The 72,089-nt window shown below is 46.2% G+C and overlaps 2 long non-coding RNA genes across 2 annotated transcripts; both read left to right on the top strand.

Moving 5' to 3' along the window:
* The first annotated feature begins 25,789 nt into the window (after positions 1–25,789).
* LOC139039207 (uncharacterized) lies at positions 25,790–30,804 on the top strand. Its single transcript, XR_011492509.1, has 3 exons — positions 25,790–26,872; positions 28,904–29,897; positions 30,407–30,804. It is a non-coding gene; the product is annotated as an uncharacterized lncRNA (long non-coding RNA).
* Positions 30,805–33,527: 2,723 nt separating this feature from the next.
* On the top strand, positions 33,528–41,503 carry LOC139038981 (uncharacterized). The gene is made up of 2 exons (XR_011492078.1): positions 33,528–34,127; positions 41,312–41,503. It is a non-coding gene; the product is annotated as an uncharacterized lncRNA (long non-coding RNA).
* Positions 41,504–72,089: the final 30,586 nt, after the last annotated feature.

Genomic DNA, 72,089 nt, shown 5'->3' with positions numbered 1-72,089 from the left:
GAAATGAAAAGTAGACAATGACTTTATGGTGGTTGTTTAGTTGCTAAGTCGTGTCCGACTCTTTTGTGACCCCATGAACTATAGCCCTCCAGACTCCTCCGTCCATGGGATTCTCCAGGCAAGAAGACTGGGGTGAGTCGTTTTGCCTTCCTTCAGGGGATCTTCCCAACCCAGGGATCGAACATGTGTCTCCTCCGTCTCCTGCCTTGGCAGGTGGATTCTTTACCACTGAGTCACCTAGGAAGCTGCTAGATGATGACTTTAAAAGCAAGCATTTGATCCCTCCAGTTCCATTCTTCTTTCTCAAGATTGCTTTGGCTATTCGAGGTTTTTTGTATTTCCATACAAATTGTGAAATTATTTGTTCTAGTTCTGTGAAAAATACCATTGGTAGCTTGATAGGGATTGCATTGAATCTATAGATTGCTTTGGGTAGTATAGCCATTTTAACAATATTGATTCTTCCAATCCATGAACACGGTATGTTTCTCCATCTGTTTGTGTCCTCTTTGATTTCTTTCATCAGTGTTTTATAGTTTTCTATGTATAGGTCTTTGGTTTCTTTAGGTAGATACACTCCTAAGTATTTTATTCTTTTTGTTGCAATGGTGAATGGTATTGTTTCCTTAATTTCTCTTTCTGTTTTCTCATTGTTAGTGTATAGGAATGCAAGGGATTTCTGTGTGTTAATTTTATATCCTGCAACTTTACTACATTTGTTGATTAGCTCTAGTAATTTTCTGGTAGAGTCTTTAGGGTTTTCTATGTAAAGGATCATGTCATCTGCAAACAGAGAGTGTTTCACTTTTTCTTTTCCTATCTGGATTCCTTTTACTTCTTTTTCTGCTCTGATTGCTGTGGCCAAAACTTCCAAAACTATGTTGAATGGTAGTGGTGAGAGTGGGCAACCTTGTCTTGTTCCTGATTTTAGGGGAAATGCTTTCAATTTTTCACCATTGAGGGTAATGCTTGCTGTGGGTTTGTCATATATAGCTTTTATTATGTTGAAGTATGTTCCTTCTATTCCTGCTTTCTGGAGAGTTTTAATCATAAATGGATGTTGAATTTTGTCAAAGGCTTTATAATAGCCAGGACATGGAAGCAACCTAGATGCCCATCAGCAGATGAATGGATAAGGAAGCTGTGGTACATATACACCATGGAATATTACTCAGCCATTAAAAAGAATTCATTTGAATCAGTTCTAATCAGGTGGATGAAACTGGAGCCCATTATACAGAGTGAAGTAAGCCAGAAAGATAAAGACCAATACAGTACACTAATGCATATATATGGAATTTAGAAAGATGATAATGATAACCCTATATGCAAAACAGAAAAAGAGACACAGATGTACAGAACAGAACAGACTTTTGGACTCTGTGGGAGAGGGCGAGGGTGGGATGTTTCGAGAGAACAGCATCGAAACATGTATACTATCAAGGGTGAAACAGATCACCAGCCCAGGTTGGATGCATGAGACAAGTGCTCAGGGCTGGTGCACTGGGAAGACCCAGAGGGATTGGGTGGAGAGGGAGGTGGGAGGGGGGATTGGGATGGGGAATACATGTAAATCCACGGCTGATTCATGTCAATGTATGACAAGAACCACTACAATATTGTAAAGTAATAAGCCTCCAACTAATAAAAATAAGTGGAAAAAAATAAATTAATAAAAAATAAAAGCAAGCATTTTAGAAGCATGGCCTGGGGCACACCGCCTCTGAAATGAGCATCACCCAGGAGTGATGGCTCTGCCTGGGGCTTCCAGCAGCTCAGCTGGAATTTTAGGAGCTCCAAGCCACGGTGGGCACCCGGGTTCCTGGTGCACCTGGGTGTGGACATCTCCTTGCAGTGGGTGGCAGTTCCCGCCGAGGGCCTGAGGGGTGGGGAGTGGAGGGGTCAGGGGTTAAGATGCTTCCTGCTGCAGCCAGGAGGCCTGGCTCGTGGGCTCTGACTAATGCTGGCCCTCTCGCTCAGAGCCTGGGCTCTGGCTGGCTCTCCAGCAAGCCCTTGGATGCAGGAATTGTAATTTCCTAGGACACAATGTGAGGTGAACTGGTTCATTGTATCAACAAGAATGACACAGTAATTTAAGCCTGGGAATGCAATGTATCCAAACGCCTCATTTCCTAAATGAGATGGAATTATAACAATCCCTTAAAGGACAGAGTTTTAGAAATGCTGAGAAATGTTGATTCCATCTTTTTTTTTTTTCCCTATTGTGAGGGGGACATGATGGTGGTGGCCATGGGAAGGAGGAGGAGGGACCTTTCCAGAGCTGGGACTTAAGTCGACCGCATCAGGAATCAGGGCCCAGAATCGTGAGCTCCCCGATGGTGGATCCAAAGGGTTCCTCTGTGTTCTGCAGACACATCCAAGCCTGCCTGTTCTCGGTCCTTTCTCTCTCTCTCTCTCTCTCGCTCTTTCTTCCTCCTTCTTTCTCTCTTCCTTCCTTCCCTCCCTCCCTCCCTTCCCTTCCTTTCTCTTATTTCTACCTCTCTAGTCGGCACTGTTTGTGAAATCTAGAACAGTTCCCAGGCTCACTTTGAGGTCCATTAACCATCTTGAACTATTTTCCAAATGTTTTCGGTTCGAAAAAACCCAAACCACACTGGGCCAGCCACTTTTTCTCTTTCTTCTTCACTGTTAAACCTGTGTGTATTTTAAGGGAAATGTGAGCCATATGTTTCTGATTCCTTTACACTTAACTCATCAAGCAGGATTTGTTAAAGCTATTTCATGTCCTGGATGCCTTTTGAGCCATTTCCTTGTGACTTTCAAAGCCTTTTATTCTCTAGAAATAGGAAGTTGCATTTTATAAAATGTAAAGGAGGTTGAACCCCCAAAGGTCTGATTTGGGCAGAATTCTGAATAACCGGAATTAGTCACAAGCATGGCTCTATTCCCCTCTTTCAGAAGAATTCCAACTCGAGGAATATCTTCTATATTTTTCATTAAATTTCATAAAATTGGGTAAACCTTCATTAGAACAGACTTGGGAGAAAAAAGGCAAAAAGTACTTTATAGCAAGAACACATATTATTAATGAGAATGGACACATATTTCTGATTAAATAAGAACTACCTCAGCTAAATTAACCTTAAAATGAAATGCAATAAAACAATCAAATGAATCTCTGACAGCCATTAAATTTGATCCTATAAGTAAATTGTGGCTTTTATTTCATGGCCCCAAAGTGAATCTCAGCTAAATATATGTATTTTTCCCAGTGCCTCCCATCAGGACAATCAAGAGGCTTCTCTAGAAACAAAGCTGTTTTCATTTCTTAGAGAAATATCCTGTTCTCTTGGACCTTCTTTTCCAGAAGATTTAAACTGAAATAAATACATCATCTAAAGATACATCCTCACCTCTGTTTCTGGGAAGAAGTTCCAGGTCGAGTGTGATGGCATAAACAGCTTCAGATCCGAGTTTCTGCAGGGGCTCCTCCTCCTGGAATAATCTCGCCCAGGGTCACTGTGAGTCTGACTCACCATCGCCCCCTCGCAGAGGTCGCCCCCCCGACCCCCCCCACCCCTCAGTAACTCTCTGCTTCATTTCTCTCTCCTCTACTTTTTGTTGGAATTAGCACTGACTGCAAACTGTTTATGCCTTTTATGCACTTAATGTTTCCTTTCACCACTGGAAATCTAAACGCATCGGTTTATCTCAACACCTAGGATGTCTGGCAAAGAGCAAGCACTCAACTGGTGCTTAACTGAAGTGAACTGCAGTCACTGGGTCAACCATTTGACAAACAATACCTATTGACATGCATTTTATCTCAGAAGAGGTCAGTTTATAGCTATAAAATTACATCTACTGGTTTTCATGAATGTATTCTTAAGCAAACTTAGTCTAACCCTCCTCCCCCAACACACATACCCCTCATATTAATTTTAGGATTAAATTTCTACCAAAAAAATGGTCGCTGAGATTATCATAGGGATTGAGCTTACCTGTAGATTGATTTGGGGAGTACTGGCCTCTTAAAAACATGAAGTCTGTCTTTCCATTCATTTAGTTGTGATTTAATTTCAATAGTGTTTTGTAATTTCTACATGAGACTGAAGGGGGGGGACCCAGAATAGTCAAAGAATCTTGAAAAAGAGGTACAAAATTTCAGGAATCTAACTTTCCAATTTGAAGACTTATTACAAACTACACTCGAGACAATATGATACCAACATTGGATAGAGAGCAGTGACATAGAACTGAGGGATCAGAAATAATAGCTTGCATTCATGATCAATTGATTTTTGAGAAGAGACCCAAGACAATTTAATGGGGATGGAATAATATTTTTAAATAGTGCTGGAACAATAGAATATGAAGTTTGATTCGACCTCATGCCATCTACAAAAATTAACTCAAAGTGAATTAAAGGATTAATTATAAGGACTAAAACTATAAAATTCTTACCAAAAACCCAAGCATAAATCATTTTGACCTTGGATCAGACAGCCATTCGTTAGACATGATACCAAAAGGACAGGCAAAAAAAAATAACAAATAAATTGGACTTCATTAAAGTAAGATTTTTATATTTTAGAAGATACCATCATAAAAGTAAAAAGGCAGCCTATAGAATAGGAGAAAATATTTGCAAATCATATATCTGATAAGGGGTATATATCCAGACTACATAAGAACTCTATCAGTTCAACGATAAAAGAACAAAAAACTGAATTTTAAAAATGGACAAAGGATTTGGATAGACATTTCTACAGAAAACTGTATGAATAGCTAGTAAGTAGATGGAAAAATGCTCAATATTATTAGTCATAAGGGAAATGCAAATCAAAACCAAACTGAGATACCACTTCAAACCCACTAGGACTATAACAGCAATAATTTTAAAAAGCCAGAATAACAACTGTTGATAAGGATGTGGAGAAATCAGAGTGCTTGTACACTGCTGGGTGGGGTGGAGGTGATACAGCTGGTGTGGAAAGCACTTTGGTGTTTCATCAGAAACTTGAAACATGGAGTTACCCAATGACCTGCCAATGTCCTTCCTAGGTATATACCCAAGAGAATTGAAAACATATGTCTGCACAAAAACCTGTACAGGAATGGTTGTACCAGCATTACTCATAATAACCAAACATGGAAACGACCCAAATGTCCATCAGTAGACATTGGGAATAAACATATAAACAAAACGTAACAGCCCACGCTTCTGCATGGATGGCCCTTGAAAATGATATGTAAAGCGAAAGAGCAGACACAAAAGGCTCCACAGTGTGATTCCACTCGTGTGAAATGTCCAGAGTTAAGCCAGCATTGAGACAGAAAGTAGACTAGTATTTGGGAAAGTGCTCAGGATGGTGGGGAGTGATTTGCCACTCACAGGTACAGCGTTTCTTTTGGGGGTGATGAAAATATTCTGGAATTAGAGATTGGTGGTGGTTGCACAATGTAGTGAATATACTAAAAGCCACAAAGCTCTGTACTTTAAAAGGTGAATTTTATGGAATGTGGATGGTGCCTAAAAATATTAACTGGCTTCACAGTTACTCAGTTCTTTTGTCCGTGACTCAATTCCCGTGGGAGAAACGGGAAAGGAAAAATGATGTGTTCGATCTGAGAGCTAATCCCGCTCATTGTCCATTGTCTTCTTCCTGGGCTTTCTCAGTGCTTAAGCATGAAAGCTGGAGAATTGTCCAGAAGCAGTGCTTCCTCCCAGTGGAGGGGTGTTAGAGCAACCTGCCGCCACAGCCTCTGGGTGAGCTGCTTGCCAGGCTCACCCTAGCTGTGCCATGAAAGGGCAGCAGGCTGATGTCTCGGGAAGAAAACATACAGAGAGCTCTTTGTTTTGTGTTTGTTACCTTACCAGCAATGTGTCTTTCTGGAACTGGAAATCTATAGGTTGGTGTGTGACACTCTGTTAGTTTGGGATCACAATGGATGAGACCTACTGGGAAGAGGTTTTCCTATCAACTCACTGGCAGACTAGGCTGCTCTCAGCCAGCAAAGGTGAAGGTTTAGAATTCTGAAACAAAATGAAGAGATTAAGTATGATGTCATCAGAGCCAGACCAGACAGCGGCCATTCTGATCTTTGCTTTCAAAGCACAAATATGCAAAAATCACCCATAAAGAAGGCTGAGCACCAAATAGTTGATGCTTTCCAACTGTGGTGCTGGAGAAGACTCTTGAGAGTCCCTTGGACGGCAAGGAGATCCAACCAGTCCGTCCTAAAGGAGATCAACTCTGAAGATTCAACGGAAGGACTGATGCTGAAGCTCCAATACTTTGGCCCCCTGATGTGAACAGCTGACTCATTGAAAAAAACCCTGATGCTGGGAAAGATTGAAGGCAGGAGAAGAAGGGGGCAGACAGAGGAAGAGATGGTTGGATGGCATCACCAGCTCAATGGACGTGAGTTTGAGTAAACTCCCGAAGACAGTGAAGGACAGGGGACCCTGGCAAAGATTTTCTTTATGAATTGTGTTTTCTCATGGTTATAAAGCATGAGGCCACACCTTCCAATGTTGGAAGACTGGTGGGATGATTATGAGATGATTCCAGCAACAGCAGAAAAATGACTGTCCTTAATTTCTGTCTATGGGTGGCATGATAATGATGATGATACATAATAATTAAAGGGAAAATTAAATAGTGATGAATTCCATTTTCATGTCATAGTGAAACTTGTTTATATTTATGTGTTAATTCATCTGGTTTGTATCTGCTTATATATAGACCCCATGGACTGTAGCCCACCAGACTCCTCTGTTCATGGGATTCTCCAGGCAAGAATACTGGAGTGAGTTGCTATTTCCTCTTCCCAACCCAAGGGATTGTCCTGACCCAGGGGATCATCCCAACCCAGGGATCAAATCCACATCTCTTACATCTCCTGCATTGTCAAGTGAGTCTTATCCTGGGACTAGAAGCATTAATTCTGGCCATCCTGGACTTACTGGGGTGTGTGGTTACCCTATTTATAGAACATTGCAATAGAATTAGCCTGGTAGATAACTTAGGAGGAAAGATAATGGTTTGAACCATGATAAAACGTTTCTTAGAGAGAAAGAGTTAGATAAATATAAGGGTCATTTTGAACAAAGAACATGAAAAGGTGGTGACTGAATGTCAAAGGGGAGAGAGAGAAAAGTTCAAGTCTAGCAGGCATCTAGTTTGAAAAACCGATTGGATGTTGGTGACACTGAGAGGAGGAATGTTGGAGGGGCCTTAGCGGGAAGGTGACAGTTTTAGATGAGGACATGAGTGGAAGGTAGCTGTTAGGCACCCAGAAAGATCTGGCAACAAGACCCGTGCTGGCCACTTCCCATTTTCCAGATTGTCTGAGACTCTCAGCTGGCCTGAAGCAATGGTGTGGACCGCAGAACATTAGCCATGGCCCATGCCTTTCTAACTTATTAGTGATTCTAGAAACATCAAGTACTTACTATATTCTCACACCATCGCAATTTAGCCCGATGGTGTGGGAGAGCTTAGAAATGTAGTCTAATCGTGAGTTTTGTACCGATTCATCTGGAGAAATGCCTTCAGAACTTTCTATCCCAGGCAAGCTGTTGGAAGATGCCTGGTGTGATGGGTGGTTGAAAAAAAAAAAGAATTATAAGCTGGGTTTTTAGGGTCTGGCAGCCTTGGTAAATTAAGGTGTAGTGTGCTTGATAATTTCCCAGTTGACTCAGATGGTAAAGAATCAGCCTGCAATGCAGGAGATTTGGGTTTATTCCTGAGTTGGAAACACCCAAAATGATTGGATCTGACTCCACTGGAAAGTATACTTTCCCGTGATGAAACCCAAGTCTGTGATAAAACCTGTAATGCTTTCTGATAGAGAAATGAGTGAAGGTTCAATGTAGGATGCAGAATTGAGCGATATGGACTAAAAATTAGATGCCTCTGTGCACATGTGTGTGTGTATGTTGGGTGGGAGTGGAAATTCCTTTTACTTAGGTACAGATTGGCCCCCCCAAGAAGCCACATCACTATATATTTTTCTCACTTATTCTAAGTAAACTTCATTCCTGAATCATTTAACTGAAGATCATCTCGCATTTTTAAATGAAAGGCGGACTCAACTCATATACACACTTGAAGCAAAGTAACAGAAGGCAGATCTGATTCTGAAAAGCTGGGGAATTTTTCCAGCTTTTTTTTGAGGTTATATACTTAGAGGACTATGTGAAATACACCAAGAACAGTAAGCGTGCTTTCCTTTGGGAGATATCCAGTTTTGTTTTGTTTTTCATTCCTCATTTCTTATCGGAGTGTAACTGCTTTATAATATTGTGTTAGTTTCTGCTGTCCAGCAGTGTGAGTCAGCCACACGCATACATATGTCCCTACCTCCTGCCACCCCAGCTCACCCCATCCCATGCGCTAGGTCATCACGGAGCTCTGGGCTGCACTCCCTGCGCGATACAGCAGCTTTCTGCTGGCTGGCTGTTTTACACGTGGCAGTGTGTGTCATGGATGTGTTCAGGCACTCGGTCGTGTCCGACCCTTTGCGACCCCGGGGACTGCACATGCCAGTCTCCTCTGTCCATGGGATTTCCCAGGCAACAATACTGGAGTTGGGTAGCCATTTCCTTCTCCAGGAGATCTGCCTGATCCAGGATTTGAACCTGCGTCTCTTGCGGCTCCAGCAGTGGCAGGGGGATTCTTTATCACTAGCGTCACATGGGAAGCAAGCTCCCAGACACAGATTGCTAAAGCTGAGGTTCACTCCCCTGCACCAGGATGTAATGCAACATAATACAACGTAATACAATGTTGCGTAATACAACAGGCCCTTACCTGTGGGTGAGGCTGATATGGGGATGATGAGTTGGGGAGAAATTCCCTAGCTTTTCAGAATCAGATCTGCCTTCTGTTACTTTGCTTCAAGTGTGGAGCTGTTTGGGAGAATTAGTGTTGCTTCCTTTCACATTAATAGCAGAAAAACTAGCTTTTCACTGTATTTAATTGCAATGTCAGTCTGCTTTAGAGTAGTAGGAATCTTTTCCACCCTCTTTTCATGAAAAAAAAAATCATGTGTGATTACTTACTTGTAAGCTTCTCAAACAAAATTTTCCTAATTCATTTCACTATGACTCAAATTTCATTGATCTAAAAGACTATGGGATAATTGACCCAGTGCTGTACTAAAATGTCCATGTCTCCAATAGTTTATGTGGAAGTTGAATATCTGTTGTATAATAATCTCTAACATGAAGATACTTTCCAAGTTCCTTCCAGCTTTGGAAAAGTCTAACAAAATTCTAATTCTTGGGATAAAACCTTCACTAGGATTTCAACAAATAAGATTACCAGAAGCCTGTGAAGAAGCAAACTCCTCTTTCTCCCTTTATTTTCAAATTAATTATGTGACTGCTAGTGTTGCTTGCTAGAAATAGTCTATTTTTGTTCTTTTAGTCTTGCAAAGTGGAAAGTTTTAAAATAATGAAGCTGTTGCTTCAAAAAGAGGACCTCTAAGTGATCCAGTCTTGGACACTGTCAGGGGTTGACTGAAAATTGGAAGGTCCTGTGTTTGGTCACTTGTCCTTGGTCATAGCCAGTGAAGCTGATGGAAAAAAAAAAAAAATCTGGCTTCATAGTCATGGTATTTCATTCACAAAAAGAAATTGTGCCCTGAGATTTAATTGAGTGGTTCCAGGGCCATGCCAGCAGAAAATCAGCTGGTTGGGCTCCTATATAAACATGATGACATGTTGAGGGCAGTGTTTACTTTTTTCTAATTAAAGCAAATTAGGAATTCCATTATATTTCTGCAGCAAATTCCGGCAGCAGCATGCCCTGGGAATTGCTCATGGTCCTTCTTGAGCAAGGCTCTCCCCTTCGTTCAGTTTTCATTTGCTCCCTCAAGTTTTAAATTCGTTCCAGGCGCTAAGTGTTTACGCCGGCTCTGAGACCTCACTCTTTGAGGATCATTTCAAAACAAGGCTGGAGGATGCGGCGGAATTCAGACCAACCACTCTTGATGACACGACATGTTTTCCGTCCTGACGCTGGTTCTCGGTAGGCGGCCTCTCTGTTTTCTTCTCCTCTTCCAGTTTTATCAGTTTTCATAAAACCAAGGCAGGCAAACCTCCAGTGGACTCCCCAGCGTGGCAGTCAGGGATCATCTGTAGGGACTCATGCTATTAGGAGAAACAGCTAAGATGCCAATGGAAATATAGCAACTGTACAGTGAAGATAGGTATTTTTCTTACACATAAAAAGGTTCGGGTTTAATTTGACATGGGGTTATAAAACTTATGATGATTTTGTTTTTCATTTAATGTTACCCTTATCATCTCTTTTAAACCAGAAACCAGGTATGTCTGAGTTTTGATGTTTTAAAAAAGTAATGGCCATCATGCATTTATATCATAGCTTTAAATTTTCAAATCCCAGTGCCACTTCATTATAATCCCGTTTAATGAGCAGCACAAGTTGAAAGAAAGATTTAATATATGGAGCTCACTAAAACATTGTTCATTTCTGAAACCATGGCCACATTTTATCATCTTGACCTTTTTCTGACTTATGATTTCAAGGCTAAGCTTTAGCTGCCAGCAACCTTCTTGCAAGGAAAGTTACACTTAGGAGACCTCTCCCCCCTGTGTTACTGACAAGAGGTTCAAATAAAGACACACGGTTCAGATCAGGTCACCATGGGGTTTAGAACAGCATTCATATTTTCAACATTCCTCTGAATTGATCCTGAACTCTAGATCTTAATGAGCTTGCTTCTGGGTTCACTGGTAAGTTCACGAGAGGGAATGAAGGACACCTCTACTGAATGAATGTGGAGAAACCCATAAGGCATTCTGAGGCTCTGTAAGTATAAAGAAAAGAAATCAGGGGATTTGTGATTGTAGCAAGACCTTCATTGTTCTGGTTGTTGTTGTTTAGTATCTAAGTTGTGTCTGACTCTTTGCAACCCCATGGACTGCCAGGCTCCCTGTCCATAGGACTCTCTGGGCAAGAACACTGGAGTGAGCAGCCTTTCCCTTTTCCAGCATTGTTTTGGCAATCATGGTATATCAAGGATGTGGAAGTCAAGTGTTTCTCTGATATTTGTAATTGCCAGTATCTCCCAGAAACTTTAAACCACAAATCATATACTAAAAATGAAAATTGAATGTCAACTCTGGGTTAGTATGTGTAGGAGTGTTTCTAAGACCCTCTCTCTCTTCTATTGGACCAGCTTGTGCATTGGAGAGGGAAGAAGGAATAATTAAAGGAGAAGTAATTTTGCTCAGTTAGATGTGTAAATGTCACTCCAGTCATTCTCGGCGGGTAACAGCAGAGAGAGAGACTGAATGGGATTTTGAAGACTTCAGTTTCTTCATTGTTCTTGGTTTTGTCCTGCATGTCAGAGACATTCAAGAATTGGCTGTAAATAAAATTCAGGTCTCAAGGAGAGAGATCCCACCCCTCACCCAAGTCCCCAGTCCACCTGTTCATGTGGTCATGGAATTTCTCCTTTGCCTGAAACGAGCTATATATAGTCAAATATCCCATAAAATGGGGGAGGGGAGGGTGGAATAACAAGAGCAAGCATTGAAAGGCTCTGACTTCAAGCTCTCGGCCCAGATGAGTTTATGCAGTTGGGGTCAGTTACGCCTCCCCCTGACACCCACCATTAGTAATATTTTCCACGCAGTAAGTACAACAATGGAAATTTCAACACATCTGCCGCAGCCTCCAATACCTGTGCGGCCTGTAATGGTTTGTGAAATGTTGATATGAAACAGCACCGTGGCACTCGGCGATGGACTGTTTGCAAGCAAAGAAGGCGTGCTCGTTCCAAAACAATGAGCCCCTGCTTATTCCTCTTCCCCACAGATGCTCCCCTCTGATTCATATTGCTAGATTATTTCATCCTGGTCCAAAGGGAGTTGGGGGTCATTTTCCTCCCCTCTTTCTTCTCCTATCTTTACAGCCATCAGCAGCAAGCCTCCAGGAAAACCATTGTATGTGTCTTGCGGGCACTGCCTTTTCCCGTTGAAAAGTTGCTGTTGGCTGGGTGACTTTCTTTGAAGGTTCAGAAAAGAGCCTTGGAAGGCTGATGATTCTAAGAAGCATTTGCTGCCTTAAAAGTCTTCTTCTCTCCTAGCGTTTTCTGTATGTACTTCAGAGGTTTACAAAGAGGACATGGAATATACCTGAAGGTCCCGGAAGCACATCCTTGATGTTAACACTGAATGAAGATGTGATAAAAATCCCAAAGTACCCGTTGGCCCCTTTGAATAGAATCAATAAATAAACTGCTAATAGGCGAAAGGAGCTGCGGCTCAGAGAGAGCAGGGTCCACGCCTTCCTGGTTCACTTTTGGCATCTCCTCACTCAGCTAGCCTGGAAGGACGCTCAGTACATCTCTGATGCCTGAGAGTTACTGAAGTTTTCTTACTCTGAAAACGGCTGTGTTTGCAGGTGTTCACATTAACTGAGTGTTCATCACATTCATCAATGGGAAGGATGCAGGGTGAGAAGTCCTAGTGCTAATTCTATATTAGTGATTATTGCAAGAAGAAACCAGTCAACCCCGAATATTCATTGAAGGGACTGATGCTGAAGCTGAAGCTCCGATACTTTGTCCACCTGATGTGAAGAACTGACTCACTGGAAAAGACCCTGAAGCTGGGAAAGATTGAGGGCAAGAGGAGAAGGGGACGACAGAGGATGAGATGGTTGTATGGCATCACCGACTCAGTTGGATGTGAGTTAAAGCAAACTCTGGGAAATAGTGAAGGACAGGGAAGCCTGGCATGCTGCAGTTCATGGGATTGCAAAGAGTCGGATATGACTTAGTGACTGAACAGCAACAATAATAAACCTCTTCTTAGAAGATACCCTGTACCAGGCTCTGTTCTAATCCTTTTACATGTTAACTTGTTTCGCGTTCATAATACCATTGTAAATACAGACATACAGACAGACACACCTTACCAAAAGCAGCTTCTCTGTATATGCCTGTGCATGCTTGTGTCTCTGTGTGTGTGTCTGTGTGTGTGTGTGTGTGTATAGAAGTCATGTGTTGTGAATAGGAATCTGGAGATTAAACTAAAGGTAACAATTAACTATTCAATTCCATTGTGAGTGTCCTTTCCTACTGACTGACTTTCAAGTCTTTTTCTTTTCAAAGACTTATGTTACCCTTGATGCCAGCAAATAGGTCTTCCCAGAGCTTACCTTTAACATCAGGTTCCCTCAGTGTACCACATACAAGCTTAATGAAAATGCGAATGGTGTCTCCTGGAGTTGGGAGGGACGGGTGGAGGGGGGGGTGACAGAGAGAGGGGACCCTGGGCTGGGAATCAAGGGTCTTGACCTACTTTGCATGTCTGTACCCGTTTCTGCAGGTCTTGTGACCATTCTCATCCTTGGGAAAATTAGGCAACAAGGAGCTCTGCCCGACAGTCCCTTCTAGTTTTCGCCACCCCGAGTCTACATCCTAATGCCATAAGTCCGAGCATGAGGTCTTTGGTTCCCTGCAGGCTCCGCTGCATCCGTCTGCGCATGAGGCAGGTTAACATCAGCGAGGTGGAGGTCTGCCCACACGCGAGCAGGTACAGCATCCACTGAGATAAGCCGATCGAGCAGGCACCGAGGAACAGGCAAGCTGAGCATGGTTGGGCTTCTGCATGTAGACAATCCAGCCACTTCTCAGGCTTGTCTCATCATCAATTTCATAATTGTATGGTTCTCATACTTCCCAGGAGTTTGCCATCAGGCTCAGGATACTGGGAAATGTACGTTCTATTAGTTAGACTCACAGGTATTTTTTAACTTACTTTATTGGTGTGTACTTGATTTGGAAATAGGGTTGGTTTCTGCTGCATGGCATCATGATTTAGTTATACATACGCATGCGTTCTTTTTCATATTCCTTTCCTTTATGGTTGACTAAGGATATTGCTATGCTTCCCTGTGGCATACAGTTGGGCCTTGCTCATCCATTCTGTGGGTAATTGTTGGCATCTGCCCACCCCAGTCCCTCCCCGCCCCATGCCCTCCCCTTTGGCAGCTGCAAGCCTGTTTTCTCTGTGAGTCCTTTCCTGTTTCATAGGTAAGTTCACTTGTATCATATTTTAGATCCCACACAGAAGTGATATCAAAATGGCATTTGTCTTTTTCTGTCTGGCTTACTTCACTTAGCGTGATAATTTCGAGGCCCATTCATTCACACGGCTGCAAATGGCACTATATCGCTCTTCGCGGCTGAGTAATATTCCATGTGTGCGTGTGTACATGAGCCACGTCCTCTTCACCCGTTCCTCTGTCGATGGGCATCTGGGTTCTTTCTGTGTCTTGGGTGTTGTGAGCACTGGTGGCCTGTTTCTTTTTGAACTCCTGGACTTGCAGATATTTCCTTAGCACCAATTAAATGAATATCCAAAGTGTGAAAAGTTAAATGCTTAAGAGATAAGTAATTAATATAAATACAGGGTCCCTCAAGCTTGGTAACTAGCTGTTTCTTTGAGGTAGGGCTACATGAATGTTAGTGTAAAGTCAAAGTGAAAGTGAAAGTCGTTCAGTCTTTGGGAGCGCTTGGACTGTATAGTCCATGGAATTCTCCAGGCCAGAATACTGGAGTGGGTAGCCTTTCCCTTCTCCAGGGGATCTTCCCAACCCAGGAACTGAATCCAGGTCTCCCGCATGGCAGGCGGATTCTTTACCAGCTGAACCACAAGGAAAGTCTGCGAATGCTGGAGTGTGTAGCCTGCCCCTTATTCAGCAGATCTTCCCAACCCAGGAATCGAACTGGGGTCTCCTGCAGTTAGAATGATAATAAGTGCTAATAATATACGAATACTTGAAATACAAAATGATGCAGGAGGGAAGAGACAGCTGGCTAGAGGCAGGACAAAGGTGGGTTAGAAGCAGGTGCTGTACAAACCGATAGATAACACCATCTTCGGAGATGGGAGATTTTATCCTGAACTGCAATGACCCAGGAGGGGCAGCATCTGATGTGGACCTAGACAGTTTGTGGGTGTGTGTTTTAAATTTTTATTGAAAGTGGAGTTGATTTACAATGTTACGTTTGCTTCTGCTGCACAGAAAAGTGAATCAGTTATACAAATATCCACTCCTTTTAGGTTCTTTTCCCATATAGGTCATTACAAATATTGAGTTCCCTGTGCCATTCACAAGGGCCTTATTGTTTTTTTTAGTCACTGAGTCGTGTCCAACTCTTTGCAACCCCATGGACTCTCCCAGAGTTTGCTCAAACTCATGTCCTTTGAGTAGGTGATGCTATCTAACCATCTCATCCTCTGCTACCCTCTTCTCCTTCAATCTTTCCCAGCATCAGGGTCTTTTCCAATGATTAGCTCTTTGCATCAGGTGGCCAAAGTATTAGAGTGTCAGCTTCAGCATCAGTCCTGCCAGGGAATATTCAGGGTTGATTTCCTTTAGGATTGATTGCTTTGATCTCCTTGCAGTCCAAGAGTCTTCTCCTGCACCACAGGTTTTGTTAGTTGACCTCAGAAAAGACGGGCCACCATTTCTGCCCTATTCATTTGTTAGATTTGGGTCAGTGGGTCCAGCCCAGACTCCAGGGCAAGGAATTACTCAAGGACCCGAATCCTGGGAGGGACACTCACTGGGCACCTTCCTAGAGACTGTCAACTGCAGCAGACAGGATGAGATGGCAGAGGAAGAAACCCTCTGCTGTTATCTCAACAGCAGTTCAGGGACTAGCACCACTGGACCACTGGAGGGCTGGATAGAAACCCAGGATCTCAGGTCCCATCCCACGCAGACCTGCTGAATCAGAATCTTCATGTCACAGGGTCCAGTTTCTTGGTGTGCATCTCGGAGTTGGAGGACTTCTGGCCTCCAGGATCCCTACCCATCACCTTAACCAACTTTAAGCTGATAGCCCATGAGCATCCCTGTCTCGGAGCAGACTGTGATAAGGCAATGAGATCTGCGTTCTGTGTTCTCCAGAGAGAGGCCTGGGCAGCCTAATCCGGGGTCTTAAAATGCACACACAGTCACTGTTTAATGGCTTAAAGATGAGGGCTGAACTCTTGTTGGCTATCAGACATAACAATGACCACATGGACCGTCTCCTATTCCTGCGTGGCATTTATAGGAAAAACCAGATCCTTTGAACTCATGAAAAAACCCCAAACCCATCATCCAAGCATCTTTCATTCCTGGAGATTATCAGAGTTTTCATTACAGGTTAAATTCTTTGTAGCTTTTTCACGTGGAAACTATCCAGTTACCTCCTGTTCGCTCTCCCCCTGCTGAGTGCAAATGGAGCCTACATTCTGCTTCCTACAGCTGCTTCGGATTTTGTTACATTTTCCAGGTTTGGGGGGAAAAAATGTGCTGACAGGACGTGGCTTCATCTACAACTCTCAACTGATTTTAAGAGTATAAACAGAAATACATTTCCTGATTGTATGTACTAGTGAAATCAAAATATTATCCCTACATTCAAAGATCCACTCGCCACTTTATTTTTAGAAACTGGGCACGAAAGAGAAAAAATAAGTTGGGGAAAGGTCATTATAAGATAAAGACAGCAAACACGGCTAGATCAAAAAAAAAAAAAGAGCATGCTGTTTGGTTTGCGCTATTTTCAATGATATTTGCTTTTTAGATGGAAAGAAAAAACTTTCCATTCGCATCTGGGCAGAAAGTCAGGATCAAATAGATATAATTTGAAAAGCTAACTAAATGATGGACTTATGTTACATTTTCCCCTCAAATGATCCTTTTTGTTTTATTTTACATAATGGAGCAAAATCCTCTTAGATAAATATATCTGAAAGCAAAATGTTCAAAAGTCACATTTTATTGCAACAAGATGAAGCAAATAAAAACTTAAATCTGAGCCACCAAGAAGGAAACAGTTCTGCTTGGTCTGCGCAATTATTCTCGGTAAGAAGGGCACATCTTCCACTTGGGTTTTCAGGTAGGAGGCAGTGAGTCGCAAACACACAAGCAATTCTGTTGTGTTGCAGAAATTCTTAAGATGTATCTTGTCAGGCTGAAGACTTGGGGGTCCAGTAAGAAGGGCCTGGGGACAGTACATGTTGGGACTTTAGATGGCAAGGGGCTGTAAGAACCAGGTTGGAATCATGTGCACGCTCGGCTGCTTCAGTCGTGTCTGACTCTTTGTGACCCCACGGACTGTAGCCCGCCAGGCTCCCCCGTCCATGGGATTCTCCAGGCAGGACTGGAGTGGGTGGCCGTGCCCTCCTCCAGGGATCTTCTCCGCTCAGGGATCAAACCTGTGCCTCTTGTGTCTCCTGCATTGCAGCTGGATTCTTTCCTGCTGAGCCACTGGAGGAATCCTAAGAACCAGGTTAGGACCTACTCAGTGAGAAAGGGCAGGTAAGCAGGGCTAAGGAATCGCTGGATAGATTGATCCTGGCTGTGACAGCTGGGCAGCCCGAGGACCATGCTTCAAAGGACAAAGAAACTGAGTTATATAGTCCAGCAAGTCACAGCAGAAAGTCCACTCTGAGGGTCGGAGCTCGGCACTGGGCGGTCTAGGTGGGTGGCAGGTATTGCCGTTGGCTGTTATGTGCAGACTTCTGTCTCATGCTAGGGGGCTGACAGGTCCAAGCCCTGTAGGAGGGCCCCTGCTCTAAGAGGATTAGGACTGCACCCTCAGTCTCAAAGGGCAGGTCGTATGTTTGATTCCACTAGTACAGACCCACAAACTGTGGGGCCGGAGAAGACGCTTGGACAGCAGAGAGAACAAACCAGTCCATCCTAAAGGAAATCAACCCTGAATATTCATTGGAAGCACTGATGCTGAAGCTGAAGCTCCAATACTTTGACCACCTGATGCGAAGAGCTGACTCATTGGAAAAGACCCTGATGCTGGGAAAGATTGAAGGTGGGGAGAAGGGGGCAATAGAGGATGAGATGGTTGGATGGTGTCACTGACTCAATGGACATGAATTTGAGCAAGATCCAGGAGATAGGGGAGGACAGGGGGGCCTGGCGTGCTGCAGTCCGTGGAGTCACAAAGAGTTGGGCAGAACAGCAACAAAAAGTCAGGAGCTCAGCACCATGGCTTGAACCAGGAGGCGGGGTGGGGAATTTTACGAGTTGGGAAAACCTTCAAAGGAAACTCAGGGTAGGGACTGGAGACCTGGCAAACACAGGAGCCTCGCTGGCCATCTATTCTGGGGCTGAGAACGTTGTGTTGATTTACTTTGCTCTCCACTCCTGGAGACAAGTGGGTGTCTCTTGCTGAGTTGACTAGGCGCCATGTGAGTCCATCTGGATCCGTCCAGCTTTGGATGGTGGCGACATGGAGGAAGATGAAGATGATGCTGACGTCATGGCCCTTCCCTCTGGCCACCTTCCTTCCTCTTGAAACTGCCTTCCAGTCGTGTCTGCTTGGCCGGGTCAGGGCGATGAGCTGGAGCCCCGGTATTTACAGGTTTCTGTTGTTTCATTTTATGTGGTTTCTCGTGAGCAAGAGAGAAAATGCTGATCCTTGTAGCCCTGTAATCGAGAGGACGCCCTTATTAGATCCCATTCTGGTAAAAAGGGACGGTGTCTGATTTCCTCTGGAAGCGAGGCGGTCGTGGAGAAAGGGCATACCACCATGAAAGGCAATCTCGCCTGGAACCGATGTGTTCGAGTAGTGAACTTTGGGTCACACCGAGTTTTTCCCAGCAGTGATATTCGAATACATAATTACTCTGCTCTTCATGTGGTGTTGGGAGTGCAAAGAGCAAGTGTGTGCTTTGCATTTGTTTTCCAGATTTCCCATTTATTGTTTCCCAAGCTGAATGACGGGGCAAGTTTTATTCCACCACGTTGAAAGAGAGCTGCTCTTGGCTTCAGGAAGCTTTTTAATGCCTTTCCTTTTATTCCTGAGTTGTTTTTTTTAATCCTTTGGTGGATGACGAGGGGCCTCTTGGTGGACCATCTTGTTCCAGTAGCACAACTGCCATCAGCGGTCATATCCCAGTCTAGACATTTAACAAACAGCCTCTGTGGCTTAGGTACTCATCTGCTAAAATGGACCTTGGCCCTGTTTCTTGAACAGAGAGCTAGGGGTCCACCATAGGATCATGGTAAGATCAAGGGAGCCTGAAGAACAGAAAGCCACAGGTGGTGTTCAGGGTTGCAACTCATTTGCCAAATGGTGTGGAATCATTTAGATGTTTTAGTTTTCCGTACACCCGAACCAGTGCACACTGGCCAACCATCAGGACTGATGCTGAGTAGTCAGGATGCTGGAGTAGGAGGGCGTGAAGGTCCCCTCCTCCCACACACATCGGAGATGCATCACCACGTGCCTCGATTCTCACAGGACATCTGCTGAACGCTGGCAGGAGACCTCAGACTTCTGAACAGGGGGTGACGCCTGTCTGAGGGAGCAGTGCTGCAATAGCATTGCGTTTTTAAACTACAGACAAGCTCTGATGACTAGCACCTCCCTGGGAGAAGGGAAGCAGGTAGAGGGATGGTCACACAAGCCCTGGTCAAGTCTAAAGTCGGGGTGTACGTTGTGCATGAGGGAGGGTTCAGTGGCTGAGACCCCAAGCTCCCACGCGGGGGTCCCAGAGTCTGATCCCTGGGCAGGGGACTAGAGCCCACGTGCTACAACTAAGACCTGGAGCAGTCAAATAAGTAAATAAATCAAAAAGCGTTCTGCAGGGTAGGGAGCCACTAGGCTCTGAGTTGTGTGTGAAGAACATCACTCAGGCTGACGTGCTGAGGTGGTGTTTCGGGAGACACAGGTAGAAACGTGGAGGAGTGTTCAGTTTCCGTTTTATTATACGTATTTCTGAGATCAGGTGAGAGGTGGTTAGGTGAGCTGACGGGGCTCCTGGGATGCCTGCATGGCTGTTTTCCACTGACACTGTGCAAGCTGGTCCCCCTTTCCATGGGTCTGGACGCCTCGGTCAGTGTTAGGTGAGTGTAAGTTGAGTGAATGCGATGCTTTCTCACAGAGCACCATAACTTCCTCAAATCCCTCAGAGCTGTCCCTTAAGCTGGGAAAATTCTAACATTGGATGGTGGATCAAAAAATTGAAAAGGCAGGTAAACGCCAGGGTGCCTAAAAGAATAAGCCTGGATCTCATATGATTTAGGCTCCAAAGTAACATTTTCATCTATTTTTAAGATAACTGTGAACCACTGATGAGATGATCTCAGAGCAAAGTGTGGATGGAGCCCCTCAGAGGAAACAGAGAAACAAACGAGATAGTTTTCCTCCCCAAAGTGCAGATCAGACAGTCGGAGGACAGGTCCCGACTTCACACGGGTCGCTGTCATGTTCTGACACCTGCTGCTCCAGGAGGCCCGTCCTTTCAGCATGAGGGGTTCGGCAGTTATCAGTGTGATGAATCATGCTGTTTTTCAGCCCTGTCCTATTTACTTTCGGCTGCGCTGGACCCTCTGGCTGCGGCGGCAGGGACTGCTGTCCATGTGCGGAGCCCGCCTTCTCTCGCTGCGGAGCGTGGGCCCCAGGGCGCGTGGGCTCCGGAGCTGCGGCTCCCGGACCCTGGAGCACAGGCTCAGCTGCCCCAAGGCCTGCGGGGTCTTCTCGGATCAGGGACCGAACCCGTGTCCCATCACGGACAAGAGGATTCCCAACCACGGAGCCATCGGGGAGCCCCTTTCTTTCTACAGGTGTTTACCCTTCTCCAGAAGCGCGTCTTCTGCCTCTAAATTCCTAATGTGTGTGCTTCCTCGCTCAGTCGTGTCCGACTCTTTGTGACCCCATGGACCATAGCCTGCCAGGCTCCTCTGTCCATGGCATTCTCCAGGCCAGAATACTGGAGTGGGGTGCCATTCCCTTCTCCAGGGGATCTTCCCAACCCAGGGATCGAACCCAGGTCTCCTGCATTGCAAGTGGATTCTTTACCATGTGAGTCACCAGGGAAGCGCTCTAAATGCCTAACACCGAACACCTCAGGCGATTCATCACCTGTTACGGACACTCCACAATCACGCAGCACAGTTGTTCCGTCACTAAGTCATGTCTGGCTCTCTGCATGGACTGCAGCACGCCAGGCTCCTCTGTCCGCCACTGTCTCCTGAAGCTTGCTCAGACCCATGTCCATTGAGTCGCTGATGCCATCCAACCATCTCATCCTCTGTCGTCCCTTCTCCTCCTGCCCTCAATCTTTCCCAGCATCAGGGTCTTTTCCAATGAGTCAGCTCTTCGCATCAGGTGGCCAAAGTACTGGAGTTTCAGCTTCAACATCAGTCCTTCCAATGAACACTCGGAAGCTTAAGACAATGCAAGTTTATTATCTCACAGTCTCCAGGGAGTCGGGAGTCGGGGGTGGCTTAGCAGAGTCCTCTGCCGAGGTCCAATCGGGCCGCAGGCTTCCATGGGAAGGAGTCATTTCCAAGGTCATCAGGTCACTGGTGGCGCTCCTCTCCTCGCACTCGTGTGACCTGGGACCCAGGCGCCTGAGCTGCTGGTTCCATGGGCTCCGCCAGCCTGGCTGCTGGTTCTGCTCGGCCCGCAGAGAGAGTCTCAGCTCAGAGAGAGGCCAGCCCGTGTGCCAAGGCTTTTCACTCCACTCAGTCCAGCCCACCCACCCTCATTCGCTGTTCCACCAGCTCAGAATCAGCTGCTTTGGGGCTTTAATTACAGCTGGAAAACCACATCCCCTTTGTCATACTCTGTTGGGTAGGAATGGGTCACAGGTTCTGCCCACAGGCAGGGATTGTGATGGCTCCCGGCAGGGTCAGCTGTCCACATCTGCACGTTGGCATAAGAGGACATAAGAATCCAGCCTTTTGGTTTCTTTGGGGAAAAAAAAAATACCTGTAACACTGGAGCCAGCCTCCCATCTGAGAAGAGCCAGCACAAGTGGACGGTTCCCGGCCCCTCGCGGTCAGGGCACGCCCACCTGAGCGTCTGTTATCCTGTTGTCTACCTCCGTCTGTTTTCTTTACTCACCTGTACTACCTGCTGGGCTTCCTGGGTAGGTTACGGTGAAGAATCCTCCAACGCAGGACACATAAGAGACTCCAGTTCGATCCCTGGATCAGGAAGATCTCCTAGAGGAGGAAATGGCAGCCCACTCCAGTATTCTTGTCTGCAGAATCCCATGGACAGAGGAACCTAGTGGGCTACAGTCCATGGGGTCGCCAAGAGTCGGATGTGACTGAAGTGAAGTGCTGCCTGCCGTGTCCCTGCGGCCACGATGCTCGCCTGTCCCCGCAGTGAACCTGTGCTGAATTATCTCACATGACCCTTTTGTTTACATTCTTGCTTCTGCCCATGTTTTAAGGAAGTCATAATACTAATCTAGATGAAAGAGTGAGTGGAGATGGCTAAACTTTTACAGAAAAGGGATAAAAAGTGTCTGAGATGTCTCTTTGGGAGGGCGAAAATGAGAAGAAAAAGGATAAGAACGGTGTTTTAAAGGAGACGGAGCAGACCGTCTCCATCACTTGCTGGGCCCAGTGCAAAATGAAAATGTGGGACCCCTTGTTCAAAAAGTATTGAGAGGGGTTTCCCTGGTCCCTCAGTGTATAAGAATCCACCTGCCGATTCACGGGACCGGGGTTCGATCCCTGGTCTGGGAAGATCCCGCCTGCCTCAGAGGGACTCAGCCCCTGTGCCACAGAGCTGAGCTCGAGCTCCGCAGCGAGAGGAGGCCCCGCAGCGAGGAGCCCACTCACCGAGGCCGGAGGAAAGGCCTCCCAGCAGCAGAGGCCCCGCACCCCCAAACGAAAGCAAACTCTGATGACGCCTCAGGCAGCCCAGTCCAGTCGCTCAGTCATGTCCGGCTCTCTGTGACCACACGGACGGCAGCATGCCAGGCCTCCCTGCCCATCACCAGCTTCTGGAGTTTGTTCAGACTCATGTCCATTGATTCAGTGATGCCATCCAACCATCTCATCCTCTGAGGCCCCCTTCTTCTCCTGCTCCCAATCTTTCCCAATATCAGGGTCTTCACATCAGGTGGCCAAAGTACTGGAGTTTCAGCCTCAGCATCAGTCCTTCCAATGAATATGCAGGACTGATCTCCTTTTGGATGGACTGGTTGGAACTCCTCGCAGTCTTTAGGGACTCTCAAGAGTCTTCTCCAACACCACAGTTCAAAAGCATCAATTCTTTGGCGCTCAGCTTTCTTCACAGTCCAACTCTCACATCCATACATGACCACTGGAAAAACCATAGCTTTGACTAGATGGACCTTTGTTGGCAAAGTAATGCTCTGCTTTTTAATATGCTGTCTAGGTTGGTTATAACTTTCCTTCCAATAATGTCTAGCTAAAAAAAAAAAATGAAAAGCATAGAGAAACTCAGTGAGCATCTCAGTAGTTGCCATTCCTCCATTTCATCTCTTAATTTGGCTTCTGTGTTATCCTTCCCCAAAGCCTGCGAGTTGTTTTGAAATTTCCTATCAGATCCTTTGAGCTGAAAGTGGATGAAGCACGGGGACAGAGGCCTCTCTGGGGGCAATGAGGGCCGGAGCCTCCTCCGTGTCTACCCCAGCCCGGCGCTCCGGAGGCCGCTCCCCACGGCCCAGCGGCGCGGGCGGAGGGTTCAGTGCTCCCCCCTCCCCTGCCTGCTCCCAAAATAACCCAGTGGGAACAGCCCAGCCGCTCGTCCCTCAAGGCCTGCAACTCAAAGCCCCGATTGGGTCAGAGGACCGGAGGCGCGACTGCAGAGCTGCCTTGGGGGCCTGGGTGCCCCGGGCGTGGAAACCGCCCTGCGCCCCCCGGGGCTGGGCGGAGCCACGAGGCTCACTGCACTCTGGGCAGCTCAGCCCGCCTCTCCGTGCCCTTGAACTTGCCGGGGAGCCGCGCCGGCCTCCTGGGATTCCAGAAGCCCGCGGATGAACACGGTCCAACCTCTGTGTGTAAGAGGTCCGACCACGGAGAGTCGCTTGGCTCCCCAGGAAAGCCGCTCCCACCAGCCGCGCCCTACGTTCCCTCTGCGTTTCTGACACGGGCCAATAAAGCAGCGACTCGTACCTGCCCGTGCCCTCGGGTGAGCTGAGACTCACGCACGGCTGAGACCTGCACATGTCACCTTTGTTGTCGCTGATTGGGTTGCTCTGACTCTTTGCAACCCCATGGACTGCAGCACGCCAGGCTCCTCTGTCCTCCAGTATGAGTTCGCTCAGATTCTTGTCCATCGAGTCGGTGATGCCAGCCAACCATCTCATCCTCTGCCACTCCCTTCTTCTGCCTTCAGTCTTTCCCAGCATCAGGGTCTTCGCATCAGGTGGCCAAAGTATTGCAGCTTCAGCCTCAGCATCACTCCTTCCAGTGAATATTAAGGACTGATTTCCTTTGGGATGGACTGGATCTCCTTGCAGTCCAAGGGACTCTTAAGCCTCCTCTAACACCACAGTTCAAAAGCATCAATTCTGTGGTGCTCAGCCTTCCTGATGGCCCAGCTTTCACATCATACATGACTGCTGGAAAAAGCATAGCTTTGACTACATGGGCCTTCACCAGCAAAGTGATGTCTCTGCTTGCTAACACACGGCCTGGGTCTGTCATGGCTTTCGACAGAAGGGGAAAGGAAGCTAAAGATGCCGAGCCCGTCGGATCATCAGCGACAAGGCTGGGTGTGAACTCACGTCTGTCTGACTCCACGGACCCCTTTCCAGCGCCCTACATGGCCCCGAGGCTAACTTCCCATTGACTTGGGGGTCTGAATCACTGGTAGAAAAATCAGGCGTCTTCAGGAGTCAAGCAGGTATGGACAGAAGACCACTGCTTCCAGAGAGAGTGCGCGCTGTGTGTGGCCGAGCTGGAAAGGACCAGCCCTCCCGAAAGACGTTCAGACAGGACTTGTTTTCCTAAGGCGTCGAGGGCCAGACCAAACATGGCAGCGAGCCGTATGAGGCCAGCGGGTCCCTGGTTTGTGACCTCTGGACGGAGCCGCTGTCAGACTGGGCAGGAAGAATCACGGTGTGCTCAGGCAGAACCAGAGAAGCTGTCTGTCTCACCCTCCGCTCCGGCTCCCGTGCTCAGGACCATCCCAGACGTATGTGTAGAGAATCACGGGCCTGCGGGCTGGGCAGGCCTGCTTTTCCATCCCGACTCTGCACCCGTCTCACCTGTTATTTATGTGGACACTGTGCAGTGGGGAGAATGGCTCCATTTTACAGATGGGGAAGCTGAGGCTGGCCTGGCTGAGTGAGCCGCCCAAGCTCCCCACTGGAGAAAGAAATGGAGCTGAGACAGGAGAAGGACAAGGGATTCCTGCTATGAGAGGCGGAGGATACTTGCCCTATGGAGTAGTTCTTTAGCAAAAATGGAACTGTGTTAATTTTGAATGATAGGTTTCCAGTGAGATTTTTGGTGAGGCGCTGACAGCCCCATTCAGTGAGTAAACCTGAGTTGTTTCTGTTCTGCTGAGAAACAGGGCTGATACTGAGAGTCGGGGATAGGGTTTACTTTGACTTTTTTTCAATTGGAGTATAATTGCTTGGAGCTTCCCGCGGTAGCACAGTGGTAAAGAATCCACCCGCCAACACAGGGGATGTAGGAGACCCAGGTTCAATCCCTGAGTCAGGATGATCTCCTGGAGGAGGGCATGGCAACCCACTCCAGTATTCTTGCCTGGAGAATCCCCATGGACAGAGGGGTCTGGCGGGTTACAGTCCATGGGGCCACAGAGTCGGCCGGCCTGAGCCACTGAGCACGCCCGCACAGAATTACTGACAGCGCCGTGTTAGTCTCTTCTCTGCAACAGGGACCAGCTATGCGTGCACAGACTCCCCCGCCCTCGTGAGCCTCTCTCCTGCCCCCGCGTCCCACCCCTTAGGGCATCACAGAACTCCGAGCTGAGCTTCCTGGGCTGTGGAGCAAGCTGCCCACCAGCCACTGTTCACACGTGGGGTCTATAGGCCAGTGCCGACCCCCCAGTGCACCCCACTCTCTCCTCTCCGTGTGCACCTGGCTGTTCTTACATCTGGGTCTCCAGCCCTGCCCGGCACATAGGTTCATCTGCACCATTTTTCGAGCGTGCACACGTGTGCGTTTTAATATATATTTGTTTTTCTCTTTCTGACTTAACTTCGCTCTTGTGATAGGACGCTAGGTTTGGAGGGTATGGTGTTCTACGTGGGCTCTGACCTGCCGCCCCGGCACCACCCTGGTGAGCTGGGTGATGGGGTGGATTTCCAATGACGAGTCAGTCCCCCTGCTTCAGAATCGACACCGTCCATTAGGACCCCGCTGGTGGCTGGAAAGAGATGTGTGGGAAAAGAGCCTCGGAGGGCTCCTGTCACAGTTAACGCTGTCCCAGGGTCCACTGGGGAGCAGCCGCGGAGGCCGGCGGACACTCGCTTCTTCTTATGACTGATCTTCTCTGCGGTGAGCAGGTACCAAGTCTGTACCCCTCGCTTTATCAGACACATATGCTGCTGACATAGGAGACGGAAAATCTCTCATGCGCGTTTGTTTATTTGCTGCATCAACTGACAGAGTGTGGTTGCTTTTGTAGTCTCTGAGGAGCTTAAAAAAAAGCATATCGGAAATCTGACTTTATGAAGTTAGGTTTTCCACCACTGAGACTTAGCTTCTTGTTAGGTTTGTTTACAAGGAGTTGCTGTTTCCACTTGCTAGAGCAGCTCTTAAATATTTTTCTAACGTTTTTTTCTTTTCCCCCAACCACTAAGTGGATCTAAACAGTGTTTCTGAAGCTGGTTTCTCAGCTCCCGGGCCACTCTGAACTTCTGCAGGGATGAGACGGAAGGTTACCGCCTCCCCTCAGACACCCGTCATGCGAGAGCATCGTGTTTGGAAGAGTTTTTTTAGCGGCTCATTGTGCAATATTTATGTTTCATTCACATCAGGGCAGGACGCTGCTGGCACAGAGTTCCTTGGGCTGCTGGCTGCTCTCTCCCTGACTCCGTCCCCAGCCTACCCAACCACCCAAGCCCGCCTCCCGGGTCTGATCCAGCAGCCAGGATGGGGTAAGTGCCCACGGCCGCCCCCTCCTCGGGGAAGCGGAGTCACAGACAAGTGGAGGGATGCACGCGTCCAGGGGTCTGCTGGAAAGGAGAGGTGAGCAGACAGGTTCTCACAGCCGCAGACCCTTGGAGGCTTGGGTGGATCCCTCTAAGGAAGAAACACGAAGCTTGCCGCTGTTGAGTCACTCAGTCTTGTCTGACTCTCAGCGACCCCATGGACTGCAACACGCCCGGCTTCCTTGTCCTCACTGTCTCCCAGAGTTCGCTCAGATTCATGTCCATCGAGTCGGTGATGCCATCCAACCATCTCATCCTCTGTCAGCCCCTTCTCCTGACTTCAGTCTTTACCAGCATCAGGGTCTTTTCCAGGGAGTCGGCTCTTCGCACCAGGTGTCCAAAGTATTGGAGCTTCAGTGTCAGTATCAGTCCTCCCAATTAAGTATGCTGTGATTCTCTATAAAAATATGCATCTCATACTTTTTTCCGATCACCATGACCAGGTATTCTCAGAGACCTCACATCATGTCCCCTCCAAACCAGCCACGAACGCCACGGACGAGAGAATCAGGAAAAATGGCGTTTGCAGACCAGAGCTCCTGTCTCCCTTAGGCTAAATGCCTTCCACTAGACTCTTACTTATTTCAGTGAACACTAAGGACTGATCTCTAGGGAGCAAGAAAAATTTATTCTCACTTTCTCCCTGCTCCGCTCTGTCCCACACATACTTGCGCGCTTCCACGCGCGTGCACACACACACACACACTCACTCACACGCATAAATACTCTTCACTTTTGTCAGCTTTCAGCCACACTCTTTCCCAAATTCACAGCCAGCTCCTGCTGGCAAAAGTACAGTAAGACATATTCCCATATCATTACCAACAAAAAACAAATGTCCCCAAAATTCCACTGCCGTTTTGTCTTGAGTTTTAAATTCTGCTTAGCTCTGTGTATTTAAGGGAGAGAGAGAGAAATAGGGTGAGAGAGAGAGAGAGAGATGATGATGAATAAATGAATCAATGACTTTGTGAATATTTCTTGTAGGGTTCTCTGAAATCAAGGTTAGTATTCAAGCAGTAGAGACCGAATAAAATAAAAAAATAAGTTGTGTGTGTCTACCATGAGACTAACCTAGATTTTAGTGGCTTCTTTTTCTTCTTGATTTCTTTAAAAAAGTGGTCACAAAGTAATGGAAAAAAAAATAACAACCCAAGTACAGGGCAGATGCTATCAGATTGTCTCCATGGTTGGAAGGTCACTTTGCCAGTCAGACACCTGCCCCCCTCCAGGTAGGCATACAGTTTTCTGGCTCAGCTGAATGCTCACAACTTAAGCGTTGAAGATAGAGAGGTCCATTGTTTTCTGAGACCCTGCTCACCCACCTTCCTCCCCAGCACGCTCTGCATCGCCAGCATATTCCTTGTTCAGCCGTGGTCCCAGGAGGGACATAAATTTAGAAGGGAAGCCTGTAGGTAATTAACAGTCCAGCATGTCTCTCATTCCTTTGATAAAATGTGCTGGGTGTGGTGTCTCTACATGCAGTTGATAAAAGCACTGGTGGAGTTCCATTTCATTTGACTTTCCATTAGGGTTTTTTTTTTTTTTTTTTTTCCAATGAGAATGTCTTAATGGCCAGCTTCTGTTTTTAATCATTGGAGACATTTCTGTGGATTTATTTATTTAATTTCTTTTTTTTTTCCTTTTCCAGTAAGAAACATATTCTGATCCTTTACAGGTTAGCAGTGAGGTATGGAAGGGTGGGTGCTGCTCTGAAGATGAGCTTCCCTGCTGGCTTAAATGAGCCAGGGTTGGTGCCTCTGTGCGTGTGGGGAGCGTGTGCATGGGAGGGCGTGTGTGAGGTCTGAGCTGAGTCCCAGCTCGGGGACAGAAATCCTGCTGCCGTCCTTGTTTCTTTAGTTACTTCACAGCTGTAATAACCTGTGCCCGGAGTAAGAACACCTCCCTTCGTTCATTTGGTTGGCTCTAATTTCACACTAGTCAAAATGCAGAAAACATTTTTTTTTTTTTTTGCAGGGGGCACTTTGAGCATGGAATTGCAACTTGCAGAACCAAGGAAGTTTGTGCGCTCACTGTTTTTCTATAGAATTGAGCTGGCGAATGTGCAAATGGAAAGACCACGGGAGCGATTTCCAGCTCACAGCTTTGAAAAGCTGAGTCATCTGGATAAATCACTCAGCTTTTTAGCCCACAGAAGCCTCAGCAAATAAATATGTGCGACGGGCCTTGAGTGTGAACTGTGATGAGTCTCCAGGGAGAAGGCTGTCCCCTGTCTCAGCCCAGGCCTGCCCTCACTGGTTCTTGGCACAGAGCTCCCGCGTCCACCGACCTGTTTGTGAACTGGAGATGCTATCCCTGTTCCGAGTTCTCGTCCCCTTCCTTCTCTCTGTCCAACGAGGATCCAAAACTTGGACCTGTGTCTCCTGCTCTGGCCAGTTTAGATTTCTCAACTTAAGCCTTTTGACGATCATCCATGAGCTGTCTGCGTAAATTCATAAATTCTGAGCTCACTGCATCTTTCGCTTTGGGCACCATCTAGGGCTGGTTCCCGGGCTGTGTGTGTAGGCCTCATCTGTGGTGCGTGCCGCGCGGGCTGCAGTAGCTGGGTGTGCACCGTGCAATGTACCTCTGGGTCTGCCCTTTCCCAGGCCCTGCCCACGCTGGGAGAGCCCGGCTCCTCCACCAGGAGACAGAATGGAAGTGGCTGACACTGAAAGGCAAGTCTCACTTTCACGAATTCCGAAGCTGGAACCAGGACTCTGATCTGTTTCTCTTGCACTGCAGACTCCGTTGCTGGGAAGAGAGACCCGTTTATGAGCGGCGTCACCGCCCCTGGTCGCTGTGATCGTGGTCCAGGTCGTGGAAGACCTCTGCCAGCAGCTGCTGACACTGGGCACCGGGTGCTGGGGGGCAGACCCCTTTAGACAGCTGTTGTCACCACCGCCGCTTCTGGTTTGCAAACAGGACCCTGCCTTTTACTGCTGCTCCAGTGATGAGCCGAGTCCCGGGGGTGAGTCTTTGTTTTGTCAGCCAATCAGATTGCCTGAATCATCTTTGCTCCCTCTTTATTTTCTAAGCCTGCCTTGCAGCCACGGGGAGTTGCCATCCCATAAGGAAAATATGCTGGGAGTACTTAGCGTGTGCCTTATCGGCACCAAGAGAAGCAGAGTTGTGACGGGATCTCGCTGGTAGGAAGGTGCCTGGGAGAGCACCCAGGTGCCAAGGTGCAGAAGTCGATGCCAGAGCTCAACTGCCTGGTCTGAATTCTCGCTCTCTTGCTCCTGGTTAATTCATTTCTTCATGCCTCAGTTTTCCCATCTATGAAATGGATGGTAAGATACTATAGATGGCATCTATTTTATAGGGCTGTTAAGAGAATTAAAGGAATCGCTATTAAGTCCTTATAACAGTGCCTGGCACACAGTCAAGTTCTGAAGCCATTTGTTAAACATATGAACACAGGCGTTTTTCAAGGTGAATTTTATTTAATAAGCACTAAACATAACACTTCTCTTCCAGGAAACTGACCACACCAGGAATGACCAACGAGCTTCAGCCCTGACAGGGTTACGAGGCAATGGCTCCTCTCCTGCTGTGATTTGGAGAGGATAAATCGATACCTTTTGGGCCCAAAATTCCTTTTCCAGAAATACAAAGACTATGCTATGATGGACTAGGAGACCAGCAGCAGCAAGCATGCATACCCATATTGTTTGACATGAAAATTGTTCAGGGCTAATGAGAAAATCAGGTAGCAGAATATCTTCTATACAACTGTGATGTTTATAAAAAAAATTCTATTTAATGTATTCATGTGCACCAGAAATATCAGGGGAAAGAGATATGAGAGTTTCTAGATGATTTAAGCATTGGAGAAATAGATGATTTATTAATAAAACATTTTCATTTTCTCAAAATTTCTAAAAGAAGTTGATATATTATGATTCCATTTTTGTAAAACAAATATAGTGACCTACAGCAATAAACAGGGCTTCCCAGGTGGTACTAGTGGTAAAGAACCCGCCTGCCAATGCAGGAGATGCAAGAGAGGTGGGTTTGATCCCTGGGCGAGGAAGATCCCCTGGAGGAGGGCAGGCACACCCACCCCAGCATTCTTGCCTGGAGAATCCCATGGACCAAGGATCCTGGTGGGCTACAGTCCATGGCGTCACAAAGAGTCAGACACAACTGAAGTGACTTAGCACACACACAGAGCAGTAAACAGCACACCTAACTATTTATGCATTTAAAGCTATCTGGAAAGATACGTGCCAAGATGGCACTAGTTGTTATCTCTATGTTAATAGAGCTGCAGGTTGCTTTATGTTGTTTTGTTTTGACATTTATACTTTCAGATTTTACTGCAATCATCATGTAACACTTTGGTTTTCACACACACACAAAGAGCTAAGCAGTGTATCCTTTTGGCACTCATGGTTCTGCTGATTGCGTTCCTCTATGGATGGCCAAGATGAAAAATCCTACATGTGCAGAGATTTGTGCTAATAAAGATTCCAAGGGAATCTTCCTGCCCTCCCTGCCCCCGCAACCGCACACATTAGTCTGGAGATATTTCTATTTTCCGCCAAATATCTTTCCCAATTCATTCTGTATTGCTGATATTTTGTTAGATTAATAGTTCCCCAGTGACGTGAATTTGTTGACTTTATGGCAGACCTCCAGAAAGGGCTTTTTACAGATAAAACTGGATTTAATGAATTATGTTTCTGGAGATCCTGATACTTCTGTTTCAAGGTTCCCGTAGGTACTCAGGCCTCCACGAAAGGCGTCTTCAGATCGCTCGAAGAGCCTCGCACTGGTGTTCCTTTCCTGCCTTGAGAGCAGTGTCGGGGGAGTCTAGGGGCGGGCACTTTTGCTCCCGTCCTGCGGGTTGTGAATTCCTTGGTCCACCTGCGAATGTAAACCGTCCTCTTCTGATTGGAGTTCATCTGTCAGTCCAGGAAAACGCTCTTCCTTCTCAGAGGACCTGGATTGATTGGTTGGAAATAGAATTTAGTTCCTGTGTTTGTACTGGATCAGAGATGAGAAAGCCGTCTCAGACGGCGCTGGCCAGCCGGCTGCGCTTCAGTGGCGGAGTTCAGCAGGACAGCGAGAGGCAGGAACGTCAGAGCTGCTTGGGCGGCCTCTCTCTTTCCTGGAGTGTTTTAAGGAGGGAGACTGGTCCGCCCAGCTTCCAGAGCTGGCAGCAATACCACGGGGTGCTGTCTGCTCGCTTCTCTGCGGATTCTCCTGTCAGTGGGAAGGGAAGAGCCAGAGGGTGGGAGGAAGCCTAAGCGGAAAGGATGGTCCCTGGGTGTCGAACCTTCTAGCAAACACAGCCCCACCTCTCACGCGTGTATCGCCTCACTCCGCCCTCTTACTTTTCAGGAAGAAATGATGGCGTGAGAGAGGGTTGAATGTACTTAGAGACACATAGACAGCCGACAGAAGTGGGTTCCGATGCCAAAGCTGCCTTCTCTGAACTGGGGGTGTTTGCACAGTGGCTTGTGTGGAATGAGCCTGTGGCTTCCGGGGTCCAGGTCAATCATTCACTGTCTCCAGCTCCTCAGCATCCTTCCTGTAGATCGATGACATGATGATAGTGAGGAAGGGAAGTGATGAAGGTGATGATGCTTCTTACCACAGTGTTTCCATGGTAACTGCAAGGGCTCCTGGGAGTGAAACCCTGTCTGCATACAATTGCTGGGGTGCCACCCCTCTCTCCTGCCTACTGGCTGGAGTTGCCCCAGGGAGAGGGCGGTGTGTCCGCCTCAGCTTGGTATTTCCGTGCAAACTGACAGGAGAAGATGCTGTTCCCATTTGGTCCCAGTGGGTGTCACGATCAGCTCTTCCCCCCAGTGCAGAGCGTAGGTACAGCTGCAAGCTTACGTCTTTACCCACAGGCTTCATTCTGACTCTGGCGACTGTGAAACACATCCTGAGCACAGTGGCATTGGGAGCCCTTGCCAGATTCTGAAAGTATTTGCCTAAAACAGCTGCCGGCCGAGTGGCCCTTGGATCTATTGACTCAGAAAGTGTTGCTGACTAGGTGTTCCCATCATAACCAGACCAGGATCCAGAGGAAAGTACCACCCAGCAAATGCAATCATTCTTTTCCTGGAGTGCCTTTGTTTCCGCAACGCAGGAGACCTGGGTTTGATCCCTGAGTTGGGAAGATGCCCTGGAGAAGGGAAAGGCTACCCACTCCAGTGTTCTGGCCTGGAGAATCCCATGGACTATACAGTCCTTGGGGTCACAAAGAGTCAGACACGACTGAGTGACTTTCACTTTCGCTCTCCTCATTTTTCAGTGATACCTGGAGCCTGAGCTTTAGAACAGTGGGGCACCTTTCACAGGCACTCTTTGAGGCTTTGATTGTTATTTTCAGTTTCTATATATCAGTCTTAGCCTATGATTTGCTCTCTGTCTAAAGCTCTAAGACCCTTCTGAGCCTTCTGAATTCTACTCTTGAGACTTGGTTCTGGGTGGGGAGAGGGGTAAGGCCAGGTGGGCACGGCTGCCCTCACTTGTCTCTGTGGCCACTTTTAAACGCGCCTTTCCCGCGCGTAGGTGCCTGGAGCGGGCGGCAGGTGTGTAAGGAAGGACGGGGCGGGGGGAGGAAATGCTCACGTGTCACGCGGTACCTCTGCGCCCCGCACGGCGTCGGCTGCTAGCCTTTGTTTCACATCCTTTACTTTTTCACTCTCACACGGAAGCTGGATATTTTATCTTTTACTGGAAATAGGTTCAGAGGCAAAATGATTTCCACAACCTTCAACTGTCTCAAAGGCAGCGCCCCGAGATTAGAATCTTTGTATCTAGGTGCAAAGCTCAGGTTAAAACAGAAAAACAAACAAAACTCCTCGAACAATGTACAGCTCCTTCAAGGGCTCCAGGCACACCCAACCCCAAGGATATTCACAAAACGGCTTAAAAAACAGCATGTAAAGCAAGCGCATTTGTAATAGTCTCAGCAGTTGAAGATTATTGAGGGAATGAACAGTTTATGTTGTGGTGTGTGTGTCGACATACTCAGTTGTGGCCATCTCTTTTCGACCCCGTGGACTGCAGCCCGCCAGGCTCCTCTGTCCGTGGGGTTCTCCAGGCAAGAATCCTGGAGTGGGTCGCCAGTTCCTCCTCTAGGGGATCTTCCCCACCCAGGGATTGAACCTGTGTCTCCTGCATTGGCAGGCGGATTCTTCACCACTAAGCCACCTGGGAAGCCATTATATCTTGAAAGGTGGGTTCTTAAATTTTTATTTTTGTGAGTTCTTTGAACCGTGGAAGATAACGCGAAATAATGTTTGAGGGCTGCCGAGTTTTGTGGGCTGTCTTTGATCACTTCATAAGAGATATTTGAAAAGGAATCATTTATATGCAAATTGTAGCCGGTGGGTTCTGGAGAATTGCTATATTTTCTTAAGTAGATTAAACTCCAGGAAGTCATGTTAATAGAATTCACTTTCTTCAAAAGTTCCTTCTTAGATAACAGAGAAGTGAATGTAAAAGCCCATCCTGTCTCAGTCAAATTATCATAGATTCCAAACAAGCCAGGTCTGAGTTAATAAGATGTCATTGCAGTGTGGGATGAGTGTATTTAAACAAAGTGAAGATGGAATGAAGGAGCAATCAAAATCAGATGCTATTAAGGTGGGAAATACCCTAAGTTTAAAAATCCTTTGATTTTTCATGGGTAAAATGGAAATTCTATCTTGCGACATTTGATACTTTGTCCTAATCGAAACAGGCTGTTAGCCTCTAAAAAGAGTCAGGGAACATCAAGGTGATTTGAGTTTCTACATTAAATTTCAGCTTCAACTTGAGCTCTGGCCTCGGACAGACTGAGGGGCCAGGCCTGGCTTTGCAAATTATATATCTGGCTGGGTCAGTTACTTTAGTAAGCTCTTTGAGACTCTGTACAACCCTCTTTCAAATAGAGGGCATATTGAAGAAATAGAGCAAATATATGTAGAGTTGGTTCACTTTCCAGGATAAAGTAGTAAACAAGAAGCTAGTTACTGTTTTATATTGTTATTTTATCAGCATGCATGTGTAGTCATGTCCGACTCTTTGTGATTCCACGGACTGTAGCCTCCCCTGGCTCCTCTGTCCATGGAATTTTTCAGGCAGGAATATTGAAGAGGGTTACCATTTCCTTCTCCGGGGGATCTTCCTGACCCAGGGATCCAACCTGAGTGTCCTGTATTGCAGGCAGATCCTTTACCACCAAGCCACCTGGGAAGCCATTATTTTAGTGTTATCCAAGCAGTTTTTTTTGTCTGTTTGTTTCATTGTGGTAAGAACACAACATGTGATCTACCCACGTGCCAAAACATGAGCATTATTAGCTCTAGTGGTGCTGTTCCGGTGACCTCTGGAATTCATCCATCTCTCACAAGGCAAGTGTCACATCTGTTGATGAGCAACCTTCCTCCCCAACCCTGTGTTATCCAAGTAATTTGAACATGCAATGTGATGAAGAGTCAGCTGCATGCCATGCTTTAAAATAATTCCCTGGGTACTCTGGATGGATGATGACCACATTCTGTGTAATTTTCTTCTTAAAACACCCAGGTAAGGGAAGGTGAGGGGGCTTCCTTGGTGGCTCACTGGGAAGAATCTACCTGGCAATGCAGGAGATGCAGGTTTGATTCCTGGGTCAAGAAGATCCCCAGAAGAAGGAAATGGTAACCCCCTCCAGGATCCTTGCCTGGGGAAGCCCATGGACAGAGGAGCCCGGAGGACTACCGTCCACGCGGTTGCAAAGAGTCAGACACGACTTAGTGACGAAATAACAACAAAGGAGAAGCGTGAGAAGACGGGGAGAGACGGGTCTGACTGGGCCGTGGGGGGTGGGCGCGTGAGTTATGCGGGAAGGCCGACCCCAGCGCTCTTATGCTCAGTGAAGTACTGCGAGACAGAGAAGCCCTGGCAAGCTTTCAAGCCAGGAAGCAGGACTGAAACCTAGATGAGGCCCTGGCCCACGCAGTCCCCGAAACGGACTCTCTTCTTGCAGCCGTTAAACGTCGTCCGCGGGTTCTTGTTCCATGCTGGAGTGGGACAGTGAGTGGAACTTTCTGGCCTTGTAAAGCCCTCAGGGTCACTGAGTGCAGTTTCCACTTCCCCACGAGCAATTCAGATATTTCTTCCAACGGTCATATAACATCGTAACGCTGCGTCATGGGGATAGCCTTTTCTTTCATCTCTTTCTGTCTTGTTTGGAAAGAAATAATTTTGAACGAAAACAAAACAGAAAAGCCACCAGCAGCCCAAGGTGAGCTTGCAGGTTCTGCCAATACCCAAGCACCGTTGTAGACAGGCACCACCTGTTTCCCACCAACATCTTCAGAAATGTTGCGCAACATTTTCTTGCTTGCATGCTGTGATTGCTTGCAGAGGAAGCTGAGTGGAGGAAGGAACCAGGGAGAGAAATGCACCACGCATCTGAAGGACTGCCATTCGGAAGGGTGTGGGCCACCTGTAGTTTAGAATATTTATTTCTGGTTGAATTTCAGGCCTCTGGCTCTTCTCTCTATCACGACGTATTCCATTTCTGAAAGTAGAAAGCAAAGGAGAAGATATCTCAGCCATAAAATGTCCAGTTGCTTTCCAAACTGGTTCCAGTTCCCAACCACATCAAGAACGTTGTCGGTAAAGACAACCAGCTTTTGTGCTAACCAAATACATATACAATTATTTACTTTAAAAACATTTTCCTGGGGAATGTATCATCAAAGGAATGTTCAGGGTTATTGTGAGGTTATTTGCCTCTGATCTTTAAAAAAGAGAAACTAGTTTTGTAGTTACAGTATATTTGTCTTTTTTTTTTCTTAAAAATTTTTTGTAAATCAAATAAAGCCACAATTCAATTTATTTAGAAAAAAAATACCAAGAGCTGGATCTATTTTATCCATTTTCTGGGAATAAGATGTTGGTGACTTCCCAACAACTTAAGGAGAGCAACTTAAGGAGAAATAATCAAAACCTTACTTCTTCCCCAAAAAGCTAGATGGGAGGAGGGTAAAGCCTTGATGAGATATAGTTCACTGAGATGTTATCAGTAACAGATCTCTTGAAGGCTTGCTAGTTTATATAGTCACTTTCAGTTCCAGAGGCATGGAAGATAAAGTCAGAGTTCTGCTTGCATCTTTCAGAACTTGAATTCCATAAGGAGATATTAATACATTATCTTTTGTACCTCAGAAAATTCAAAGGATTTTGAAGATGTCATGGATAACAGATTGCTAATTAATCAGTATTTTTGGATGAGCTGATTATAAATTTCAGGTGTGTGCATGCTGAGTCACCTCGGTCATGTCCAACTCTTTCTGACCCAAGGACTGAAGCCCTCCATGGAGTATTTCTAATGTTAAGAATAGTTATAAGTGAATGGGCTGGGGGTCTACTTCGGATCAAATGCGTGTTTCTGGTCTTCCGTTTTTATCTCCTCCATTGAATCGTTAGCTGTACTTTCTCTGCTTTAAAATGTTATGGTTTACTTTTCGTTTCCTTTTCCCTCACTTACTTTTTCTCTTTCTTCTCTCCCTCCCTCCCTTCCTTTCTTCCTTCATTTTTTTTTTTTTTTCCTTTCATGTTTGGCATCAGTCACTAAAAACAAGACTGGGAGCTGACTGTGGCTCAGATCATGAACTCCTTATTAAAAAATTCAGACTGAAATTGACGAAAGAAGGGAAAACCACTAAACCATTCAGGTACAACCTAAATCAAATCTCTTATAGTTATACATTGGAAGTGACAAATAGTCAAGGGATTAGATCTGATAGAGTGCCTGAAGAACTATGGACAGAGGTCCATAACATTGTATAGGAGGAGGTGATCAAAACCATCCTCAAGAAGAAATGCAAAAAGGCAAAATGGTTTTCTTAGGAGGCCTTACAAATAGTTGAGAAAAGAGAAACAAAAGGCCAAGGAAAAAAGGAAAGATATACCCATCTGAATGCAAAGTTCCAAAGAACAGCAAGGAGAGATAAGAAAGCCTTCCTCAGTGGTTAATGGAAAGAAACAGGAAAACAATAGAATGGGAAAGACTAGAGATCTCTTCAAGAAAATGAGAGATTCCAAGGGAATTTTTCATGCAAAGATGGGCACAATAAAGCACAAAAACTTAACAAAAGTGGACTTAACAAAAGCAGAAGATATTAAGACGACGTGGCAAGAAAACACAGAACTGTACAAAAAAACATCTTCATGACCCAGATAACCATGATGGTGTGATCCCATACCTAGAGGCAGACATCCTGGAGTGCGAAGTCAGTTCAGTTCAGTCGCTCAGTCGTGTCCGACTCTCCAATCTCAATGTTTTGAATTGAAGTTGTATGTGGGATTACTGAGTCAAGCTAATGTTTTTCCCACTCTTTGGGGCTCCCTTGGTGTATGGCAGAAAGTCCTGCACCCAAACCCCTGTCTACCTAGCACCTGTGACTTCCTTAGAAAAATTCATCCCACGTGAGTTGCAGTTGTAGCCAGTACATGTGTCTGATTGGAAGACATGTTCCCTCGCATTCTCTCACTTAGTTAAAAAGTGACAAAGGTCTGAGTGCGCTGATTTCCATCAGTCCACTCCAGTAACAATCTCACCTACTCAACTAGTGTAATTAACATTTGAATACCCAAGGCGATGTCATGGAGGGGAAGGCTTGATTTTCTGTAAGAATTAAGGCATCTCACATCTTCTCTTTCCTTTCAAAGACAGTAAAAGAAGACTAAAATAAAATGTCACACAATTAAAAGTTTACCATGCATCCCAAAACCTCGAAAGAAAGAAAGATGTGCCCTAATAATTGACATTTCTCTGGGCTTCCCCTGTTGCTCAGTGGTAAAGAATCCACCTGCCACGAAGGAGACCCAAGAGATGCAGGTTCGATCCCTGGGTTGGGAAATGGCAACCTGCTCCAGTCTTCTTGCCTGGAGAATCCCATGGACAGAGGAGCCTGGCGGCTCTAGTCCATGGGGCTGCAGTGAGTCTGACACAGCTGAGGCCCTGAGCACACACACAACGATGGTACATGCATCCACCCTTTCACCCAACAATCCCACTTCTCAGAAGCCATCACAAAGCCACCTTTAACAGACAAACAAAAAAGTACATGCACCAAGACGTGCACTCAAGACATTCTGTAGTGACAAAATGCTGGAAATAACCTCTATGTCGACTGGAACTCTGATTGATTGACTAACCCATAGTGCATCCAAACGATGGAAATTTTGAAACTCACCAGCCTATATAATCATATGAGCCTGTATCATCTTATTTCTTGTAATCACTTTGTATGTACAATGCACATATATAGGATCATGTATATATATATATATATATATATGTATCGTATATATATATATATATATATATATCTCCTATTCCTATATTCTATATATATCCTATATTCCAACACACACACACATATATATCTTATTATGTCTTGTAATCATTCTCTTTGTATGTTCAACACACATAGGTTGGACTAAGAGCACTTAACTTTTTGGCCAATTTTATGTGTTTATATCCATATCTATACACATATGCATTACACATATACCCTACCCATTGGGTAGGGCTTCCCTGATAGCTCAGTTGGTAAAGAATCCGGCTGCAGTGCAGGAGAACCCAGTTCCATTCCAGGGTTGGGAAGATCCGCTGAAGAAGGGATAGGCTGCCCACTCCAGTATTCTTGGGCTTCCCTGGTGGTTCAGCTGGTAAAGAATCTGCATGCAATGCAGGAGACCTGGGTTCGATCCCTCAGTTGAGAGGATCCCCTGGAGAAGGGATGAGCTACCAACTCCAGTATTCTGGCCTGGAGAATTCCGTAGACTGTATAGTCCATGGGGTCGCAAAGAGTTGGACATGACTGAGCGACTTTCACCCATAGGGTATTCTGTTGTGCTCAAGAATCCTGACTAATACAAACTTTATAGGATTCTTTGTTGTTCAGTTGCTAGGTATGTTCAATTCTTCGCAACCTCATGGACTGCAGCACGCCAGCCTTCCCTGTCTTTCACTATCTGCTGGAGTTTGCTCAAACTCATGTCTATCTTGTCGGTGATGCCATCCAAATATCTCATCTTATGTCGGCTGCTCCTCCTCCTGCCTTCAATCTTTCCTAGCATCAGAGTCTTTTCTAATGAGCCAGTTCTTCGATTCAGGTGGCCAGAGTATTGAAACTTCAGCTTCAGCATCAGTCCTTCCAGTGAATATTCATGGTTAACCTTTATAAGCAAAAGTAGTATCTCCATGTGTCTCATGGTATGAAAAATAGTGTTTAAGAATCCCTGCCATTCTTGCCATCCAGGTCAGAGCCCAGCACCCCACTCCTGCCAGCAATGGCCGTTTCTAGACTCCGACATGACCACCTGCAAGAGCGCTCACGGCTCTCCGGACTACAGGAAGAGTTGGTCACTCACTCACCCAGACTGTCTCCATCCGAGGGCTCGTGGTTGCCTGTTAAAACATTCATTGCCCTCGCGCTGGCAGAGATTTTGTTTCCCCAAGTCGGACCCAGATGCATAAATACCTGTACGCAGCTCCACTCTTAAAAATAGCTAAGTAAAAAAAAAAAAAAAAAAGCTAAGTAGCATCCTGCAAACAGTGCGTGCTTCCTGTTGAACTAGACGTCGAAACCTGCAGTGTACCCGGCCAAGGAGGTGGGTCCACACAGACTCTGCAGCTCCGCCACCACTGATGCCAAAGGACCTGGCAGCGCGCGGGGCATAAAATGTAGTCTAGACCTGGTCAAGCCTGCAGCTCCTCCAGGAAACCAAGCTCGAAGGAAGGAATTTGGACTTTTACTTTTCCCTAGTGGGAGAATACTTAGAGATCATTCATCTGATAACAGATGATTATGTGTAAAAAAACAGTTTTTGTTTTCCTTCTTTGAACTCCGAGCATCGTTCCTTGCTTTGCAACCCCGCATTCAGCTTTATTTTTCTCGGTGCATTCGTTCAGCAAGCATTGAGCAGGCCCTGAGCGCCTGCACCATATAAGGTCCTCTTTGGTCACCTCCGAGTTCATGTTGATCTGCATCTTGTCTGCCGTTTCCTCCTGCTGATGGTCTAAACTGCATCCTCTGGGTGCTTGACTATCACCTTACTCATCTCCTTTGCTTTGCTCTGGCCTGATGATGTGTCTCCTTTTCTCTCTGTGGTCCAAAGGCACTTGACCTAATGTGGCAACTATTTGCCGTGCCTAATGATGGGTTGGGGAGGAAGGGGTGGGTTAACTTTCCTAGCAGTCAGCAACGGGAAGCAGCTACCTCCATCAGCGTCAACTGGCTCTTCCCCTCAGTCTTGATATTTTTCTAAGTATATGGCAACATGGAAATGTCTGTGCCTTTGCTAACTTTTTTTTTTCCAAGTAAATGAGAGGGATTCTTAATGAATTCCTCCCATTTTTCTCCATTTGTCTTGCAGATGAGATGTGGAGCACCTGCTTTTTTTGGTCATCTGCTGGAGAGAAGTCTGTTTCTCTTGCCGTTGGATTTGTGGCTAGTCAGAAGGTCAGAAGATGAGATAATGTCATTTATTTAAGTGCTTGTCTGACAGGCACGGCTCGGGACATAATGAACGATATGTTTTCCACGAATAAAATACATTTTTCATGCACTCATTGTATCCCTGAAGCTGAGCAATTCAGATGCTGTTCGATACAGAAAAAGCATTTCTAAATTAATCAGGGGTCCACACTTGTGCCAAAGTCTAGCAGCAGCAGAGTCATTTTAGGACAGGGGTTGGCAAACCTTTGCTGCAAAGGGCCAGACAGTAAATATTTCCCGCTTTGGTTGGCCACACAGCCTCTGCTGCCGATCGTTGGTTCTGCAGGCATGAAAGCAGGCACAGACGATGCACAGGAGTGGCTGTGTGCTAATAAAACTTTATTTGCCAAAACAGGTGCCTGGCTTGTTTTGGCCCAAGGCCTCCTGTCTTAGGACAATATGTTTAAAGCAATAAAATAAAAGCCAGAGATGGCCTTCAGTAACATATTTCTCAAAGGAACCAAAACAGAAACGATGTGAATTAAAGAAACCTAGAATGAAGGCTAGACTTCCCTGATGGCTCAGTGATAAAGAATCCACCTGCCAGTGCAGGAGATGCAGGTTCGATCCCTGGACTGGGAAGATTCCCTGGGCGGAGGAAATGGCAACCCACTTATTCTTGCCTGGAGAATGCCATGGACAGCGGAGCGTGGGAGGCTTCAGTCCGTGGGGTGGCAAGAGAGTCAGATACAACTTGGCAGCTAAACAACAAGAGAATGAACGCCAGAGAGGCAGCTGCGGGCTTCCCTCTCAGAGAGGCAGCTTCGGAGTCACTGGCAGACAGGACCTGGACTTCGGCATGCTCATCCCCATCCCAGAGGGTTGTTTGGCACAACCTGCCAACTGTGAGCTCCCCAGAGCCACACACCCCTGCAGGTTAGATCACCCGGGACGTAGCCAGCCCGGGATGTCACAGAGCAAAGCGTAGTCAGGGTGCTAGGTCGTGTTTTCTTTTAATTCCAGATACAGTGAATCAGTTGGTTTAAGAGAGTGGGTTTTTGAATCAAGCAAGTATGGCTTCAGATTCAGGAGATCTGACACACGGTTTAATGTCAATTTCTTTGTTGGTGAAGTTTAGGTCATACTTCTCATATAAGGACACTGGAATAAATGAAGTACTTAGCATCTTTCTGGATATTAGCAGTCACTTTGTTTCCTTTTAAACTTTTCACTTTTTTATTAAAGTATAAGCAGAGACATCACTTTGCCAATAAAGGTCCATATAGTCAAAGCTGTGGTTTTCTAATAGTCATGTAGACATGTGAGAATTGGACCGTAAAGAAGGCTGAGTACCGAAGAACTGATGCTTTCAAATCGTGGTGCTGGAGAAGACTCCTGAGAGTTCTTTGGACTGCAAGGAGATCAAGCCAGTCAATCCTAAAGGAAATCAACCTGAATATTTCATTGGAAGGACTGAGGCTGAAGCTGAAGCTCCAAATACTTCGGAGAGCCAACATTTGGAAAAGAGTTGGCTCATGTGAAGAGCCAACTCTTGAAAAAGACCAAGTCAGGAGGAGAAGGGGGTGACAGAGGATGAGATGGTTGGATGGCATCACCAACTCAATGGGCATGAATTTGAGCAAACTCTAGGAGATAGTGAAGGACAGGGAAGCCTGGCATGCTGCAGTCCATGGGGCTGCCAAGAGTTGGACATGACTTAGCAACTGAACAACAACAATAGCTGATTAACAATGTTGTGATAGTTTCAGTTTCAGCAAAAGGACCTCGTCATCCATGTACATGTATCCACTCTCCCCCAAACTCCCCTCCCATTCAATTGCCACACAACGTTGAGCAGAGTTTCCTGAGCTCCAGAGTAGGTCTTCGCTGGTTATCCATTTTAAATAAACACGTCCATTCCAAACTTCCTAACTGTCCCTTCCCGCATCCTTCCTCCCTAGCAATCCTGTTTGTTCTCTGTTTCTGTTTCGTAAGTAAATTCGTTTGTAGCATTTCTTTCTACACGCCACGCATAAGGGATGTCGTGCAGTATTTCTCCTCCTCGCTCTGACTTACTTGACTCAGGATGACAGTCTCTAGGTCCTTCCATGTTGCTCAGCCATCACTCTGATAGATGTCTTGATGTCGTTAACCTACTCGATTCTGTGGCTAACAGAAGCCCCTGCTGTTCTGAATCCCAGCAAAACTCTGCATTCGTGATGGTGAGGGATGCTCGGAGTTCGGGCTTCCGGCCCACACAGCACCTCCGTGCCATTGGAATCAGCAGCCTTCTGCTCTGTGCTTCTGCAGGTTTCAGCCCAGGTGGAAGGCAGGCAATGCAGCCTGATCGCCCACCCAGTCATAGAAAGAAGCAGAGATGAGTAGTTCCACAGCCTTAGGAAGGGTCTGTTTACCTGTGTTAGAACTGAAATCCTTTACTTCCAAGAGGATATGGACTGAAATCCTTTACTTCTAGGAGGCTATGGACAGCTTGGATCTTAGCATGATAATGCCATTGATCCCGTGTTATGTGACAGATGCGTCTCATGTCTTGCCTTCACCCTACAGCCCCATGGAGTGGTAAGGACGTCCCAGTGTGGGAAGGGGAAGGTCAGAGAGTTTATGGGTTTTCTCAGCGTCTGCAGTTGGGAATGTCAGAGCTCAGGTTTGCACGCAGAACTTCCTGTCTCAAACACCCTCTGCGTCTTCATTTTCAGCACTTCCTGTCCATAACAACCAACCCCAGAAGTTTGGAAACAATGACAACTGCCTCCCCTCTCCCCACCCCCCAGGGTTCTGACTCGGTTTGTCTGGAGTGGGACTCAGCGTTTGCCTTTTCTAAAAAGCACGCCTCCGACTCTGCCTACGAGGTTTCTCTCCTGTGTGAGGGTTGAGGACTACTGCGCTTTGCACTAGTTTGTGATTTAAATCCACGTTTTCTTCTCGTAAGTGACCCCCTTCCCTTGTATGTGTCAATGTTATTAACTACAATATCTCTAAACATCTCCAGCGCTGAGCTGAGAGCAAGCCAAGCTGCTAGGATATTTAAAAACCTCGTCTTGACGTCAAGCATGGAAGATCAAATGCACTAAGTTTGCGGTCGCTAGTAAGCTTTCCCAGTGTTTGTCTAGCTCCAAAAAAAATCATTGTATTTGTTTTTTTGGCATCTAAAACCAGTCTGTTCCACAAACCACGTTTGCTTCTGATCAAAGGCAATTTTAGGTCACTGACTGAGGGGACTGTCCAGCCAGCTGTGCCCGGTCGGGTGGTGTCGTCCACCCTCGGGAAGGTGAACAGAATTAGGCCACTCCAGGTGAGCCCGTGTGGCTGAGCTGAGTAGGGACCGGGCCTCGGTACGCTTGGTTTTTCTGTGCTGCCGGAGCTGGCAGACTCTCAGAGGGCGCAGGACCCAGGGGTGCCACCCAGGAGGCGAGGGTCAGTGAGTGACAGGAGCCTTCCGGGACGTGTGGTGCCAGGGCTAGGATCACCTGCAGGGGAGTTTGGAGAGAGGGCCGTGGGGACGTGGTTTGGGACTTGATCTGGAGATCTCGCTGGGGTCAGTTTTCCTTCCGTGTGAGTCCATCTGCTTGAACTTTTAAAAGGATCTTAACCCAGAGAAGGGCCTTCCCTGATGGTTCAGACAGTATGGCATCTGCCTGCAATGGGGGAGACCTGGGTTTGATCCGTGGGTCGGGAAGATCCCCTGGAGGAGGGCATGGCAACCCACTCCAGTATTCTGGCCTGGAGAGTCCCAAGGACAGAGGAGCCTGGCGGGCCCCAGCCCATGGGGTCGCAAAGAGTCAGACTCGACGGAGCGACTACCGCCACCGCAGCCTGGGGAAAATGACGCCTGTCACCAAGGTCGTGAACCTGAGCTGTGACCCACGAAGAAGCACGCGGGGGGAATCCAATAAGAAGGGTGACTTTTGACCACGCATATCAGGTTTTTTCATCCTGTGAGCTCTGTATGTGGTATGTAATAATTTAGTGCCTTAGCAGTTGTGTTAAAAGGACTGATCTTTACTCATCAGCTTGCCTCGGCATTACCAATTCTGTTTTTGTCAACCGCAGGGTACAAGTGTAGAGTCGTTCAAGAGGTGAACTGATGATATTTAGAGGAAATAGCTTACTCCATCGTGTCTTCTTGGGTAGGTTTAGTTCAGAACTGGGTTGAGAGTATTCTGTCTTAAAATGCAATTACTGCGTTTCTCAGAAGGTTAACATTTCTCTGCAATCATTTGCAGGTTTGTGGGGGAAAATATATCCTGGTTGTAAACAGATAGACTTTTTAACTTATAGCTTGTTCATCATTAAGTATAAGAAAATGTAGCTAATGCTGACAGTAGTTTCATGTGCTATTGAAGACCACCAAGCAGTCTAATGGTGTTGCATACACCTCGTGTTGATTGTTGAGACTCCTTATTTGTTTGTATTTTTGGCTGTGCCGAGTCCCCATTGCTTCACATGGGCTGTCTCTAGTTGCAGCGAGCAGGGGCTCCTCTCTAGTAGCTGCGCACAGGCTTCTCACTGTGACGGGCTTTTGTTGCAGAGCAGGGGCTTGAGGCGTGCGAGCTCAGTCGTTGGGTGGGATTCATGGCTCAGCTGCTCTGCGCAGGTGAGATTTACCCGAACCAGCGATTGAACCTGTGTTCCCTCCATTGGCAGGTGGATTCTTAACCCCTGAACCACTAGTGAAGTCTGACACTCCTTATTTTTATGTAAGCATTTATGTGTCTGGATAACAGACTATAGGCTTCCCTTGTAGCTCAGTTGGTAAAGAATCTGCCTACAATGCAGGAGACCCAGGTTCGATTCCTGGATTGGGAAGATGCCCTGGAGAAGGAAATGGCAACCCACGCCAGTATTCTTGCCCGGAGAACCCCATGCACTATAGCCTGCCAGGCTCCTCTGTCCATGAGGTAGCAAGAGTCGGACACGGCTTAGAGACCAAACCACAACCAAGAGACTGCAGTTCCTCATTAGGGATGAGACTGGACCGAGCGAGCTGAATGGGTCCTCCAAAGGGTTTGGGCTTGAGTCCACTGGGGATAAAGCAGAAACACCAGTTTACCCTGGGTGGGTGAAGGGTCCACAGAGCTTCATGGGTTAGCGTTACTTGTATATGAGGTGACCGGAGCTCTAGGTAAGAGTTTCTCAGCCAGGACACAGTTGACCTTTGGGGCTGACGCTCTGGGCTGCTTGTCAGTGGTGAGGACTGTGCTGTGTATTGTAAGGCTGTGAGCAGCACCCCTGGACTCTCCCCGCTTGGGGCCTGAACCACCCCTTTCCAGCTGTCTCTAGACACAGCTACACATCTCCTGGGAGGCAAAACTGCCTCCACTGAGAACCACTATACAAATAGAGGTGCTTGTCTGTCCTCGGAGAAGATGCTTTTATCTCTTTTCAGGACTTTTTGGGCTTGGGGTAAGGTCATCCTTTTCCTGAATACATTCACAACCAAATGTGAGGATTCAAGGTGTGTTGAGTAGTTTTAGGTGCTTTTCAGAGGCTCTGTGAAAACAGGGGTTTGATTCAAGTTTAGAATCAGAAGTGAGAGGGCAAGTCTGTTTCAGAAAAATGCTCCTGGAATGGGAGCAATGTGTGTCCACAAGCGACAGCGGTTCTGGGAGTGGATCCTGGTCCACGGTCGCAGTGGTCCTCAGGCGCCCCTCTCTGCGTTTCCATGATGACTGGACGCAGAAACTGACCTTGGGCGCTTTGCTGAAGTCTCAGGGATGCACCTGCCACAAAGGGACAGCCTGCACCTGTCTTGCTCTTCGCTCCTATGATTGACTGGAAGACAGCCTATCCTGGAGTAGAATTCAATACATATTTGCTTTAGAGATGAGATCGACACGCAAATAGATTACAGGGGAGATGAGCAGGTTGAGAGATCTGCGGAAAGCTTTGTGTTCAGCTCCCAGTTTGTGAACAGGTCGCTTTACCCTCCTGAGTACCCCATCTGAGGTGCATAGTCGTGCTGGGTGATCCTGGAGAGTCCGTCCGGCTGTGAAATTTCACCGCACTTGGCACGGTCGCCAACAGCGCTCTGTAATTACTGCTATTAAAGGTCTTCAGAGCTTGCACTGTGAGGACCTCTGTGGAGGGCAACTGGCTGTACTGTTCAGGGTCTGTTCTAGTGAGAAGGTGATCAGAACACTTTGGGGCAGATTTACCCAAAGAACACCTGCTGCAGGTGGACATGCAATGTGGGACTTTGGAATTTTTGCGGTGTTAGCTATCTCCTTCTCAAATAAGGAGGAAACACTGAAAGTCAAGTACAAAGAAATGATTTAACTGACAGATCATGGGGAATCAGGAGGGAACGAGCGCACTCCCACTAAGGAAAATGTCCTGTTCACATTAGAGTTATTTCTTTACAGGTGTTTGGAAAATAGTAATAAGTACATTTTTGGTGTATTGTTGAAGGTATACATTGTGGTAGGAACAGCCATCTTGCTGTTACAAGATGAAGTTCTGGGGATCTCATACATAACGTGGTGATTATAGTTGACAGTGCTGCATTATGTAGTTGAAATGTGCTAAGGGAATAGAATGTAAATGTTCTCTCAAAATAAAGGTAACTATATTAGCTGATGCATGTGATAATTAACTCAGTGGGGGACATGGGGACATCCTTTCACAATGATTTCATATATCAAACCATCATGCGGTATGGTTTAATATCTTGCAATTTTGTCAGTTATATCCGAAGAAAGTTGAGAGAGGGGAGAAGAGATGGCAGAAAAAAGAGAAAGACCGATCAGCCCTAAAAGGTGTTATTTGACTCACACGTGAACTATTTCCTAATGACAGCTTTGGAGTCACGGTGTCGTGACGCGGATGCCAGGTGAATAATTAATAGTGGAAACTCATCTCTCAGAATGAAACAAGACAGATTACTTTCAAGGGAAGCCTCATTACCACCCACCTAAACTTGTCAGTAAAAGTGACCGCAGTTTTACACCATTGAAACTTGGGGAAGAAAAGGTAGAATGCAAGCAGATTGCAAAATAAAATAAAATAAAAAACTGCCTGTAATTCCAGGGTGAATTCAGATATGAAACCGACTTGTTCTGAGTTCAGTACCCCTGCAGATTCAGCCTCGGTCACGTAGATCGTGCCGCTGTAATTTATGGCACAGGCAGATTTATTTGGCAATGCTAAGGGTTTCTTGTGGAAAGTTTGAAAAGGCAGAGGCTCCTGAAGTTCGTTACAAAGTTTAAATCAGGAAAAGTTTGGCTGATGACAGGTACAGAAGATGTACTTATCCACAGGGGCTGCTGAGACCGTGGGAACAGGCAGGATGACCTGGATTGGCTCTCACGGGTACGTGTGTTCCATCCCCATGATGCTTTGGGAAAAGCCAAGGACCCAGGCATGAGGGTGGGTGGGGTGGGCAGGGAAAGTGAGGGGATGGCACTGGGGAGCCAAGAGGCCAGCGCTCAGCACAGATCAGGAACCCAGCACCGGGCTGGATTTGAGAATAATTGTGCAAAGTGACTCGTAACCAAGGCACAATGGAGTTTCTGTGAAAATTAAAGCCCAGAGCTTCGGAAACTCCAGACACTAGGAAAATGGAGAAGAAAGATGATCCTATTTTAAACTTGATTGCCTACTTATTTTTCTATGGTCGTATCACTAATGCCAAAGTCCGTATAGTCAAGGCTGTGGTTTTTCTGGGTGCAATGTATGGATGTGAGAGCTGGACCATAAAGAAGGCTGAGCGCCAAAGAACTGATGCTTTCAAATTATTGCGCTGGAGAAGACTCTTGAGAGTCCCTTGGACAACAAGGAGATCAAACCAGTCAATCCTAAAGGAAATCAACCCTCAACATTCATTAAAGGTCTGATGCTGAAGCTCCAATAGTTTGGCCCCCTGATGTGAAGAGCTGACTCATTGGAAAAGACCCCGATGCTGAAAAAGATTGAAACCTTCCTCTCTGACTTCTGGTTACTACTTGGAGTCAGCTAGGAAGAATGTAGCTTCCCATCCACAAAAAGTGTTGGGCAAACTGGTGTCATGATTTTTCATAAACTCATCAGAGAGCAGGGGTTTCAGGGCTACGAGCGAGCCCCAAATCTAAGGACAGACAGACACCTGCAGGCAGCACTTGCTTACCTGGGGCAAACAACCATGGACACAGGCCAAAGAACTCAGCTAGAACTGTTCATGCATTTGGGGGTCATGCATTTGAGTGGTAGAGAACCCATTTGCCAATGCAGGAGACATAAGAGACCTGGGTTTGATCCCTGGGTCGGGAAGCTCCCCTGAGTATGAAATGTCAACCCACTCCAGTATTCTTGCCTGGAGAATCCCATGGGCAGAGGAACCTGGCGGGCCACAGTCTGTGGGATTGCAAAGTCGCACATGACTGAAACAACTTAGCATGCATCCATGCACAGGCTGAAGAGATTGTGGAGGTTTCAGGGGCAGCCAATATGGGAATAGTTTACATCCACTGGTAGGCTCTGGACTCCTCCGGATGCTCACAAAAAATATGGGTGAGGGTCCTGAGGAGGCATCCGTAGCCATGCAGGGTGGGAGGGCAGGAGTGGACTGTGGTCACTGTTGGGGGGCGTGCGCCCCACTTCACTTGCAGTGAGAGCCGTGTGCCCTGGGACTCAGGACCGGGGAGGAGCTTCCTAGCTTTTAGGTCACTGCTCAAAACTCTTTGCAGCTGGGAACGGGAGTGACAACAAGAGTCCTGTAAGCCCGGAGGGGGCCAGGCGTGTAAACTGGGAATGAGGGCTGGGGGCCGGGCAGGAGCTCAGAGGGTCAGACCCCACGGCCCGGGGACACAGTGCGTGTCTGCACCTGAGGTTTATCCAGAATAGCAAGAGTGTCCCCTCCCACCCTAAGCAGTGGGTTCAGCACTGAATAACAAGTACAGTGGGAAACTGCAGGAGAAAAAGCCTCCTGACTCACAGCGTGACGAGGAGGCTTAAAGCTGGGAGTTGAACAGAAATGGAGGAGGAGAGAACCTCTGGGAAACCAGGCACCACCCTCAACATGAAGGGAAGCTGAAGCTTGGGGTGCACTTGGTGAGGATTGCAATGCAAACCCCAAACCCGTCTCAACTCTCACCCTTGACTGATTCAAACCCCAAACCAAAGACTCAGCAGAAAGAAACATGAGCCCATTTCCAGGCATAAAAGTCTGTTTACCTCGATCTTTGCTGTCTACACAAAAAGTGTGACTTTCAAGAAAAAATTACAAGGCATACTAAAAAAAATCAAACAAACTCCACACAACACACTGCCAAGACACAACACAAGGAACAGAAACAACTCAGATATGACACAGATGTTGGAACTTATCAATGCAATTTAATGTAACTATGAAAAGTTCTGAAAAAGAAAGTAAGTATAAGTTTTCAGTATCAGTTCAGTTGCTCAGTTGTGTCTGACTTTTTGCGACCCCACGGACTGCAGCACACCAGGCTTCCCTGTCCATCACCAACTCCCAGAGTTTGCTCAAACTCATGTCCATCAAGTCGGTGATGCCATCCAACCATCTCATCCTCTGGCATCCCCTTCTCCTCCTGCCTTCAATCTTTCCCACATCAGGGCCTTTTCAAATGGGTCAGTTCTTCGCATCAGGTGGCCAAAATGTTTGAGTTTCAGCTTCTGCATCTGTCCTTCCAATGAATATTCAGGACTGATTTCCTTTATAATTAATTGACTGGTATGATCTCCTTATAGTTCAAGGGACTCTCAAGAGTCTTCTCCAACACCACAGTTCAAAAGCATCAATTCTTTGGCACACAACTTTCTTGATAGCCCAACTCTCACATCCAAACATGACTACTGGAAAAGTGTAAGTACTAGATGGATAGTTTTAGAAAAGAAATGGAAATAAAAGAACCAAATGGAAATACTAGAAAGATATAACACAGGGATAACAATGAAAAATGTCATAGGTAGATAGGTAGATAGACAGACATTCTGTTTATCTATTGTACCTACATCCGTATCTGCATTTATATCTTTATATACATGTCTATCTACATCTTTATCTATAAAATAATTTTCCAGGATTCATTACTGTGTCAATAAAAACATTTGTAAGCCAAAGGAGCAGAAGTGTTATAATAAGGAACTACAAAAGAAATATCCTGATAAAAAGATCTGAATTCAAATAATACACTTGCAGACTTCTCTGGCTAGCATGTATTAGAAGAGAAAATCTTACTGAAATCAACAGAATAAATTGGCATTCAGTGTGTTAGTGAGTGATTATCAGAAACATATTTTTCTAGCTTAACAATTGCATCAGACATATATTTATTGAGAGTCGGCTGCATCCCTGGCAATGAGGAGGTAAAGAAAGTTAGAGCCTGCAAGTCCTACCGCTTCCAGGCCTCCTTTGCCAACTTTAAGGCTGTATTCTGCCTCCAGTGAATAGGGATGTCAGTCAGCATGTGTCTTCATTCTAAGTACTTAGAGATTAGAAGTTATTTGGTTTTGCTTATTTAGGGACATACCTTTAGACATCACTTTGCCAACAAAGGTCCATACAGTCAAAATTACGGCTTTTCCAGTAGTCGTGTTTGGCTGTGAGAGTTGGATCATAAGGAAGGGTGAGCACCGAAGAACAGATGCTTTCGAATTGTGGTGTGGAGAAGACTCTGAAAGGCCCTGGGACTGCAAGGAGATTAAGCCAGTTAATCCTGAAGGAAATAACTCTGCTTATTCACTGGAAGGACTGATGCTGAAGCTGGAGTTCCAATACTTTGACCACCTGATGTGAACGACCGCCTCACTGGAAAAGACCCTGATGCTGGGACAGATTGAGGGCAGGAGGAGAAGGGGCAACAGAGGATGAGGTGGTGGGATGGCATCACTGACTCGATGGACATGAGTTTGAGCAAACTCTGGAGACAGTGAAGGACAGGGAAGCCTGGCGTGCTGCCGTCCATGGGGTCACAAAGAGTAGGATATGACTTAGCAACTGAACAACAACATGAAAGTCGTAATTTTTTCCTTTTGAAAATTATGCTGTAACAGAGAGCTCAGGTCTTCTGTTTCAAAGGACTTAAATAGATCTTGCTTCTGTCAACTGTCAGGTCTGCAAGAGACCACCCAAAGCACATAGATCAGATATATTGCAGGAAGGACAAACACTACTCTGCTAGCAAAAAAGTATTTACACACATGCACGGTTTGGAAAGAAATAAAATGATCTTTATTCACAGATGACGTGATTGCTTAAGTAGCTAATCCCTAACAGATAAGGAATTTGCCTTAATGAGCCATTTTAGCACGATCTCGGAATACAACAAAGAGAAAATAGAAAAAAGATACCATTTGTAACTTATTCAAAACATGTAAAATACTTAGGAATAAATGTGATGATAGATGTACAAAACAGCTACGAAAAAAACTATAAAGCCTTAGTGAGAGAAATAGAACTTAATTAAATATATGCATTTAGAAGGTCCCAATAGTTTACAGATTAGTTTATCCCCAGTTGACCATTAGATTGAGTAGAATTCTGGGTGATGTTGCTGGAAATCAGAAAACTGACTCCAGAAAACTGACTTTGGAAATACCAAGGACCAAAATTAGCCAAGAAAAATCTTGGAAAGCAACCAAGTTGGGAGATGCAGAGTCCCAGGTAATATTTAGGAAAGTGTAGTTCTGCAAGTGTGGTGTTGGCGTCAAGTGGACAGAAACAATTTATAACAAGATGACATGCAGCAGAATCCTGAGAGGTGGGGCTAAGTCAGTTTTGTGTCTCTAAGGAGCCAAACACGCCTTTCCTCTGTCTGCGACCAACTCCTGAAGAGACCACCCCCAAACCTGTTGGTTACAGAAACTGAATTTATTAGATCTACGTCTTGACGTAAGTCAAAGTAAGCTATTTGGAGCTTGGAGATTTGGACTGAAGTGGCTAAAGGTAAATCTTTCAAGGCTGGGAACTGAATAGGATTAGGAAAATACATGACATCATCGTTCAGGATGGGCGGCAGAGTCCTGAATCAAGTCTAGGTGAGCACAATGACTTTTGGTAAGTCAATCGCTTGCTCAGATAGGAAAGGGATTATCCTGACAGGAGACAGTTTCATAGATAAATAAAATATTTGCCTGAAGAAGCTGGTTTGAAGGACTTTCCTGGACCAAATAGTTGTCTTGCCTCAGATAGCCTCATTTCTCGGCCCTGCCGTTTTTGTGAATTCCACCCCCTTCCCCACGACTTACAACTGAACAACGACAACAGTGAAATGATATGAACAGCAGTGTGAACCAAGATCAGCCTGAACGGATTACCATTCACACTAACAAAGCGAAGTGGAGAAGGAGAATGTCAGTCTGGAGTGCGGACAGCTTGTTCAGCTGTCTGTCCGACAGCCCGCCGGGAAATCTTTCTCTATGTCAAGCTTAAGCCCTTCATCCTGCTTTCAAGAAGCATTTACAGCTGGATGGGTGCTAACGCCCTCCCCTCGGGGCCAGATTGAGATCTTAATGGACAGGCCAGGCCCTGTTTCTTTTCTGCGCAGGCAGAAGGAAAGAGCATATGCTCTGAGGCTGGCAGTCAGGAATGGGACGCTCGCAGTTCTTGCAGGCATCCTCCACTCCAGGAAGCCTCCATTCATTCCCCCTGACTTCACATGTGCGGGGGAACATTTCTGCAAGGTGACTCTAACATGGGTTTCAGCTGACATCCTTTCTGCTAGTTCCAGAAATACAAATTAGCCCGTTGCTGGCAGAGGATTAGGGACTGCTCTTTTAAGCAGTCTTTCATTCTGCAGTTTTATTTTCCATTCATCTTGCCAAGAGAGTATCTTTTTCCAGAAGTTTCTCCTCTGCTCTCCCTGCCCTCCTCTTCTTTCATTTTAGTTTCCCCCCACCCCTTCCTGGATCCAACTGTATCTTCACTAGAGCCTCTTGCTGTTTCTTATTCTTGTGTTCTTACACTGTTGGTCTCTTTCATCTCTACACTTTCATCTCTGATTTTGAAGTCCTTGGCCAGCAGCCACAATGTTTATAAATTAAGCACTACCCGTGAGATGGGTAAATGACTTGTTTTGCTCAATCACATTCCACCGAACGTTTAGATTTTCTTGAATCTCATAAATTTGAGATGTAGACTCTCGGGCTAACCCTCGTTCGTTAGCTATTGATTGTTTAGACCCTCTTCCTAATGAGAGTTTCGTGTTCCCTTACATCAGAGAAGTGTGAATAAGAGGAGACCACTGCCTTCTGCAATCCTCTCTCTCTTCAATTCAGTGCCTCCAAGATGACGCTGTGTTACATGCTTACGTTCAGGAAGCCTAAGAATGGGTACCATCCCTCGCCCAGCACTCCACGGGTCTAGAAGAAGCTCGCTTTGGCTTTAGTAGCAGCAGAAGGAGGAGAAGCCAGGGCGAGTTAGAGTGTCACCCCGCACCCCCGTTCCCTTCTCCTGGGGCTGCCACACAGGCTCATGATTTATCTTGTTTACAAGCTTGGAACTTTGGCTGTCTCTTCACTCTCAAAGTCTTGCCACTTCCCGCAGGAAGTATGACTGCATAGCACCAGGGTCGGTGGTCACCCTGCGCTGTTTGGACATTTCCAGGGAGGGCGCCTGGGACGGCGGTTTGGGCCCTGTGGAAACCGTGCCTGGTGACCTGGAACCCAGGGATTAGTTGAGAATTTTTGTGGCATTAGTTCACGCCTCTCTAGTTTACATGTTTTTAAAAAACACTTCTTTTCTTTGGTTTTCTATGAGGTCGAAATATCCATGACTTACCAGGAAGGCATGCTGTTGTTGGGTCTTTTCTTTATTTTTCATTTCCTTATTTATTTATTTTTATTGAAGTATAGCTGATTTACAGTAGTGCAAGTCCCTGTTACACAGCAGAGTGATTTGGTTATACGTACATACACATTCTTTTTTAATGTTCTTTTCCGTTACGGTTTATCATAGGATATACTTTTAAATTGGAGTGTTAATTGCTTAACAATGTTGTGCCGATTTCTGCTGTATAACCACATGACTCAGCGATGTGCAGACATCATCTTCTCCCTCTTAACCCTCCCTCCCGCCCCCCCATCCCACCCTTCTCGGTCATCACAGGGCGCCGAGCTGAGCCCCCGGCGCTACAAAGCAGCCCCCCGCTAGCTCTCTATTTACACAGGGTAGTGTATATATGTGTGTGCGTGCTGAGTCGCTTCAGTCGTGTCTGACTCTTTGTGACCCCATAGACTGTGGCCCACCAGGCTCCTCTGTCCATGGGGTTCTGCAGGCGAGAACGCTGGAGTGGGTGGCCATGCCCTCCTCCAGGGGATCTTCCCGACCCAGGGATCGAACCCTTGTACCTGCGTCTCCTGCACGGCAGGCGGGTCCTTTACCACGGAGCCACCTGGGAAGCCCTGTGTCAGCGCTGCTCTCTCCTGATACAACGTCCGAAATGTGTGCTGGTCTCGAGCACCGAGTGAGCATCTTTGTGGAGGGATGGACGAGTTCAGTCTCATTCCGCCCTCAGATCTGTGTTCATCAGGTGACTCAGTGGTAAAGAATCCTCCTGCCAGTACAGGAGACCCAGGAGACCCAGCTCAGTCCCCGGGTCGGGAAGACCCCCTGGAGGAGGAAGTGGCCACCCGCTCCAGGATTCTTGCCTGGAGAACCCCATGGACAGAGGAGCCTGGGGGGGCTACAGTCCACGGGGTCGCACAGAGTCAGACACGACCCAGCAGCTGAACACGCGTGCCCGCAACTGTTAGAAGGGAGTGGGGTTTCTCGGGAGAAAGATCTCTCAAATGAATGACATTGAACAATTTTATTTTCATCATGTTTTATTTGTACTACTACTTGGACCTATTCTCTTGCATTCCTATACACTAACAATAAGAAAACAGAAAGAGAAATTAAGGAAACAATACCATTCACCATTGCATCAGTTATAAAATGAATAAAATAAGGGCTGACTCTGGGCCTTCCTTGCTGGAATTAGAGGTTATGGAGCTATCGATATTTGTTTTTAATTTGAAAGGATCAGTGGCCTAGAAATCCAGAGAACTGTGATTTCAAATCTTTGTATCTGTTTGTCTGTTAAAGGGAGTTTATTCACTGGGGTTGGGGACCTTAGCTGAGGCCATGACACTGAGTATAATAATATCATCTGAGTTTCATGACACAAAATATAACAATATCATCTGGGTTCCAAGCCATAAAAGTGACTTGTGGGAAAGGGGTAGTTGCAGTCATTTTTTCTATGTGGATTCTGTCCCTAGAATACAAAGAAGTAAAAGAAGGAAGAAAGAAGGAGAAAGAGGAGGAAGAGAAAAATTCTATTTCTTATTTGCTGTGAAGTAGTGAAATATTACTAATATACAATAATAATCTAGGATCTTACTCCCCTGAGTTGCTTTGAGAAAACCCCGATATAAATAATCATAAAGCCTTTCTCCAAGAGTAAAAATGATTCAAACCTTAAGTAAAATAAATAGGTTAAAAGTATTTAGTCCTCTTGAAGCCTCTGCTTAGAGAAGAAAACAAATGAAAATAACAGCCAGGATTCAGCATGGATAACGTGATGAATGTTTGCATGACCAGTCAGTCTGTAGATCTTGTAATTTTTCTAGCTCTCATCTTCCACTTGTGGAGACCTAGGAACATATACATCCTTATCATTTTGATTAAGCTTTTGCTTTTAATGTGCCCAAGTTTTCATGAGAGTTATAGCTTTATTATTGTGTTATGATAATATTTCATGTCTTTGTGCATGCTAAGTTGCTTCAGTCATGTCCAGCTCTTTGTGACCCCATGGACTGTAGCCCACCAGACTCATCTGTCCAAGAGATTCTTGAAGCAAGAATACTGGAGTCGATTGCCTTTGACCCATACAAAGCCAACCTAAACACATTTCTACCTAGTACATTATTTGAACCTCAAAGCTATCTGAAGAGTAGGTAAAAGAAATCCAACTATCTATATTTTATGAGTAGAAACATGAAGTTTCAAGATACTGTGACTTCTTTAACCTCAAGGTCACACATCTATAAATCATGGGGGCTGCATGTTAGAATTTTTGTGCCTTTCTAATATAGCTTGTTCCAGTATTATTAACTTTAAAAGTTTCAAGGAAAATTTTTAAAAATTCCACTTACTTTTTTTCAATACCAACCCTCCATCCTCCCAAATTAAAAAAAAAAAAAAAAAGGGATTCTCTTTAACCTGTTGCTCATCAAATTCATTTTGTGGAACTAACCAAGAGGGGGAAAAAAGAACTGGAAGAAAAAATAGCAAAATGTCACCCTCTTTAACTGCACTGATTTAAGACATAACAAGGGAAATGGAAAAAATTGGGCTATCCTGACAGATAATTTTGTTTGCCAAACTACAGGCAGATCAGGATTTAAGAAGCTTAGTCTTAAACTCCTGGAAAATAAGAGAATTATTCCAACTGGAAATTTTGTAAAAAAAAAAAAAAAAGACTTTCAAAAGTAGGACATTGCAGATTAGTGATACGGTACAAATGCAAAAGTTAATAAAGAGAGTGTAATTCATCAGACTCTAGGTACACTTACTCACATGTCTAGAGGCATTCTCTATGTGTTGGTAAACATCTTTATTGCCAGTGGTGCAAAAATGCTATATATTCTCAACCGTTTCAAATGGTCCCTTCCAATTTAAGACCACTAAAACCCACTGAAATCCATGGGGCTATAGTATAAACAGAGATATATAAACATGCATGCATTAAATGTCTTCAACAGCAACCAAAATGTTAAATCGATTTTATGAGAACTTGGTTTTCCAGCCACTGAGTGGCTGGAAATGTTAAATGTTTTTACAGGTTGTTGGTTCCCCAGCTGCTGAACGGCCTTAAATGTTATCACACACACACACACACACACACACACACAAACACACACACGCATTCTCCCTTTCCCAGCTGTTAAGCCTCTCTGTACGTTTTTATGAAGTTTTTCCTCATTCTTCCACTTGCTAAATCTATTTATATTTTACTCACAAAAGCAAGTGCAAAGTTGTCTTGGCATCACCCAGCTTTTATTTTTATTGTATTTTTTTAACTACAAATAAAAATTCCATCCCCGTTTCAGCGCTTTCCAGAAAGTAGGGGCTCGAGTTATAATGAATCCAAGATGAACATTACGCGTTCATCTCAGAATTTAGATACCACTAAAGCACTCTCGTTGCGGTACGCTCAGTGGAAACACTGTTCTTGTGGTATTTCCATTGGAAATATTGTACTTGTGGTATTTTTCAATGGAAAAACTATTACCGTGGCATGACTGAGTGCTGCAGGAAATGCTGGCTGGAGCCTTGTAGCAAGTGGCCAAGAGACAGACAGAGATGCTGAACAAGAGAGTTACACTAAGGTAGCCAGAGGAGGCCAGGGGTTAAAACAAGGGACGGTGCGGATGATGTTTTATCTGAGAATCCAAAGTCCCTGAAGTCCCTGTTCTATTATAAATGAGCAAGGAAGGAAATCCTTTCATGTGCAGCAGAAGCTTCATAAAAAATAACCCAAGATAAAAGTGGGGGTTTGAAGTAAGATTTACACATGATAGTAGAATGAAAATAATGAACACAAAATAAATGTGTGAGATGGGAGTGAGCCACGGGGGTGGGGGATGTGCTTAGAGTTGAATCTGAGTGTCTGTTCACAAGTCCCAGAAAGAAGTGTGCAAGCGGGGGACACAAATAAGAAGTAGATATTCAAAGAGAAAGACCCAAAGGAGAATTTGCTGAAGAACTTTTCTCCAGTCGGGGTTGAGGCTGGACTGCTGTGCTGAACTCAACCGGCTGAAATAACCGCCTGCTCCCCAGGCTTGTCCGGGTCTGACGTGGGCTTGGGTGCTTCTCTGGGTGACCAGCACTCCTCAGCAAGACTCTCTGCTTCTGTGGGGCAGAGGCCTCACCATCTCTCACTTACACCTGGCATTTCCTCACGTTTGCTTCCTGCAAGGGCCCCCTCCTTCCTGGGAGACCCTGCACAGATCCCAGTTCCTCCTGGGCTTCGAGCCAAGGTCAACGTCCAGCTCATCGAATGAAGCCCTTCTGACTTCACCAGCCTCTGTGGACAAACCACTCTCCCAAACGTTAACTTAGTGGCATTTCTGTACATGTCAGCACTTAACAGTGTTCTTATGATCCACTGCCTTCCCAGAAACGTGGAGGTAGGCGCCATAGTTGGGTTTTTTTTGTTTGTTTTTAAATCCGAAATATTCTGAAAGCATTTTTTTATTGGAGTAGAATTGCTTTACAGTGTTGTGTTGGCTTCTGCTGTAGAACCATATGAATCAGCCGTTTGCACACAGATATCCCCGCCCCTCGAGGCTCCCCGCCACGCCGCGTCCCACCCTCAGCCCGGAGCCCCGAGCTGAGCTCCCTGTTCTGCCCGGCAGCTCCCCACTAGCTCTCTGTGTTACACGTGATAGCATATATATGTCAATGCTGGGGCTTCCCCGGTAGCTCAGCTGGTAAAGAATCTGCCTGCAGTGCGGGAGACCCCGGTTTGATTCCTGGGTCGGGAAGGTCCCCTGGAGAAGGGAAAGGCTGCCCACTCCAGTGTTCTCGCCTGGAGAATCCCATGGCCCGTGGAGTCTATGGGGTCGCAAAGAGGTTTTATTTCTTTGTGCCCTACAGCACCTAGCAGGACAGTAAGCACCAAGTAAGGGCTTATTCGTTGGCAGGTGCTTGACTGACCAAAGCCAAGCAGACAGCATCTGTCGTTTCTCTGGATCCTCGTGGGATGATTATTTGAGCTGCTCTAACAGAGGAGCCCGCAGCTCACAGAGCCTTGCGCAACAGCGGCTGCTTTCTCATACACAGCCCGTTTCCACGCGAGCAGTGCTGGCGGAGTGGCACTTCTGTGAGCACGGACTTACGTGTAAATCGTGAGAGAGAGAGAACATGCTAGGAAGGCCCGGGGGCAGAGTAACTCATTCTGCCTGAATCCCACACACAGAAAGGGTGCACACAGTAGGTGCAATTTGGCCTGGATCCTAAGGCCATATGGTGTAAATTCAGGAGCACAGACATCGATCGGTGTGGGACACAAATGTCTGTCATTTGTTTAGCAAAATAAATTTGGGTTTTTTTTTCAGTGTAGTGGTTGAGGGTACAAACTCTGGAGTCAGATCGCTGGGGTTTGCGTCCCGGTTCCATCACTCATTGTACAACCTGGGGAAGTTTATGTAACTCCTCTGGGATTTCTTCAATTATAAAGTGAGGATAAAAGTAAATAGACCCTGCTCCGTGGGCTTGGTGAGAAGACCCAGGAGTCAGCACGTGCAAAGAGCCCTGAGTGCTGTGTTACGACCCATGCCTTGTTTTGCTTATTCTCAGCGATGCGGGGAGAAGCAGCCTTTAGGATGGATCTGAGGAACAAAGTCAGGATGCTTGCACAGACCTCCCTGGTGCTCCAGCAATTCTGACTTTGCCTTCCAGGGCTCGGGTTTGATCCATGGTTGGGGAGCTAAGATCACATGTGCCTCTCAGCTGAACAGCCAGAATGTAAAACAGAAGCACTGTTGTAACAGACTCAGTAAAGACTTCAAAAACAAACAAAAAAAAAGCCTACATGCAAAATGTCTAGGCAGTGGACTTCAGCTCAGAAACATTGCCTGCTTATTGATTCTCAGACTCAACCAAGAGACAGGACTGTAGGTTACCTCTATGAGGATTGCCTTTTCCTCTGTGCAGGAGACCTTTACCTTTATGTACATGAACTGAGCCCCTACAGATTAGGATCTGAGCAGCAAAGTCAACATAGACCACACATTAACTGCTTTCAAATTCTGTACTGAGTTTATTTTGTTTTTCCTTTATGTGAATCTCTGTGATCCCACAAACAGTTCAAATTAGAGTGTGCGAATCAGTATACTGGGAATAAAATTATTTCTCCCATGTAATTAACATCCTTTGCAATGTTTGGCTAAATGATATGATGAGACTTAAAAAACATAGCTGCTCTGAGTGAACAGGTGCATTTACTGTGCCTTTCTCAGAATTATTTTTAGCATCATTCCTTACATCCCACTTCGTGTAAGGTATATTTTTAGATGGCTGAAGATGATACATAAAAGTAAGCTAAAAATAAAAATAAGAGCAGCTGATGAGAAAAATAAAAGTGGCGATAGGAGAAAAATTGGGAGTTTCCATAGAGGTATCAAATCTGAACTGTAGGTCAAAGTACCATATGACTAGTGAGGGACCACAGAAATTGGCTCTGACCATCTTGTAGATTAAACCAAAAAGGGAAAAATGATCTGTTCTGATACCTGTAGGGCCCATCAGACAGACACAAGCATGTTAACAGAACGCGTTTAAGCACTTTCATTCATTTGTTCATTGTTGCCCGGGCCGGGCCTTGCGTCGCCGCGCAGCTTTGCCCTGGCTGCAGTGAGCAGGGGCTGCTCTCTAGTTGGGGTGGGCGGGCTTCTCGCCGAGCTGGCTCTCTCGCTGCAGAGCGCAGGCGCAGTGGTTTCATCACATGAGCTCAGTAGTTGCGGCTCCGGGCTCGAGAGCACAGACTATAGCTGCAGCACACGGGCTCAGTTGCCCTGCAGCGTGTGGGATCTTCCCGGCCCAGGGATTGAACCCGTGTCTCCTGCATTGGCAGGAGGATTCTTTACCACTGGAGCACCAGGGAATCCCCTCAAAAGAACACGTCTGCCAGTCTTCTAAATACCTCATGGTTCTCTGAACTCACAAACATTGTTTCTAAGCTTCCTTTGTGTTTGCACCTAGCTTCTGTTTTATTATCTATATCTGATTATTAAAATGGGCTTCTCTGCTGGCTCAGGCGGTCAAGGATCTGCCTGTAATGTGGCAGACCCGAGTTCAATCCCTGGGTTGGGAAGACCCCTTGGAGACAGGAATGGCTACCCATTCCAGTATTCTTGCCTGCAGAATCCCATGGACAGAGAAGGCTGGCGGGCTACAGTTCATGGGTCGCAAAGAGTGGGACACACTTGAGTGACTAAGCGCGCACACATACACATTTACTAAATCATAGGATCCCTGAAGACAGAGGCCTTAGTGTGTCAACTTTTATATAACAGTGTACCTCACACAACACAGGACCTTCATAAAATGTTTGCACAATGAATTAGTGAAACTTCAAGATGTATGTTCAAAGAAAGAAGCCTGTTTGGGTGGACTTCTCACTTTCAAAGAAACTGGCCAGAAAGGCAAGCTAACTGGTGAACTGTGTTGGAAAAGATGAAAGTTAGAAGTGCATCTCACAGTTTGCACAGAGATAATTGCCATGGAGACTTATTATCATTTTCACATGATGATATAAGACTGGCCATTAGAAGATAATCGCTTGCTAAGAAGGGAGAAATTATTGAACCCAAATTCTTCATTCCAAAGATCAATCAACATCTAAATCTCAATAAGACAGTAATCTAACTTCACTGGGCAAATGCTGTTCATTTGCTTTAAAACCAATATTCATGAGCAACAAGTTCCCTCTATATGCTCTTGCTAAGTCCCTTCGGTCATGTCCAGCTCGTTGCAACCCCATGGACGGTAGGAGCTACAGTCCATGGGTTTCTCTAGGCAAGAATACTGGAGTGGGTTGTCATGCCCTCCTCCAGGGGATCTTCCCCATTATATGAAATGGCGAAATTTATGGCATGTTAATTCCATCTTCATTAAAAAATAATGTGTTTTGAAAATTCATATATCCAAGCACTCTTGTAAATTGTTCAACTTAACTCTTTTTGTGTGTTTCAGAATCATTTGTTCATTAGCCCTCCTTGTTTTCACACCTACTTTGATTTGATATCTGAGACCACCTTTTCTGTCTTATTCAGATTAGCAATCCTGCTTTTTGTAATCCTGGCTTTGACAGTGGTCTTTCTCCAGCTTTCCAGTTCTAGTCTTGTTGTTAATTCTAATATAGAAGACTAACTCCCCATCCTAGCAGCTAAGACACTGCCCCTGATGCTTTTCCTTACCTGACTCCCAAGGTTGGCTGGGCAGGGGAATTGTTCACAGAGATTTGATTGGAGTTAGGTAAACTGGGCACTTTGCACAAGTTATACGCTTTTTTTTTTTTAAGTTATATGCTTTAAAAAAATGTTTTATATTTATTTATTTGGCTTTGCCCCTTCTTAGTTGAGGCTCTTGGGGTCTTCAATCTTTGCTGTGGCTTGCAGGATCTTAAGTTGTAGCATGTGGGATCTAGTTCCCCAACTAGGGATGAAACCCCAGCCCTCTGCCTTAGGAGCATGGAGTCTTAGCCACTGGACTACCAGGGAAGTTCCTATATGAGTTATATGCTCCTAAGGTTTAACCTGGGCTTCCCATGTGGTGCTAGTGGTAAAGAACCTGCCTGCCAATGCAGGAGACGTAAGAGACCCAGATTCAATCCCTGGGTCAGGAAGATCCCCTGCAGGAGGGCATGGCAACCCACTCCAGTATTGTTGCCTGGAGAATCCCATGGACAGAGGAGCCTGGCGGGCTATAGTCCATAGGGTCGCAAAGAGTCAGGACATGACTGAGGCGACTTAGCATCCAAGGCTTCACCTCGAAGGAGGTGGGAGGAGGAATGGACAAGGGAAGTGGGGAAGGACGTGACCATGTGCAGGAATGGAGAGGAAGACGGAGCTGACGCATCTGGGATCAAGACAGAGCAGAAGCCAAGTTACATTTTTAGTACCAACCGGCACCACTTCTGGTCATTTAGCTTCTCAGAGTTTCTACTGGAAGGTTATATGTTGTGATAAAGCGTTGCATGGTACCTGGCATAAACACTTCATAAATTACGAGGACAGTGCTAGGACTCTGAGTTTTGTTTTTGCTTCGTGGAGACTCTTCCTTCCAAGCCAGTTCATGAATCATCATCATTATCATCTATGAGAGGTGGGGACTAGCATCCTAATTTTATAAATAAGACCACTGAATGACGAGCAGGATCCTGGGACTTGCTCAAGGTCATGCAGTTAATGTGCCCTTGGCCTTTTCCTTGGGCTGTGGTTTTGTGCTGAGACAGAGCAAATCCTGCTAGATCTGGATAGAAGCCGGGAGCTCACAGAGGGTGATAAAATCTAAGAGAAGCAAAAGGGAGATGAGAATTAAGAAGTAGAAGTGGAGGCAAGGTGGATGCCAGGAAAATCGAGGTCAACTGAGGAAACCTCTGAAGAAATAAGGCAGATCCGGACGGGACCAAGACCTATCTTTAGCGATTGGAATTGGCAGGGCTGAGCCTACAAATCAGCCCAGCAATAAGAAAGAAGGGCAGGGCGCCTTCGACGGATGCCAATGCCTTGGAGCTTGGATGGGAAAAGCTGAGACACTCTGAGCGCCTAAGCAACTGGAAGAAGGGGCCAAGTAGGGCAAATCTGGCAGCAAAAGTTATTTGTGGAAATATTTTTTTACCTCTTGCCGTGGCAAATTGTCTGGTAGCTTCATCGGGGGAGGCATGGAGACATAGAAAGACCACTTGGAGTCAAGTTCATTTGCAGGCTGAGGGCTCTTTAAATACTGGTAAATTCACTATCAAGGAAGGACAATAGCTTGTAGGGAATGGTCATCAACCTTGATGACCCCCAAACAGCCACTTTGTCCTAAAACCAGTATTCCTTTCTCCTAAATCCCAATATCACAAAGTCCTCTGAGAGTTGTCAGTTATTATATGCTATTGAGCAAGAGCAATTATATAATATTTCAGATCATCTTTTTGTGTATTTAGGCTATCCCCTCTTTGTTGTTGTCATTCAGTCGCTAAGTCATGTCTGACTTTTTGCAAACCCATGGACTGTAGCCTGCCAGGCTCCTCTGTCCTTCACTATCTCCCAGAGTTTGCACAAACTCATGTCCATTGAGTTGGTGGTGCCAGCTAATCTTCTACTGCCCTCTCCTTTTGTCTTCAATCCTTCCCAGCATCCGGGTCTTTTCCAACGAGTTGGCTCTTTGCCTCAGGTGGCCAAAGCATTGGAGCTTCAGCATCAGTCCTTCCAATGAATATTCAGGACTGATTTCCTTTAGGATGGACTGGTTTGATCTCCTTGCTCCCAGGGACTCTCAAAAGTTTTCTCCAACACCACACTGTGAAAGCTGTCTCCCCTACTAGATTATAAACTCTTGCCAAGATAGGTGTGGATATTAATTTTTTTTTCCTATGGACGTTGTTTGTCCATTGGACCCATTTATCAAATCTTGAATGATGGACCTCTTGCATCAAGCAGAGAAATGATTTGCACAGATGGGTCCCGTTTGGGCCCACGTGGCCAGCGCAGATGGGCAGATGCTGTGAGGCAGATACTGAGGTGGGAATTACAGCTTAGGATGTTGATCGAGGTGTCCTCTTGGGATCAACGCCCGAGGAGGAAGGAGCAGGAAGCAGATGAGGCAGAGGAAGACGCTGAGCTGCAGTGGGCCGACGACAGCCTGGGGTACCACAGAGCTCGAAAGATGCTTCGGGCTTGTCTCAGGCTGGACTGATGCGGACAGGACCCTACTGCTCCATCGGTCAGCTGCTGGACCTGGGAAATGGTGGGCCAGGGGGAGGCAGCTATTTGAGGGGGCTGACTTCTCAGGGACTGAAGCGCAGCCGTTCTTCAGTGAAGAGGGTCTGTGTGCTGCAGCCCCGTGCCCTCCTGTGCCGGGGAGCTCCAGAGAAGCGGAAGTGCTCCCTTTAAAGGCAGGGCTTATTTATTTCCTCTGCTTTGCAGTACCTCTCCGAGGCCACAGACAAGGGTTTCATCAAGGGTTATGTTCATCATTTTCTGGTTGAGCTCAGTTAAATTGCATTTGTTATGGCAGTTTTAGAATTTGCTGTCAGCACCTAGAAAAGAGACACGTTTTTGAAAACTCAAACACTGCCTTGGCCACTATGTCAGAACTCTTTGGGGCTTCCCTGGTGTCTCAATGGTAAAGAATTCACCTGCCAATGCAGGAGACATGGGTTCGATCCCTGGATCAAGAAGATTCCCTGGAGAAGGAGATGGCAACCCACTCCAGTATTCTTGCCTGGAGAATCCCATGGACAGAGGATCCTGGAAGGCTACAGTCCATGGGGTCACAAAATATTTGGACATGACTGAGCAACTGAGCGACTAAGCAGATAAGACTGTCCCAGACTAAGTCCTGAAGATGCTACACGGTCTAAGGAAACGCTGACTGAGATGGGACTTATATTCAATTGCAATTGTTCCCTTTTCCTAAGATAAATTCTAAGTACCAATACATTCTGAATTGCAAACACAAGCTGGGAACGGACGTGTGCACACTGCTGTATTTAACGTGGATAGCGAACAAGGACCTACCTAGGGCACAGGGAACTCTGCTTTATATAGTGCAACAACCTAAATGGGAAAGAGTTTGAAAAAAGAAGAGATACATGTATGTGCATCACTGAAGTGCTTTGCTGACACCGGAAACTAACACAACATTGTTAATCAACTCAGCTATACTCTAAAATAAAAGGTTAAAAAAAGATGCTGGGGTAACTAACAACACTATAAAGCAACCATACTCCAATTTTAAAGGTGTTTAAAAAAAGGGGGAGACGGAGAGAAACAGTCTGCCGGTACCCTTTGCTGGGTTCTTCAGAGGAATCCCCTTCTCTCACAGATGCGGGAAAGTGACAGCGCAGGTTGGGAAGTGAGCCAGATCCCAGGCGGCGCTGGGTGTAAAGAGCCCGCCTGCAGTGCAGGCGCTGTGAGGTACACGGGGGTTCCATCCCGGGGTCGGGATGATCCCCCGGAGGAGGGCACGGCAGCCCACTCCAGTTCTCTTGCTTGGAGAATCCCAGGGACAGAGGAGCCTGGGGGACTGCAGCGCACGGGGTCACAGAGAGCTGGACACGAATGAAGCGCCTTAGCACGCGTGCACACGCACGCACGCACACACAGAATGGCTTGCATGGGAAAAGCCAGTGAAAGAAGAGCGTGTGTCCCGGGTGGGTGCTGGATGCTGCTCTGCGAACAGGCACCAGGGGAGCGGCGGGGCTTCGAGCTCACGGAGGGAACAGCCGGGCAGAGCTTCCCCCGGCTGCGCGGAGAGACCGGCAGACCGCACACCTGCTCCTGCGCGGGGCCTCTGCCAGGCCCGGCGGGCCGCTCCAGGCGCTCAGCTCCTGGCTGCTGCTCCGAGCTCCGCCCGTCCTCGGGGAAGGAGCCCCTCCCAAGGCAAGTTCAACCGGGTTCCTTGGCAGCCGAAGTCTACACGGACCCCGCAGGGAGTGGTGGAGAAAAGTGAGTTTGACATGCTTGGAAATATTTAGATCTGGGATGTAAACTGCAAGGAAAATATTTACTCTGTTTGTTTTCATACCACAGAGATCTGGATCCAGAGAATCTTCAGAGAAGCCTGGACGGCTCCTGCCAAGACACCGATTTGACAATCTGGCCAGTGACACAGGGCATCCTGGTTGAGGAGCCTGAGTTGAAAGAGCGTGTTTCCAGAGCCCTGACATGTCTTTCCTGTCACTTTACAGGACTGTTTTCTTTAATCTCTGGGCCTGGGGTTTGGTGTCTGCATTTGGACAGAATCAAAATGCTTTCCCTTGATAAAAAGCAAGTGAGCAAGCACATCCTATGAGCTGAAGAGCCTGCTCGCCAAGCCCAGGCAACCCAGAGCCACCTGACTCTTCTGAAGCCAGCTCTTCATAGGAGTCGCCTGTGCTCATGGCCCACGGTAAAAGTCCCCGTACGTGTATCAGCCTGGAGTTCAGACTCGCTGCAGCGTGCCACAGAGCCTTCTCACCGTATACGTGCTCAGTAGCTTTTAACCAGGACTTATGATAAAAGAGGGCTTCCCACGTGGTACTAGTGGTAAAGAACCTGCCTGCCAATCCATGAGATGCAAGAGAGGTGGGTTCGATCCCTTGGTGGGGAAGATCCCCTGGAGGAGGGCCTGGCAGCCCACTCCAGTACTCTCGCCTGGAGAATCCCATGGACAGAGGAGCCTGGCGGGCTGCAGTCCATGGGTCACAAAGAGTTGGACATGACTGAAGTGACTTAGCTCACTATGATAAAAGAGAAGACTTTGTAGACGTGATTGGAAAGCTTGCCTGATCTGAGGTTTTGTCTTCCGTGGAGAGATTTCATCTTATAGGACCCAACCTGACTTTTTTAGTGTTTTCAGGTCACGTTAGTTGACAGCAGAATGGGAAAGTGACTTGCAAAGGGAAGTTTTCGAGAAGTCTGAGTTATGTGCACGGTGTATGTGAGGACCTACTGGGAGGAGAAATGTGCCAGAAATCAGGCTGACATCCAAATGTTCCCTACATGAGTCTGTAAGAGACTAACTGGGACACCTTCCCACCTTCAGATAACATACCAGGCAGAGGCAGTTTAGACCATTTTCTGCTCTCAGAAAAGCAGATTCCGTGATCTCTTACAGTTTCCTGTCCCACCATCTAATTACTTCCCTGCTCTGGCGATTTCTCTTTCAATCAAGCCCCTTTGGCTGCACGGCCAAGCCAGCTCCTCTTGTCTAATTGACATGGAGAACAAGCAGCTGCTTTGCAATTGTTGGTCACAGTTGTATTTCGATTCTCTCCTGACAGCTGTGAAACAGAGTTCCTCTTCGGAATCTTGTAACAGTCAACGAAAAGCAGAGGGCCTATTTTCCTCTCTGTGGTGATAGAGACTCATTTTCTACTTCCTTTTGAGGACACTTAATGGCACCCCACTCCAGGATCCTTGCCTGGACAATCTCATGGACAGAAGAGCCGGGTGGGCTGCAGTCCATGGGGTCCCAAAGAGTCGGGCACGACTGGGTACCACCTACTTACTTACCTTTCTGTGGGCTTCCCCGGTGGCTCAGATGGTAAAGAATCTGTCAGCAATGTGGGAGGCCCTGGGTCATGAAGATCCCTTGGAGAAGGAAATGGCAACCCACTCCAGTGTTCTTGCCTGGAGAATCCCATGGACAGAGGAGCCTGGTGGGCTACATCCCATGGGGTCGCAAAGAGTCGGACATGACTGAGTAACTAATCCCTTCACTTTGACCTTTCTGCATCCCCTTTGACTATCCTCACTGTACCTGTAGTTCCAACTAAATCTGATGTCTGCTGATGAAACTTCAAATATTTAAGATCCTCTGGTCCATTTCTCCCTGAGTCAAAAGAGAAAGTTATTACACTTCTTACCTCTCGACAATGAAATGAAGAAAGCCATTTAATACCCAAGCAGTTATTCTGATATAGCCCACATTTTTCCACATTTCTTCTTAGCTGCGAATTAGTCATAAGAACATCTATAGTGGGAAAAATTCAAGCATGCAAAGGAATTACATTTATTAATGAACTAATTTGCATGAAAATGAAAATATAAATGTATTTGATTTTATCAGCTTAGAACACAGGGATAGGAAAGATGAGTTATTCTAAATCTAGTTCCTTTTATTTTGGAGAAAGAAAACCAAGCAAGAGAGGTAAAATAATTTTTTGAGTCAGATAACTAGTTCTCTAGTGTAGCTCAGACTGAGCCATAAGTGGACATCATTTTTGTTCACCTGCTATTGACCAGCTTGGTCCTAGGCATGCATGCTAAGTCACTTCAGTTTAGTTCAGTTCAGTTCAGTCGCTCAGTCGTGTCCGACTCTTTGTGACCCCAGGCCTCCCTGTCCATCACCAACTCCCAGAGTTTACTCAAACTCATGCCCATCGAGTTGGTGATGCCATCCAGCCATCTCATCCTCTGTCGTCCCCTTCTCCTCCTGCCCTCAATCCCTCCCAGCATCAGCGTCTTTTCCAATGAGTCAACTCTTCGCATGAGGTGGCCAAAGTACTGGAGTTTCAGCCTCAGCATCAGTCCTTCCAATGAATATTAAGGACTGATCTCCTTTAGGATGGACTGGTTGGATCTCCTTGCAGTCCAAGGGACTCTCAAGAGTCATCTCCAATACAACAGTTCAAAAGCATCAATTCTTCGGTGCTCAGCCTTCTTCACAGTCCAACTCTCACATCCATACATGACCACTGGAAAAACCATAGCCTTAACTAGACAGACCTTTGTTGGCAAAGTAATGTCTCTGTTTTTTAATATGCTATCTAGGTTGGTCATAACTTTCCTTCCAAGGAGTAAGCACCTTTTAATTTCATGGCTGCAATCACCATCTGCAGCAATTTTGGAGCCCCAAAAAATAAAGTCTGACACTGTTTCCACTGTTTCCCCATCTATTTGCCATGAAGTGATGCCAGATGCCATGATCTTAGTTTTCTGAATGTTGAGCTTTAAGCCAACTTTTTCACTCTCCTCTTTCAGTTTCATCAAGAGGCTCTTTAGTTCCTCTTCACTTTCTGCCATAAGGGTGGTGTCATCTGCATATCTGAGGTTATTGATATTTCTTCCAGCAATCTTGATTCCAGCTTGTGCTTCCTCCAGCCCAGCGTTTCTCATGATGTACTCTGCATATAAGCTAAATAAGCAGGGTGACAATATACAGCCTTGATGTACTCCTTTTCCTATTTGGAACCAGTCTGTTGTTCCATGTCCAGTTCTAACTGTTGCTTCCTGACCTGCATACAGATTTCTGAAGAGGCAGGTCAGGTGGTCTGGTATTCCCATCTCTTTCAGAATTTTCCACAGTTTATTGTGATCCACACAGTCAAAGGCTTTGGCAGTTGTGTCCAATTCTTTTCAGACCTATGGACTGTAGCCCGCTGAGCTTCTCTGTCCACGGGATTCTCTACGCAAGAATACTGGAGTGGGTTGCCTTGCCCTCCTGCAGGGAATCTTCCCAGCCCAGGGGTCAAACCTGAATTTCCTGTGTCTCCTGCATTTCAGATGGATTCTTTACCAGTGAGCCACCAGGAAAGCCCAGTTAAATCCTATCGTGGTTTAGTTGCTAAGTTGTGTTGGACTCTTTGGGACCCCATGGACTATAGCCCACCACGCTCCCCATGGGATTTTCCAGGCAAGAATATTGGAGAGGGTTGCCATTTCCTTCTTCAGGGGATCTTCTTGGGGATTGAACCCAGGTCTCCTGCACTGCAGGCAGATTCCTCACCAATTGAGCTGTATTTATACCTAGTTGCCAAGGGTGACAGGACGTGTATTCTGGTATGTTTCCAGTGGGAAAAGGTATGGAATCTGGTATGTGCGTGCCGTGTCCATCACCAGATGGTGCAGAATTGAGTATATTGTTCACCAAAAGCCAGCTGCACTTGGTTACAGAGCGTTGCTTAGGGGTAACCATCACTGGCAGTTATTGAATAGTTAGCAGCAGAAGCCCTGTTAATAGAATAATATTCATATCCAGTGATTTTAAAATCTCAAGGTGTTCAAAGAAAGCATCATAGATCAGAAGTCATTTATTTACCCGAATGTATTGTTATATATATTATTGATATGGGCTTCCCTGGTGACTCAGATGATAAAGAATCTGCCTGAAATATAGGAGACCTGGGTTCGATCCCTGGATTGGGAAGATCCCCTGGAGAAGGGAAGGCCCACACACTCCAGTATCCTTGAGAGCAGGAGGAGAAGGGAGTGATAGTTGGCTGGCATCATGACTCCATGAACATGAGTTTGAGCAAACTCCAGGAGATGAAGGACAGGGAAGCCTGGCCTGCTGCAGTCCGTGGGGTCACAAAGAGTCAGACACAGCTTACCAACTGAACCAGAACAACAATTGGTGTACTTTTGATAATATCGGGTAATCAGACATTGTATTAAGTGCTAGACCAATGGAGCTCAATAAGATACATTCTTATCCTTGAAAAGCTCTCAGTGTTTAGAGGAGGCAGGCATGTGCACATGTAACTAAAATACAGCCCCTTTTTCTATAATAAAAT

This window comes from Odocoileus virginianus, chromosome 17 (assembly GCF_023699985.2).
Source record: "Odocoileus virginianus isolate 20LAN1187 ecotype Illinois chromosome 17, Ovbor_1.2, whole genome shotgun sequence".
Lineage (NCBI taxonomy): Eukaryota > Metazoa > Chordata > Mammalia > Artiodactyla > Cervidae > Odocoileus > Odocoileus virginianus.
The sequence above is the reverse complement of the archived record's forward strand: the minus strand, read 5'-3'. Positions and strand labels throughout refer to the sequence as shown.